We start from the raw sequence: 71,270 nt of genomic DNA, 5'->3' as shown, positions 1-71,270 counted from the left end.
CATAAATGTAGGTTTTGGAATGGTTTCTCCCCCTGAAAGTTGTTTTTCCTCCAGTCCTCTAATCCCTGCTCTCTCCTCCACCTCTGCTATCACTTCCTTTGTCTTGGCTCGTCCGTGGCTGCCGCTATTTAGATGAGCAACGGCGTCCCACCACGTGCAGCGGCAAGGCTCCAGCCAGCACGCAGCTCCCTGTGACTTGTGCCGAGATGCTGCAATTAGCTCCCAATCTGCTCCAATTTACCCAAGCTCCGGCATGTCTGACAGGCACGCTTTTATTCACTGTTGTCCATTCTGTTGCCAATGTCAAGCCTGATCCAAAGCCCCAAGTCAACAGGAGTCTCTCGCTGTCAAAATCCGCTTTGATCGCCCAGCGCTGCTTACAGGATTTTCAGTCTCTCGAAAAACTTCCTGACATTTATTATTTTAATTTAATGCATTGTAAAAATGAATTATGAATTCCGATATATTTTGGAGAAACTCTGCAAAATATATGAAGTCACCAACTGAGACGTAAATCACACGTCCTTTGTTGTTGCTTTCAAAATAAGATTTTATCTATGCGCTTATTAGCTTCTTCCAGGCCAAACTGTGCTTTCACAGTGCTTACTCATGTGAGTGATTGGAGAGATGTCAGTCCAGCTCTTTCTGGGAGCAACAGCCTGCCAGTGCACACCAATCATTTCCAATTGGGTCTTAATTAGTAAAGCATTAGTCTTTTTGTTGGTAGTGTTATTGTTTTATTTTTAGTTTCCTTTTCTTTTCTTTTCTTTTTTTTTTTTAAACAGAAAGACAAATTGTGCAAACCTTAATCACAAGAGTAAAATCTGCTCTTCCAAGACCTGCTTTTGTCTTCAAGACCTGCTCTGAAATGTGAGATGTAGAGCCATGAGGGTCATGTACGGCTTTGGACAATGTCATGATTGGAGGTTAGATGTTCTCTCCCTTTTTCCAGTTTTTCTTATTCTCCTTTCTCCCCTCTCTTCCATTGGTTTCCAATTCTTACCTGTCTCAGTTTGGACTTCCTCTCTGCAGACCAGGACTGCCTCATGTACCAGCACTGCTCCCCTACATCTCTTGGGGTTTCAGTCCCTTGACGCTTCCCACCTTGGGGAAGCCGTGACCTTTCTAAAACAGCATTTACAGTGAGTTGGTAGAATAAGGGTGCAAATGGGGAGAAAACAGACCATGGGAGCTTCAAAAACTGCACAGAGCTTATGTTGGTATTTATTCTCATCCCATGATTGGGTGTCCATGCCCCCCGGCTCCTGAAGATGGACTGCCTTTCCTCTTCAGATGCAGAATGGGGAAAGATGGACCCAGGTGGGGTTGTCTTCAAAAGTCAAAACCTTGCTGTGCTCACCACTTCTTCACTCTGTCTCTGCCTCCCTATCTCCACCAGACTTCATTTTCCATTTTTTTTCCCAAAAGTGTGTAAACATTGCTCCCCTCTGCATGTGTATTGGAGGGAAGGCTCTGCTGTATGAGTTCTCCAGACTGAAATATCTCTAGCCGTCCATCAGAGGACTTCAGTGTCCTGCTAATCCAAGTAATTCAAAGTGACTGCCAGCAGTCAGGCACTGCTAGGCTGTGTCTCCCAAGCACTACTGACTTTATCTGTTTCTCCTTGTCCCCAGGCATGACTGATAAGAGAAGACTGTGAGCAGGATCTGGCCCACAAGCAATGGGTTAGGACCACTCAACAGAAAGGTTTGATGTTCATGGTGCTACTAGTAAAGAGGTCCCAACAACTGTTACAGGCAGAATGGCTCCAAGTCATTCTTGGTTGTTTTCGAGAGAATTGCACACGAAATTAATTAGACTACAGGATTCCAAATCATATGCACTTAATTTTCTTGAGTCAGGTTCTCTTCTACGTCTCCTCTGCAGTCGTGGCTCTGACATTGCAGCCAAGTTTCTGATGCAGGGGAAAGTCCATGTTTTCTTCTGAACTTAACAGACCTGCTTACATAGAGAAATTTCAGGCATCCGTAGTGGGATGTGGGAAATAACAAGGTTTATCTCCAACTCCTTAACAACTGTATGTGTGTATGAACACAGATGTACATCTGGAGATTACCCATTTGTTGAAACCTCTATTATTTCTTCATTTCAGATCCATAGCTGCACATCACAGTTCATTCACCCTGTTAGCGCCTTGCTTACATTAAATATAGGTGCACGTGTCCACCTAAACACGTTGAGCCCAGGACTGTGTGGTGGTATCTCATGGTACCAGCATCAAGCCCCTGAGTTCCAGCCCCTTTGCTAAAAATAGTCAGTACCTCTGTGAACATTATCAAAGGTATAAAGATAATTCTTTGCATTTGTTATTCAATCAAGACTTTTTGGAATACTGGTTAATGCTTAGATGTGTCTTCTATAGGTGCTAAAACTCTGGTTTACACATGCATGCCTACTTTATGTAGTTCTTAAATATTAAGCTTTAACAGAAACATTGGCTGCGGGTAATATAAGATAATTGTTATTATTTCCTCTGGGGGTGATGTTTTACTGCCTTGGAGACAGTCAGCATTTGCATTAGATATAGATCATAAAGATACACGCACAGCAATTTCTATTGTTTACGGTTACAGCTCAGGCATTTCCTTCAGCGTCGTTTCGCAAAGGACCCCGCCACTTTCCCAGTGAGGTGCCTGACGAATTGCAGCCCCACGGAGCCAACGTTAATGGGAATGATGTCACTGCTTACCCAGCTCACCAGACCAGAAAGTGTTCCCTGGACCAACGCTGACAGCATCCCACTCCAATCCATTCCTGGTGCACGCCGAGCCAGGCTGAGGGGAACCAGGAGCACCAAAAAAAAAAAAAAAAAAGGAAAACCTTCAACCAAAACACTCCTGCATTCCCACCCACTTGACAGCTCCCTGTTTTACACCGATAAGGTAGACAGCCGGCTGTACCCCTGTAGCCATAAAACAACATTTGACAACTGTTTCGAATTTAAGCGTTAGCAGCAGGCAGATGAGAAGGGTGGGGAAGCCTTGCAGGGGCTGCGGGGTAGGTTCAGCCCACCTATAAATACTCTAAAATGATGCACTGCTCTGCTTGTTGCTCCAGCCCCACGGGACAGGACACATGTTGCAAAACCAGCCCACCGTTTGGCACTGCCGAGCGGTGTTAATCTCCCCTCCTCTGCAGGGGTCTGGGACTGAGCTAGTGTCTGTCTCTTGGAAAGGAACAAGAGACGTGCTCTGCTTCTGATCCAAACCTAGCTGGGGGTGAGAGAACGAGTGGGGCACGTGGAGGGGGTGCAAGAGAGAGGCACATCTTGTCTTTCCATTTAAGAGATCGTTTTTCCCCCTGTGTTGCTGTCCCCTCCTGCTCCCGTGGCTCAGTGCTGAGAGTGAGTTTATGATGCTGGGTGCATGCAGGAGATTTTATGAGAAATGAGCTGTTGCAATTCCAGGCTAGCAAGTGGAGAGGAGCTGCTTTAGGGATGAATGCAGCCCACTTGTGAGAAAGGAGAGGGCTCATGCTACGACCAAAGCCCTTCAGCATAAGCAAAAGCAAGACTTTTAAAACATAACCACCACTTGTGGTGGAGGGTGAGCCCGGGGCTTATAAAACCTGCTCATTACTAACCTTTGAGGGTAGAGATGGGCAGAGCAGGCCTTTAGTTGCTTTTCCAGGTGTTGCTAAACCAAGAAGTGTTGCTAACCCAGGAAAAAAAAATAGTAGATTGTTATTACTGAGATTGGTAAAACAAGCAGGAAAACAGTAGAAGCTGCTGCAGCCTGGACAAAGACATCAGCAAAGAGCAGAAACCCTTCCTGCATGCCTTGCATGGGGAGATGTGGTTCAAGTGCACAGAGGGTGAGGAGACCTACGATTCAGCCTGTGGTTTAGGATGTCCCATTCACCAAGTGGAAGTCAGTCAAGCATTGTCTTTGACAGCAGAAACCACTCCCAATGTGGATGTGCTTCCACCTGGGTAGGTTGTCTTTACCTCAGAAGCATCCCATGAGTATGGTCATTACACCAGGTGATTCCAACCATGGGACAGCTTCTTCCAGTAGCTGTGCTGCTAGGAGCAGATGTTCCTCCAGCCCACCCAAACATCTGCCCATGGAGAAGCTCATCTAGGTGCTCGCTAAGTCTTTTCCAACTCAAGTTCTGCAGCCCTCTACATCTCCAAGCATGATAGCTCCGCCATCCAAAGGTCATAGCGTAGACACAGCTTCTGGGAGTGCAGGGTCTTGGTAAATCGCCAGCCTTGCCCATTTAGGTGCTCAGGTCCAACACCAAAGGTCTGTGACATAGAAAAACAATGTTTCTTTCTGTAGTACATATAAACCCTCACGCTCCTCTTCTCCTCACACACAAGTCACATGCTGAAGACCACATCCAAAGCATTAAGAAGTGCAATAAAATCTGGAGAGGTCTCACCCAATGGGTGAGAAATTGAGTTGATTCTCCACCCCAAGACCACCAGGGGAAGAAGAGGCAAGCAGCTCCCGACAACCACGAGCTGGCCCCATGTGCTGGCAGCCCCGAAAGCCAAGCGTGCCCTGGGCTGCAGCAGCAGCAGCGTGGCAGCAGGGCGAGGGAGGGGATTGTCCCCCTGGGCCCCGCTCTCGGGAGGCCCCCCCTGCAGCGCTGCGTTCAGCTCTGGGCCCAGCACAAGGACACGGAGCTGCTGGAGCGGGCCCGGAGGAGGCCGCGAGGATGCTCAGGGGCTGGAGCAGCTCTGCTGTGGGGCCAGGCTGAGAGAGCTGGGGGTGGGGGGCCTGGGGAAGAGAAGGCCCCGGGGAGAGCTGCCAGCGGCCTGCCAGGGCCTGCAGGGGGGGCAGGGAAGCTGGGGAGGGACTCTTTGTCAGGGCTGGGGGGACAGGACGAGGGGCACCGGCTGGAGCCTGGCAGGGGGGAGGCTCAGGGGAGGCGTTGGGAAGAAATTCTTCCCTCTGAGGGCGCTGAGGCCCTGGCCCAGGCTGCCCAGAGGAGCTGGGGGTGCCCCAGCCCTGGCAGTGCCCAAGGCCAGGCCGGGTGGGGCTGGGGGCAGCCTGGGCTGGGGGAGGTGTCCCTGCCCACTGGGAACTGGGTGGTTGGTCTGTAAGGTCCCTTCCAGCCCAACCCATTCAATAATTCTATGATTAACCAATATGTGGTATATGCATTTTAAAGTGTTACAAGCTTTACTCAGAGTCATGCCTTGGAGGGACAATTTACACCCTTGCAGGTGGCATATTTTTCAGCTGTGCAGGCAACCTTTCCCCTCTAACTAACTTTTTCAACAAATTTCCATTTACAGGCCCTGCAGATTTCCAGTTATGAAATCTGCTGCTTCAGGACTTCTGTAAGACAAAAAAAAAAAAAGTCATCAGCACAGACTTTAAAATGCAGATTTCATCTCTACCACATGAGGTTATTCCTTCCAGCAAAGAGTAAAGAGGAGCTAAACTTGGTGCTATTAGGATTCCTGATTTGTGCAATGCCTTTCACACACTCTTTCCAGCTGAAAAGCTAATGAGACACTGAAAGCAAAGCAGAAAGCCCAGCCCATCTCAGGCCCTGATTTTAAACAGCTTGCCAGCACCAAGGTTAAAGAGGAGAGATGTGTGCCTCGGCTGTCCTTCTGCCTGGAAATAGCATGGGACATGACTTGAGCCCGAGAGGGCTGTGCAGTAGGAGATATAGGAAATATATTTAATTGGAGGCAGAGAGAAAGCTTTGGTCATGTCAAAGACACATGTACAAGCAGAGCTAACCCTCACTGTCACTCTTGTGACTCCAGTTAGAACTCCAGTTAGAAAGCTCAAGAACTGCAAATACTTTGTTCTGTTCAAATTTCATGGAGCCTTTTGTGCAAACTAGCTGGCAGTGTGTGAATGGGATAGCTTGAGAGAGCCGGAGTCATCAAATATTTGGGCTGAGGGGTGTTTGATGGTCTGCGGTGCTCCTTGCAAACTAATCTGAGGGATGCCTTAGATCTTCAGACTATCCAGTGCGGGGAAGGCCGTGACCCACTGCCGCTTTCATTTCTGTCCTAATGCACTTTGCATATTTGTCTTTGTCTCACTTGGGTGTGATCCAGGCACACATCCTTCAAACGAAACAAACCCACTCTGTCTGAAGGTCCCTTCTCTCTTGGATGGGAGCTGGAAGCCCACTCTGCTCAGTGTGTCCTTCCAGAAAGAGCGCCCAAAGATTTTTAACTTCTTTACAGCTCAAAGCGGGTATTAAAAAGGAGGCTGGAGCGAGTGGAATCCGTTTGAAGGAGATGCCAGCGTTGTCCCCCTCGGCAAACAGGCTGCCCACAAAGACAGCCCATCCTACAGCTCCCGCTGAGCGGGGTGGGCCAGGCTCCGTCTGTGTGCTCAAGGGGATCTTTCATACAGGCTCTGGGAGAAAAGCAAAGTGTCACCTCCTCTGCGGGGAATTAGTATTCAAATTATACAGGGCTCCTTGCAGCAAAGGGGCTGCAACGCCGGCTGGCAGCCGTTCCTCCCTCCGTGGTGACCTCTCTGCTGCAAGTATGTGCCCGCCGTGCCAAGTGTTGTCACTTGTGGCTTCCCACTGCTGGAGTCATTCAGACTCCAGGCATCCATCCCTGTTGCACAAACACTGCAGCTGGCATGAGTGCTAATACATACATTCAGATATAACTGGTCATAGGTGCAGAGCACCCATCCTCAGCCCCTGGATGGGCAGTTGAGCAGGACTCCTCATTTTTTGCTGTTTGTGCACAACAAAATCTCTCTTCTCTCCCTGCTGTCAACACACCTCAGTTCAGGTCCCATCCCCTCTGAATGCACATGGCAAAGCTTGACATTTTGTCTTCCTACTGCAACATCTAAGTATTTGCTGAGATTTCTTCCAGCAGAAGGCAACAAAAGCCCCTGCAAAGGAGCTAAACTCTTCTTTGTAGCTTGGACCTGCCAGCATCCCTGCCTGTCCTCCAGAGGTGGCTCTCAGGAGCTGGCAGCAGCTCTTCCACCTTAACCAGACTTGTGCCAATAGAACATGGGAAGCCCCAAATCCCCGAGTGGCTGGTGGTGTCAGGCAGCTGCGGGTCCCTGTGGTGCCAGCCCTGCTCCAGCAGGGCCACCCCGAGCAGGGGGCCCAGCCCCACGTCCAGGTGGCTGCTGGAGATCCCCAAGGAGGAGCCCCCAGCCCCTCTCTGGGCAGCTTGTTCCAGTGCAAGGACCCTTTTCACATCCTCATTAAATCCATAGTGATTACACTGCACATAGGGTGTTCCTCTGACCCCCTTCCCACTACTCTTTCTTTTTGGGACAGGTACAGAGGAGCAGGGGGTGAAGAGGAGTTTCTGTCTGGATGAGTAGATAGCCAAACAGAGTCCCCAAGGACTGATTTTCTTGGACCATGGACCACAGATGCAGCTTTTGGGCACATCTGGCAGAATATCCCAAAATGTTTTCTGCTAAAAAAAGGCATATATCTGCTGCTCTGAGGAGCCTGCTGCTGGAGGAGCCTGCTTGTGCTGCTGGAGGAGCCTGCTGACTGCAGAGGGAGCTTGAGGAGACGACGTTAGGTCTTTGCATGCTGGATGAGACCACAGTGTGTCTTTGAAAGATGGATGCTGAGGGAGCTGTTTACAGTAGCCAAAATGGGCTAGTTCCCTCTCCTTTTTTCTCCCTCTTCTCCTCGGGGTTTTGATAAGGCAATTACCCACGAAGCCTGGAGGAGGCATTTCTCAGCCTTCCTGGCGAAAGCTGAGTTGCAAACAGTGGGGGAGAAGCAGAACAGAGTAACACCTTCTTCAAAAAAGAAAAAAAAAATAAATTAAAAAGGAAACCAAGCCAACACCACCCGTTACCTGAGGTGATCAAGAGAAATTGCGGACTAACTGCCCACCCTTGTATATTGCTGGTTTCTCCATCAGATCACAACACGGAGGGGAAGGCAGCAGGAGGGGAGAGAGATTACTCGTCTCGGCTTCTCTGGCAGCCACCGGCTGCCGTTTACGAAGCCCTGGAAATGTACAACGAGCTTTACAAGGCACACATGCTGAAGGCTCTGGGTTTGGGGGGGTCTATGGATGTGGATCCTACCGCTCTTACACCGCTTTATCTGCGGGACACCTGGAAATCGGTCCCACTAGCTGCAGAGCGTGCGGGCTGCGGATCACAGACCCATCCCTGCAGCAGAGAAGGAAAGAGTAAAAATGTCAGGAGCTCATTAAAAATATAGAAGCCGAGGGAGTGTGAATGCAAAGAGCCTGTAGGAAGCACTTCAGTTCGAGTTACTGAATCCAAGAGCTGCTCTGTAAGCAAACAACTGCTTCATAACCCACGTTTCAGTGGAGAGAGGTGGAAACCTTCACATCGTCAGCTCTGAGACCTTGTATGAGGATGGACTGCTGACCCAGACTGAACATTTGAAGCAGGAGCAAGCTTGTAGGAGAAGGTTAAGCACCAAAAGCTCAGGCAAGTTCATAAGCAGGCTGATTTTCACCTTCAGCCTTCTGGCTGCAGAAAGCCTACAGGGTGTATGCAGCAACCCAGCTAGGACAAAACCTGGAGAGACACCAAGGCCACAAAAAACAAATATTCCCAGAGAAAACATTCCCAATCCCATTCTCATTCTTCCCAGAGAGGGGCTGGGGGGCTCCTCCTTGGAGATCTCCAGCAGCCGCCTGAACGTGGGGCTGGGCCCCCTGCTCAGGGTGGCTGGCACCAAGGGACCCGCAGCTGCTTTCTAATCTGAACCATCCTTCGATTCTGAGTATGCCCCAGGGCCAAGCATAAGACTCAAATCCTTCTTTTTTGAGGCCACTTGGGCGTGAAGCTTCCATTCAGGACCCTCGTCTCAGGGTAGGATTTGTCCTTTCCGCCCTCTGCAGAAAACATTTTGGGTTGTGGCTGGCACCGCATCAAACGTTTCCAGCACCTGATCTGAAGTAAAACATTAAGAATCGGATACAACCAGACTTGAAACAACACCAGCATTATTACAGGGAAAAAAAAAATCTCACTGGTGGCATTAATGAGTTCTTTGAAGGGGGCTACCAGCAAGATAATCCCTCCGCGCCTTGCAGACGGCGAGCCGGCCGGAGAGGGAAGATGCAAAACGCTGCAGTTTCTCCAAAACTTGCAGCAATTTTCTGCTGAAGAAATGTGACCACAGGCAAGGATGGGGGCTGAACCCACCGCCGCATTTTCCACCCGTCCCTCCTCGTGTGATAATTCACATTTCCTCAGGCGACGATTTCGACACAGCACATTTTTGTTGTCGCTGGCGTTCAAGGGCCTCCAGAAGAGGGGATTACAGGATGGGATAAGGCCTGCCTGCCCGTCTGATAAAGCCTAGCTGGAGATAAGGGCTCCTTACAGGTCTAATTTTAAAACTGGCCCCAATGCCCTTTGCTTCTCTTAATTCAGAGCCGATCGGTGCAGCCTGCAAAAAAGCAAAGAAATGGGTGAAGGGGCTGGGGAAGGCTGGGAGTCTGCATCCTCCTGTCCTCTCCCTTCCACCCCAGGCACAAAATGAGTCCCTGTGGCTTGAAGCATTTGGGATGCCATCCTCTTCCACTGGAAGAACAACAAGAGTCAAAAAACTCTCCTCCTAACACAATGCCCACCCACAGAACCAGTTTCTGGCAAGCTGAAGGAGCTGTGGGCACACACACAAAGCACGTGGATGGATGGAGCCAGATTCACCTCCTCTCCTGCCCCAGCATCAGGCTACCAATCCTCCAGGCTTCCCCGTGACTTAATTTAGCTCGTGGTGGAGCTCCAGGCTCTGCACTCCCATGCTAGCACAAGCAAGCGGTGCTTGGCCGTGACCTGGGGTGGGCTGGGGCTGCCTCCACCCAAGCTTCTTTGTGCAGGCCTCTAGGTTTGCCATTTATTTATCCACTCCTCCTTTTAAGCGTCCTTAACAGAGGGCCGGTTTTTCATCCTCAGGCAAAGACACGTCCCTAGTGACCAGCTTCAGAGCCAGAAAGGTTCATCCCACTGTCTCTATCCTCACATTTGCAATACTCAGATGCATTGCATCACTCCTGAGAGTTACTGCACTGAAACGAGAGAGATCGTCACCTGGTGCAAGCCCCACTGATGGCAATGGAAGTCCTGATTTACCCACAGGTGACAAGAGTCATCTGCTTTAAGGCACGTTTTTGAGAACAACCCATTGCCTGCTCCGTGGTTCTCTTTTTCTTTGCATTTTTGTGAAGGAAGGGAGGGGAGGGGAGGGGAGGGGAGGGGAGGGAAGGGAAGGGAAGGGAAGGGAAGGGAAGGGAAGGGAAGGGAAGGGAAGGGAAGGGAAGGGAAGGGAAGGGAAGGGAAGGGAAGGGAAGGGAAGGGAAGGGAAGGGAAGGGAAGGGAAGGGAAGGGAAGGGAAGGGAAGGGAAGGGAAGGGAAGGGAAGGGAAGGGAGAACAAAAAAGAACAAAAAAGGAAAAAAAGAAAAAGAAAATTAAAAAGAAAAGTATGTGCAAGCTTAGTTGGGGCATAATAAAGCCTGGAGTGTGTATATGGTACAGTCTGGAGAACCCAGCAATGAACCCACTGCATATAAACCCCAGTGTGCCTGGCTCCTCGTGCTTTGATCATTGAATAAGATTGCTAAAACATGCAAGCCTCAAACGCTGACCCCCGGCTATTTCACACCCCACATTAAAACCACGTCCTGAAACCGAGTTAATCTCTTGATTGAAAACAAAGGGAACGGAGGAAACCATTTACCTCCAGAACGTGCCAGGGCTGCCCCAGGGACACGTCGTGGGCTCTCCTGGGTCGTGATGCCTCCTTGGGCTCACGAAGATCGGTGATTGATCTGGAGAGGAGATGGAGCATGGCGGGGATCAGGGCAATGGAGAGGAGCTGAGCTGGAGACCATGAAGGGGCATGGGATAAATCCTGTTTCCAAAATTTTGCACAAATCAGGAGCAGGGCAGGAGATTTAACAGGCTGCTGTGCCGTTATAATCACATGCAGCCTTTGTGCCCAGCGGTGGGACACCGAGCCCGCACCCAACAGCCTGGCACACATGCACTCGATCACCAGCACAGCCACTTGCTCTTCCTGCCAGGAGGACTTTTATACCAAGATATTCTGGCCCCAAAAAGATCTTTTCAGTCATATTCACACAATTTCAGCACAAACTGGTTCCACAGAAACATAGAAAAGCAGTATATATCCACATTAGCAGAGGACACGCAAAGTAATGTATTCACATCAGCAGCAGAAACTCATTGATCTGAAATTATGCCTTCCACTATAACTTTCCCATGCAAGCTTTTGAAAGGCAGCTGGGCTGCAGAGAACCATAACAAACTTTTCAAGAGCTGACAAGTATCCAAAAATGTGTCTGCCTCTCCAAATGATTCAACCAACTTGGTTTGGAACAAAAAAAAAAAAAAGGGGGGGTATTTCAGCAACAGTTGTGCCACAATTTCCCATCTTTGTGCACAAATGCAAGATTTACCCTTCAACAGTTTCAGATCCTTCTCTTGTACCGTTTGAAAAGCAGCCCCAAAAAACACTGTCATCTCACGTGGCCCTTTAGAAAGTCGGTCTCAGACTTGTCCTTCAGACCATTTCCAGAGGGAACAGAGTTTTGCCTCCTCCGGTTCCTGCTGTCAAGTTTTCTTTGTTTCATATTTCAATCAGCCCTCCAGATTCGCTGTGCGGCATTCAACGGGGTCAATAGAAAGTTGCCTTTGACTGGTGAACAAAGTGGCGTTTGTGCACGAGAAAGAAACTCTGTGGGTTGCCGCAGGGTCAAGGAGATTAGAGGAGGCCAAAATTAATAATCAATTAATATGATGGAGCCAAACCCAGGGTCCTTCCATATCCATCTGGTTTTCCCCTGGCATACCTTTAGGATGGCCATTTTGTTCTCCATCATACTTTTGCTTGCAGAACCTCCTAAGACAACTTCATTTGGCTTTCTTTTTTGGTTGGCCTCCCCACACCTCTTCTGCCCCAGTGCTCTTTCTATCAATGTGCACCACCACAAATTCCCCCTCCTCTGCCTGAATAAGAGCTGGATCCAATTGTCTGGGGGCTAAGAGCACTAACAGCAAGGAGTGAGGGCTGAAACCCCCATAACCTCAAAGCAAACAGAGCTTGGCACAGCTTTTTATGAGAATGCCATAGGTCTCGGATTTTTATACAGAGAAAGAAGGCTTCTTTCCCCAAGCAAAGGCTTTTCATGGTCACCACTGTATCCAGGGTTAGCAGTGGTGGGTGGAACCACATTGATGGGCACATTTGTCTTGTTAACGCTAAAAAACAATAAAGCCTGTCTTTGCTTCAGCAGCCTTGACCCTGGGGCATTCAACACCAAGCCATAACAGAAGGAAACAGGCAGGGGACCTGGGACAGCTGGACCATGCCCAAAAAGCTAGGGAAAATCACCCGTTTCAAACCCAGGAGTGGGCAGAGAATGGGATTTTCCCAACACCTATCCTAACCTACCCAAAAGAAGCAGGCTTGGTATGTCAGATGGGGCTTCCGACTTTGTGTTTCTTTCCACACCTAAGGAGCTCGATTGGTTTCCCAGCCATTGATACTGCCTGTGTTCGTCTGTTTCAAAAGCCATGCATGACAAGGTAAGCTGAAAAGAATTCCCTCAAAAGCACCTCGGGGAACGTCCCTTTGTTTTTAAAAGAAGTCATGGCAGAGGAAGAGAAATATACCGTAAGGAGCAATCCTGCCTCTGCAAGATAAATGAAACAAAATTCTCATAAGTTCTTTTCAGCTCTCACTGCGGAGAAACTCGAGCCTAGACCCCAGATGCTTTATAGCTCTCGATGTATTCCATGCCATGGAGACACATAGGTCTATTCTGGTTGAAGATTTTGAGCCTCATGTTGGAGCCAGAGAGGAGCAAGTGCAGCTCCTTGCAGACGGCTGATTGCGTTTATTTACACAGAGCCTGGGGTGAGCTCATTGATCCTGAGTTTCACTGTTGTGAGCCAGGAGGAGGGGAGTGACTATCACAGGAGATACACAGCCAAATGCCAGCAAAACTGTACCTTGACCCTTATGGGTCATGTCCTGCGTGATTTCCACTGCTCTTGTCTCCAATTCAAGGAACATGTTAAGGATTTTAAAGATATAAGGAAGAAATTCTGTACTATGAGGGTGGTGAGGCACTAGAATAGGTTGCACAGGGAAGCTGTGGATGCCCCTCCTCTGGAAGTGTTCAAGGCCAGTTTGGATGGGGCTTTGAGCAACCTGACTTCGTGGGGGATTTGGAATTAGGTGATCTTTAAGGTGCCTTCCAACCCAAACCGTCCTGTGATTCTGTGATTCTGATGCAAACAGGGAACTTCAGATTTGTGTCTCTCTTCATCTGGTTGCCTTCTGTATCAATGTGAGGCTGTGAGGCTGAACCAATCCTGACGTGCCCCACCAGAGGGAAGATTTGCTTCAGGCCCATTGAGTTTCTGTGTCCCTTTCTAAAGCAACTCACAACTCGTTTGTGTCATGGGTTTGGGACAGCCTTTGTCTTTGGGATGGTGAGCTCCATCTCCACCTGACATTTACTGTCCTCAGTAAAATCTTTCTGAGTCTCATTTCCTTCCTGCAATGTGTTGATTATGCATATACCAGCCCCACCACACTGGAAGGAGGAAGGATACTGCACCTTGTGCAGTCACCTGCAGTGGGGATTTCATTGGCAATCTCCAAAGTTGAAGAGATGGGCAAACTAAATGTGAAAAGCAATGAGTAAGCAACAGTCACGACACCTTGGCCATCCCATAATCTGTGATTTGATTTGTGAAAATTTATTGCATAAATGTGGGCTACAACCCTCCTTTTTATGAGGAAATGGAACAAAGTAGAGTTTTTGAGACCATCGCCAACCAAAAAAGGTGCATGTGGTACAGGTACTATGCAACCAATTGTGGTGCATGTGATCCTTGCTCTTCCTACCTTTGCTCTTGATTCCTTCTGGAGCCAGACATTGCCCCCCTAAGCATTTCACCAGTCCTGTGAGTGTGAGCCTATCTGCTCTAGGATGAGGTGTGCCCTGCCATCCCATCCCAACCCATCCCATCCCAACCCATCCCATCCCATCCCATCCCATCCCATCCCATCCCATCCCATCCCATCCCATCCCATCCCATCCCATCCCATCCCATCCCATCCCATCCCATCCCATCCCATCATTCACCCCATGGGCAAACCCTAAATGTCACCTCCAAATGCAGTCATTGAAGCAAGACTCAAGACGTGCTTCAAGACAGTGATAATGATGAAGGAGGTTCTCAAGCTTGCCAAACCAGATGTATTCGAGGTGCATCCTCAAACAAGGTGCTCCAGCTGGCCTCCTTTAGAGCCTTAACTCTCAAATACCTTTCTTCACTCGTGTCTTTGCTCAGATTTCCCCTGATTTCTGTCTCAGCAGGGCTCATTAGCTCTTCACCTTTCTTGGATATTTCAAAGGAGACAAGTCTTGCTTTATATGGGGTTGCTGAGGGACACAGAGATGAAGGTTATTACCAGGATCTTCTGAGACACCACCCAAGCTTGAGAACCTAAATCAATCAAATACAGGGCCTGTACCAAAGAGGGCACTTGGCCTGATTCAAATGGCACAAAGCTATCCTGAATGCAGCCAAAGGAGGAAGGGCTCGTGTGCTTACACTTTTATTTGAGATACCACAATGCAGTCTGAGGCCCCATCTCAAGGAGCTCTGTGACCTGTCCTTACCCATGCCAGATTGAGCAGTTATTTCTTATCAAGGTCCTCAAATCCGAAGTCTTCTCTGGGTCACCAGGTCAAACTGCGTATTTCATTACCAGTGAGCACAGGGACGCTAAAAGTTACAAGTGTTCAACTGTAGGACCCTAATTAATACCCCACATCTCAACGTGGTGGACACATTGCCTTGTACATATGGCCTCAAACCTTGGCCTACATTCATCTCTCCATACCAAGGCTGTATTCAACCTCCCACAGCTGCTATTTACCAATTACCTTTCTTCGTGGTCTGAGGAGCAGGAGCTTTCTTTTATGTCCAGTCCAGGGACACAAAGAGCTCCGTGGATATGTTTCAGTAAGGCTCCATTTGCATGCAAACACAGGAATGAGCTGCAGCCCACAGCTAAGCTCCAACCAGCACTCAAACGATAGGAAACAAATCACTCATATGTGTGGGACATGCTATTTCCTCACAGAGAAATTAGCGTTGACCTTCTGCAAAACTGTCAGAGGGTCTTTTGTTTAGCTTTCTCCAGATGAAGAGCATTAAGTAAGGGGCATAGGCAGCGGATATTTTTCTCAGAAGAATTTCAAGGTGGGTGTCTCAAGCTCATCCTCTGCAGCGAGCTCTCAGGGTGTCCAGTCCACTTCTTTTTCCAACTTAACTTTGCGATTACACATGTGTTTCTGCTCTGGAGAACCAACAGGATGGAAGAGGATGGTGCTGAAAGATGTGGCAGGTAAAAGAAATAGCCCATGAACCTGGGTGTTAGAAATGCTGAATTCCTTTCTGGCAACTGTTTATAAATGATCGCCTCGAGGTTCTGCTCTGTAGACTTGAGAGCATGCAGATGGGATGAGGTGGTGCCCAGTCCAGCCACTGGGACCAGCCAGGTGGTCTGGCACGAAGCAAATGGGGACAAGACCTCGCAATCCACCCACGAGCTCTGTGGACTGAGCACAGCCAGAGCTCTCCTTCACATTTCTACCCACCTCAGCCTAGCAGGACCGTGTTTTGGCCTCCTCTCCGTGCCGTGCAAAGTCTGTTTAAGCAGGGGGGGGCTGCCAGCTTGGACCAGACCCCTGAGCAATCCCATGTCCTGTCTCAGACTCTGGCAAGGAATAAATGTGTCAGAAGAACTGCAAGAAAAATCCAGAATAAGCAAACGTGGATCAATAGCAGGAATCTCTTTCTAACTTCCAGCAAATATTGATTTAAACCCCCAGAGCAGACATGGACAAATATTGTCTCATCAAACCTTTTCGGGAGATTAAAAGTGTCTTTTCAATGGGAAAAGAAAATCTGCACTGTTTTTGTTTGGTTTTATTTGAATGTTCTCCTTTTTTTATTTTTTTCTTCTGAAAAGAAAGCTCAAGTATTTTAATTTTTTGGACTCTGTGTTCAGAAATACTCCCACCATTCTCTAAGAAAAAACACCCTGAAACATTAAAAGGAAATCAACATTCCCTGCAGAAAGAAATTGGAGAATTACATCAGAGTTGTACTGGCGAAAGAAGATTTACCTCCCTTAAGAAATTCTAATTTTATTTGTAACACAAAAACTTATTATTTTATTTTTTGATGCTTTAGCCACTATCATGGGAAGAATGTGCCAGAGTCATGGACATTATTACAGTGTTTTTAATTTCTTCCCGAGGCTGATAATCTCCCAAATAGCCAGTCTTGACATTTAAGCAGGGAGTTATTCGTGGCAAGAAACTGAAACACATCCAACACCAAAGCTAGCTGAATAAACAGAGCAAAGCAAAAACTTCGTTAAGTGCAACAAGGAAAAGGCTGAAACAGAGAGAGGGGCTGGGACGAGGTTTCAACCGATAACTTTTACATCTGTGACAACTACCTGTAACACCAGATTGTCCAACTGCAAAAGTGCTATAACAATGCAAAGCTGAGGCTGGCAAAGCCATCATCTCACAGCTATTCAGTTCTCCTATCCCTGGGCTGCTGCTAGGAAATGAGTATAGCCTGGTCTTTAACTTGCCTGCATCCATTGTGGGTATGCTCAGCTCCACGTGGGTATGCCGTTTTCTTCCCCATTCCCTGCTCCATAATGTGCCTTCTCTCTCCTTTAAGCAGATTTTCCTCTGCAGGATGTTGTGATGTGAGCGTTAGTCTGGTGGCATAAACTGAAGATTACTGACCTGCGTATGTCTTGTTGAATTTGATAGCCAAACTCTTGAAGACTTCAATGAGAGAAGTCAGGCCCTGTACGCAGGAATGCAAGTGCATATGTGTTTGTAGAACCATAGGATCATTCAGGTTGTAAAAGGCCTCTAAGATCATCTAGTCCAACCCTTAACTCCCTTCCCCTGCAGCGAGTCCCTGCAGCTCCATCAGGCAGGAGGTCTCTGGGTCACAGGGGAGATGAAGTTAATGGCTTACTGGGTGCTGCTGGTGCTGGCTGGAGAAAGGCTCCAGGGCTACTGGAGGGAACTGGTACTATGGTTGTCTGTCTCCACCCCTACCTTTTTACAGAGCAGCAGGGACAGATCCCAGATAATCCCTGTGGAAAAGCAGCTCCTGGACCCAGACTCTACGGAGTTCACTTTCTCCTATTAAATAGCCACTGCTCACAACTAACAACATGGCCCTGGGGTTTCTCAGGTGCCTCCCTGTCAGGACTTGGGACCATTTAACTGATTTGCACTTTGTGAAACCCCACCATGTCAGCCTGTTCCAGTTCAGAACATCTACTCCTTCTCCTTTCCTACTCTCCTCTTACCAAACCTCCTCACCCCTTGCTCATGCTCTGCTGCCTCATTCCCTTCTTCACCAGCACAGGCCACTTCTGTGGGACCCTCTTCCCAATCCTCTAAACACTAAAAGCCTCAAGAGGATTTAACCTATGGAATCGAACTTCAGTCACAATATCCTAAATAATCCAAGTAAGAATCTAATTGACAAGTAGCCACAGAGACGTGTCTCTGAGCACCAGCCTGGGGGAAGGAATTTCCACAGATATTTCAAACATTTAAATTCCGCCTCTTTTTTTCCCTTCCCCTCTAATTCCAAGATCTCAGCAAAGTTCAGAGGTGAGTGGTTGCCTCCTCAAAGAGATCGTCAAGGTTTTGAAACAGATAGAGCTCTTCATGCCTGGGAGCTACAAACCATCTCAGACTTGCTGGGTCTTCATGGAGTGGGTGAGTCCCATAGCTGTAGGGTTTTTTACATGTTCCTTAGGATTATTCAGTGGTGACCACTGTCAAAGACAATATGTTGAGTGTGCGTCAACGTAGCACAGCAATGTCTCCAGTCCTAGATAAGTTTGGCACTGGTTTTGGTCATCTTTTCTAGATCCTCACCTTCTCAAAGATGTAAGTTTTCCTCTCCACTCTGTGAAGATCAAAGATCCCAGTCCCAGAAAAGCCCAGTTCAAGATCTTTTTGGATGATATCACCCATGCCTCAACTCCCTTCATGTAACAGACCCCATACAGGTTAGCTGCCAGTTCCCAAACAAATCCTGCTTCCAGATGTGCTCATGGGCTACTGAATTGCACCTGCAGAGCTGGCGGGGTGACAGGACAGACAGGGTGACGTGCCAGAGACCGTAAGTGTGACACCCACACATGGGCAGTCATACAACCCTGCAGATGACATTTTTGTACAAAGATATCATCTTTATAGATCTTTATAGATCTTTATAGATATTTTTATACACATAGATATTTATACATATATATAGATATATAGAGAGAGATATAGATAAATAGATATATAGATATCTATTTATACATATAGATATTTTTATACATATAAAGAGGTCATGTTTATACATATTTTATACATATAAATATGTCATCTTTATACATATTTTTATACATATTTTGTATGCTTTTTTGTACATATACATATTTTTTATACATATTTTGTACAGAGTACAAAGCAGGATAAAAGCCTTCACACCCAGCTTTGCTGTAAGGTTGTCTCCTGCTGGAGGGGCTGAGGTTTGTGCTAGGGAGCTTATCTGCTATCACACCAATCTGGTACTCTTTAGTAGACAAGGTTTCCATCACACCAGGCCTTCTGCAGGTCTGAAATAGGAGCAACAAAATGAAGTGGTGGTTACACTCTGCTAGCAAGTGTTTGGTGTTGAATTAGGTGTGTTGATCATCCAAAAGGGTGTGGGGGGGAGTGTTAGCTGTTTAGTAGGGAAAGGAAGTAAGATGTTCAAAGATGAGCAACAAAGCTGGTGAAGGCTCTAGAGAGCAAGTCTTGAGAGGAGCAGCTGAGGAAGGAGGTTGTAGTGAGGTGGGGATTGGGCTCTTCTCCCAAGCACCAAGTGATGAGACAAAGGGAAATGGCCTCAAGTTGCACCAGGGGAGGTTTAGGTTGGATTTTAGGAGAAATTTCTTTACTGAAAGGGTTGTGTGGCATTGGAATGGGCTGCCCAGGGAAGTGGTTGAGTCACTATCTCTGGAGGTCTTCAAGAAATGTGTAGATGTAGAACTTAGTGACATGGTTTAGTGGTGGACTTTAGGACTAGATAAAGGTTGGACCAGATGATCTTAGAGGTCTTTTCCAACCTGAACCTCCCATCCAATCTCAGACTGGTGCACAACAGAACAGCAGCCAAAACACAGGAACTTGAACGCATTTTATTTGGGTTTTAAATTAACTTTAGGCATTGCTATCTCAATTGTGTGCTTTCTGATACTCTCCCAGCTAGTTTCTCTATTAAAATTAACATAGTCAGAAGGGATTTCTTTTAACAGCATTTGAAGGACTTATCACATGGATCCCAGGTAGCTGCCAAAGGTCTGGGAGAGAAATACCATCCACCTGCTGCTTCCCCACACCACTCCATCTTTATTTATGGTAAACTTCCAGGAGCTGGGCTGAAACCGAGCACCGGGCAGATACCTGACACCAGGACTGAGCCAGACTGTGGCCTGATTTACGTGGGGGAACAAGGCCAAAGTGAAATACAACTGCACGAAGGGAAGGAGTTGGCACTGCAGAGTATGGATGTGTGCGCTCAGCCAACACTCGAGGTAGGCCATTTCAGAGCAATAATTTTGCTCCTCCTGTACTTTTTTTGTCTTCCTTATTTTCACATAAAAACCTCCAATGGCCACACTTAGCTGTTACTTCACATTTCTTAAGGTCATTTACACCCAAAATGTGAAAGATTAGATCACTGCCTCCAGGCTTGGATCTTGGTTATGCAACCGTAGACCTCGAGCCACGCCAGCCGTCTCTGCGGGGTTGTCCCCACAGCAGACTGGTCCATGAAGGCATTAAATAGGCCTGTGTGTGGCCAAATGGTGTAGAGCCCAAATATGTGTAATAGTTTTCAGATTTCATCAAATTCCCACGGAACTCTGTGCCCTGTGTCTGTGCCATTAACCTCTGAACTCTCCATGAACATAACACCCACGGCTGGTACAAATATAGCCACGGCCAACGTGGACACCTTGGCATCACCACCACAGTACTGAGGACTAGGAAACTCTTAAACTATGATTTAAATGGCATAAACTATGATTTAAATGGCATTATTTGTATAGTTAGCTGCCCGATATTTGGCTTTCACAATAGCTGTAGGCTGTGAAAGGTTTTGACTTTTGCATATGGGGAAGTGTTTAAAAAGCTTGCAGCTCCCATCACTGCTTTTAAAGGATAATAACAGCTCTTTATAGTTCTGAGAGATATTTTAATACTTTTTTTTTTTTTATCAGGAACTTCCATTGTTTTTCATTGCTGGTCGTTGGAGGTGGGAGGTTGGTTGAGGGGAGCTAACACTGCTGGCACAGAAGGCTGCAGCTGTTTGGTCTGGGATTGGAAAGGCTGAATCACTCTTCGGGGTGAAGTCCAAAACTTCCCACGAATTGGTCCCACCCCAGCAGGGGACGGAGCTTCATGTATGAAAAATCCAAAAGATGAGCGGGAGGAGAAACAAATTTGGTTTATTGAAGCTTTTTTCCTTCCACAAACTGGGGGCTAAGAAGAAATAATAAGACAGTGATTATTATGGTCACCAGATGGGTCAGCCACAACGGTTCATCCACTCCTCGGAGGGACCAAGCAAAAAGAAAGGAAGGATTTGATCTGTTGGTATTAACCTGAGGTAACACGGATGCACAGTGGGAATGGGAAATACCTTCCACAATACAGGGACAGGCTGCTGGACGCTCTGCCCAAGCTGCAGGTAAGGCCAACCAGGCAGCAGCAGATATAAAGACTGGCAGGAAATGCAGATCTCAGCTATGAAGATATTTTGGGGTTCCTTGGAGCCATGTCAGTCATGACAGACTTCACCACCGTCTATTTTATCTACGTTGCATTAAATGGATTGCATTAAATGTCAGATTGCATTGGACCTGCTCATCAATTGGGAAATCAGTGTGGCTCTGTGCTTTGCTTGTGGTGTTGTACTTCTAAAATACTCCTCCCATGACCTAGTGTTTTATATGAAGAAGTCACTTGAGGTATCAAACCACTGCACTTGTGAAGCACAAACACTTACTGGAAAGCCTGAAATGATGCAGGGAGCTAAAGCATCATGCAGTTTATTCTGGCAAGTTAATGTTCAGATGGCCAGAGCATGATACCGCAGCACTGTCAGGATGGCAAGGTGTATTGATTGGATCTCCAGATTAATTAATGTGCTGTGAAATGCATGGTGGCAATGCTGTACACTGACCCTCAGCAGACACAACATCATATTCAGCTGGTGAAAACACTCTAATTTCAGCCTGGCTGAGATGTACGGTCCCTAGTGTCTGCTTCATAGACTAAAAGCAAATAGCCATGGGAAAAGACAAAAAAAAAAAAAAAAAGAAGAAAAAATCATCAGACCGCTTGCCCACCACTCCTGCAGCCCACCCCACAATCATCTTTGCTATCTCCAAGGGTGACTTTCAAATTCTGCTGAACCTCTTCCTTTCGTTTTAAAAATTATTAATCTCTATTCTTTCCCAACAAAAGGACCTACAGCCAGCCTCACATTCAGCAAGGAGAACCAAGGAAAAGAGTGAGCAACCTTTCATTTTAGACACCATCAGTCATGGGCTACTGGGTTTCGGTAGAGGAGCTGACAGGCAATTGTGCCAGGCTCAGAAGGGAGCTAGATGTAGGCACAGCTTGTTAGAAATGACCCGGGAGCTGTGAAAACTTGCCTCCTTTGAAACACGCCACGGGTACGAAACAGTTTGATTTTGTGCTCCATTTAATGCGGGCTCAGCATGAGCTGGAGATGGGTGCCAAAGTGAAGCCAAGCAAAAATCACTCAGCCGAGCCTTCCCAATGCCTTTGCTGCCTGCCAGGGCATTTGGTTACAGAAGCGTGAGTTTCTCGTGCTCGTGCCAAATATATTGCTACTGGATGAGTAATTTTACCTTTATAAATTGAGCCGTCACTGGGGGCAGACAGATGGTAACACAGAACTGAGCACACTTCTCACAGTCCTTCCCACCCCGGTATCTCTGGAGCGATCTGAGCTTAGTAGTATTGCTCCAAGCACTTTCATTTTAAAGATGGATCTGGATTCAACAATAGTCCCTAAATTGTGTTTTTCAAGAGTTGGAAATTATTTTGTTTTTCAGCCCAGCTCTTTGCTCTGAGGTGGAGAAATGTGATTTTATGGATTCCAAAACTGGTACTTGACAAAGTCAATTGAGTTGCTCAAGTTTCCCACGGAGATGAATTGGTTGAATAATGGCACTTATGGTTAACTTTTTCTATTAACATTTTAGAACGTGAAAAATGAGTATAAAAAGTGGGAGTCTTTTTTTTTTTTTTTTCATAGCGTTAAAGATGTTTGCAAAGTAACCAGCATGACTGAGGATTGGTTCCAAAAGCATTTCTATTGTATCGTATCAGATCTTTTTTACATCTACTTTGTCAGTTCCATCTTTCCTCAGATCTGAGGCAGAAGAAAACAGACAGCTCCTAATTTCTGCTCTGTTCTGCTTAAAACTCAAGTTAGGCGTTTACTACAACTCAGTAATACGCCTCGATTTTCTTAATGGGAAAACCTAAATCTCTCCCTGCTTGCAGTTCTAAAAACAGTGCAAAATCACTGAGAAAAATAAATTTTCCTGAGCAAAATCAATTCAGGCATACACAGCTGGGATGGAGAAGATCTTATATTTTCCTCTTAATCTTAAATGGTAAAAGAAATATTAATATGTTAAATGGTTTAAGTGATTAAAGCAGGAAGAAAAGGAGAACGACCACTGAAGATCTGGGTCATAACTTCAGGGGAATATCAACTGCTGATCTTTCTCTATGCTGGGATTTTAGTTGGATTATTATCTGTAACTGGACTTTTTCCCCCATCTGCCATTATGCTGTTATGATTATCATTTCAGAGGCCAACAATATTTTAGCAAACATCAGTTTGGCAGTGGGGAGAGTATAAAGACTAGCTGTTGTCTTTTTAATGAAGAGTGAATTCATATGCAATAGGATGCCAAGACTTAGTGATGGAAGGGACCATCCTTTTACTGAACTTCATGTAAGTGCGATACACAATTTCTTCCTCAGAAATGTATTCAGACAAAGCAGTTGAACTCTTCCATGAAAAAATGTGCCTTTTTCATTGCTAATACTAGATATGTAAGAAGGATGACTGTGTGCCGTTGGGAGGGAAAACCTTTGAGGCTCAGATGGCTCTTCAGGCTGTTCCTGAAGACAAACTGTGCCTCACACAGCTAATGTTCCCACTGAAATCCAATAAGATGAGTAAAATGGGATTCAAAAATCCACAGCTTGAATAATACTCCCCTCCTATCAAGCTCTCTGTTTTTACAGCGCTGTTACTGTTATATTTGGACGCAGCAACCCACATTTCCTGCTAAAACTCATTGCCATGATAATTTATAGCCCTGTTTCTACAATGGGTTGAAGGTTCCTTGGACTGCAATAGCAAAAATGCTTATCTTGCTGGTGGAGGTCCAGTGGTCACCTGCCTGAGGTGCAGGAGGCTCATCTATCGGGGAGAGCGCGTTGTTCAGCAGAGAAACTGCGATGCTCTTTGCTGATGAATGACTATTTTCATGCAGGAGGCATCCCAGCCTTCGCCCCTCTGGAGGCTGCTCCACAACGAGTCAAGGAAGTGGTGCTAAAAGCAGCTTTCACGGGGATGAGCTGGGAGATGTCTGCAGTCTTCACGTGCCCTGTTCTGTCTGTTACAAGGTTTGATTTATTTTCTAGCCCAGACCTGTGAAAACTCCAGGAAACAACTGAATTAGTTATGAGGCTGACTGTGATACGCGTTTGAACTTGCATGGAAAAGTCTAAACTGTAATTTGATTTATGCCTGTAACAACACTCGTGTTTATAGTAATAAAGGGAAAACATATATGATAACTGCCCATAAAGAGCAGTTATCTGGCTCTGCTCTGAAAATGGACCAGAGAACCCCAGATAAGACCACGTTCAAAGTGACAGCACCATCTCCCCTTATTTGTCTGTGTCTAAAACACTAACAAATGTGTCCAAGGAATGGAAAATGGACCTCTCATAAAAGTCCTTTCAGAGTGCCTTGGATAGAGCAACAAATGGAGTTCAGGGCTGGGATCCCCTTCCAATGAACCCCGAGATCTGCATGTGCACCAGTGCTCACACATCTCAGCTACCTTGGATTAACAAAACTCCTGTCTTACTCTTATAACAAATGTGCTATGGTTATGTTTTGTTTTCTGTGCAATTTACCTTATTAGTCCCAGAAATAGTCTTCTATTAATGTAGTCTTGTTAACAGATGAAAAATGGACATGAACACCAACAGAACCCACCTCTAATCAGAGTGCCCTGTCCCCAGTGCTGGTCTCACTGGTGCTCCAGCACCTCCAGGACACTGGGACTGGGGCAAACCTGGGTGGAAGTGGGCTGCAGGAAAGTATGTGGAGGCAAAGAGCAGCTCCAGAAATTGAGATCTATTCTGTTGGTCCCTTTTCCATTTTATCGACGGCTCACAGCTGCAGGCAGGAAACTTTTTTCCATTCCCAAGTCTATCAAAAGCTCCCAGTACAGCTGTGAGCAAACCTCTGTGACCAGCAATGCCTGGCCATTAGGTGTCTACTGGGCTGGACACGGGTCTGGATGCTGCATGAATGACCTGGTTCTTCTAGGCAGAGTCTGCAAATACTTTTTTATTTCAATGTGGCTCATATTTTGCAAAACGTTTTGGCACATCGAGCCCACAGGATGGGTTTACCATGTTATGCAGGTTCCTCAAAGCACAGAGAGGCCTCGTAGGATTTTCAGAAGTGTCTAGGCTTTGGATTAACAGGTTGAAGCCTTCTCTGGGAGCTTTAGAAAATCCCAGCAGCATCACTCTGAATCTTTCAGCTTGCTTTACTTTCTCCAGGACAAAGCCTGGTTTCTGCTACAATTTCTGATGGCTAAAACCTATTTGTCGTTACCAGAAGGTTACCCTGGTAGTTAGAATTTCTTTTTCTAGGCTACGGAGGAGATTACTTTACATGATGCCTTTCATCTTTCCTAATATGCTCCATACTATCCCCTTGATTTCTTCCATCTGGGCAAATCTTTTGTTGACCTCACCTGAAATCTAAAACCTTTCAAAATAAGCCCTTGCACTTCTCTCCTCTGATCCAGTAATGGTGGATGTGACTGGGAGGTCAGGAGGCTGAGATTAGTCGTGACCTCACTCTTGGGCTCCGCACTGGCAGCAGGTTAGAGGCTTTGAACTTGGCATCCTGACAAATTGTTATTACTCCATAGCAAAAATCAGCTATCCCTCATGCCTGTGGGAGGGTGGGGGGTGAGAAGACAAGGAGATGGATTCCTTCAGAGAGCAAAGCTATTCCACCCAGCATGACACCGAGACAGGAAGGTTTAACCCAAGAACCCCAAGGTAAAATCTTGACAGACACTAACTCCTAAAATACAGCCTAGAAATGCTCTTAATTGAATCCTAACCAGTTCAGATGATGTGGGCAGTGAACACGTCTTGAGCTTTTATTTTTAGAAGGTGAGCTGCCAATCCCTCATGAAAACTGAGCAGGGACCAGATTTCTGCACTGAATGACTCTCACATTTTAGAAATCCAAGAATAAATAGAGTCAGACTGACACGAATATTTAGTCTGTAACTCCGAAAGACATGACAAGATCTTTGGAGCCATCTAACTCAATGCCCCACTATCAGAGGCTTTGACTACGGATGTTATTCAGCATATCCACCTCCATCTTAAGAAATACATTTTCATTTCATTTAATGCTAACCTTTACTATCCTCTATTTTTAGCCTAAAGAAAACGAAGCTATTGCAATGTCCTCTCTGTCAGAATGTGGGTGTGGTGTGCTCATCTGTCCATTCCCTCCACTGGAGCATCTGACTGCGTTGGCCAAACTCAACCACGCTTGTTGGAAAGTAGAGGCCGAAGAGACTTTGCTTGGCATCCCCATGAGAGCAAGACTTTCTAGCCAGTCAAGAAAAGAGAGGCAGACCCATAACCACACCAAAGCCAGACAAATTCGGCTTGGAAATAAAGTCTGTGTTTTTAACAGCACGCCTGTTAAATGAGAAAAACTTCAATCATATTTCATGTCTTCTTAGGCAGCAAAGTCAGTTAGCCTCAAGACACAAATCCAGAGGAAACCTGGCTCCTTTCGATCCAGAACTACCTGTTACATAGATTTTAAAGTCACAGTGGGCCATAAGATCATCTATTCTGAGCTCCATATAATATGGACCATAAAATTGCATACTCCAATCAGGAACCCAATAACTTGTGCTTGGCTAAAACCTCTGTTCCAGCAGGCATCTGCTCACAATTTGAAAATATCTGAAGAGGAAGAATCTACTACTTTCATTGGTATTTTGTCTCAACACTTAATCATTCCCACTGTTAAAGCACTGGGCCTCATTTTGAAATGAAATATGTCTGCTTTTAGGTTCCAGCCTTGGACCTCTGGTAGACTACAAGGCTCTGTTGCCTCTGGGTGTTTTCTCCTGAGAAAGAACTTCTGACCCTCTTGAGCTTTCTTTTGACCTTCTCCTGGTAAAGGAAGCAGGTGGAGATCTATCATGAGCCATGTTTTTCCTTGACTTTTGAACTTTTTTAACTTTTCACATTTCTTGGGGGGAGCTTTTCAAAATATGATGACATAACAATAGTTTGGACAACACACAAACCATTTTTTTATTGGTACAGTCAATGCACATGAGGGGACCTAAGCAGGGAGAAGGGTGAAGAGGCAAGAATTCAAACAACCCAAGAGTCTTCTTTCTGAGACTGATGTGGGCCCTTGACAGTGTTAAAATGTTCGTGTTTTTTGATAACATCATCTCATCTCCTAAAACTGTTAACGTAGAAACTAGCTTTCCAGAGGAAGTCAGAGGAATAAGCAGGGACACATTCAGGACTCATAAGAGGCTTCCACTGAGGATGGGGAAGTGCTGGTGAAGACACAGAACTGAGAATGTGATATCCTCATGGCTTGCTGCACGTGTCTCAGAGACACCTCATGGGTGATGCCACACAGACCAAGCAGGCAACAAGACTTCAGGGCAAGGCATGATCAGGCATGAACCTGCTTTGAAGTTTCAGGTGATTGTTTGGGGAGTGTGAACGTTTCTCTTACAAGGTCCCAGATGGAGTCAGGTAGAGGGGGATCAGCATGAGGAGCAAGAGAGCATATCTGTTTCCCTTTTCTTCAGGTGGGCAAGAGCACGCAATGCATAGTTCACTCTTCTCCAAGCTGCAGGAGCAACTTGTCCATCGCCATTGCTGCATTATCCAATACCTAGAAGGAAAGGATGTGTAGATGTGTGTTTCCACATGTGCACGGGCACCCATGTAAATGGTGGCTCATGCAGTTTCCCTTCTGGGGTTCTTCCAGAACAGCCTGGCCAGGTCTCATCTCTTGTTCTAAAGAATGTCCAAATATAACTGCAGTAGACAGGTGAGTATGGATGATGTTCAGTCAACCTGTGAGTTCACAGAGGGTGAAAAGCAGAACTTGCATATCTGTGCAGACTTATTTCAGCTCTGAAGGCTCTCAGTGCTGAGCTCAATGGTAACTCAGCCCATAAATCTCTGCTTGCATAGTTTTCATTCTTAAGTTTTCCTTTAAAACAGAAAACTTGCATCTGGTGGAAGAATAAGCCAAGTACAACAATGGCTCTTGGGGCGTGGTGGTAAAGCAAAGTGTCTCACTGTGGATGAAGAACCGCACCTTCCTCTGGGTTCAGGACATTGACCACCCGCAGCCGCCTCCTCGTCATGGGCCATCAGTGGATGGGTCCTGGACTGCACAAGCCAGTACTGGTGCCTTCAGCTCACGACCAGCATGTGATATCCGGCGATCTTCAGCTCAGCCCTGTGGGAATGCAGCAGCTAATGTGCATGTAGTTATCCATTGCAGTCATCAACAGAAAGCAAGCTGAACCTTAAAATGGAAAAATGTGAGTCAGAAAAGGGAAATTAGCTAAAATTACTTTTAGTTGCAATCTACAAGTATGTAGAATGCCCTTCACTTAACACAATGGTTTTATTTCCCTGTTTTGATTTTTTTATTTTCCAGGAGAGTTGAAGGGAGGCAAACAATGTTGCTGACCTGCCAAGTGCATGTCTATCTTCACGAGCATGTTGTTGAGTGGGCAACGTACCTTTTCATGTGCAGAGAAAAGAGGGATCTGGCCAGCACTTTGTGGCAGCCAGATATTATTGCCTCACTAGCATATGCCAGAGGAGGTAGGAGTACTTGTGCTGTAGACATTTTTTTTTTTTGGATCCTTCTCCACTTCATCGAACCAGAGATTTTGTGGTCATGGGTCTGCTGAGATGAGATACCCACACATCTCCCAGACTTAAAGCATGGGAGATCCAAAACGAAGAGAAAATTGGATTTTATGGGACTTTGGCCAAGGAACACTTCTGTGTGCAATGGCCCTGAGCTGTGTGAAGTGTGTGAAACAGCACTAACAAGGAGAGGAAGAGGGTTTAACCTTTGTTCCAGAAGCCATAAATCACCATCCAGAGGGTGAAAAATGAGTAGCAACTCTATGGCCGTAAAATCCACGTGCTATGCTAGGCTGAGGAAACAGCAACATTGGAAGTAGCAAATTTCCAGAGCCCGAAAGGAGCTCAACTGCTTTCCAAAGGCATTAAAGTGTCCCCAAAGCCTCTTTGGCAACTTTGGTGAGCTGCCTGAATTTTGTCCCATAGGTTTTCTTCATCATGTCCCTATTGCTGCTAGCACAGAGGAAGGTGGAGGCTTTAGCCCAGATTCTCTCCATGTAGTCAACCTGAGGGGCCACGAGGGTCGTGTATTTGCACCCACCCTGAAGACATCCAGCCCACTGTGACCGGCACAATGGCCCCTTATTCAGAGCTCAGCTAGAGGTTTCTCTCTTGATCCTTAGTTGCAAGACCATGCTGTCATCTTGGGTGTCTCTAGCTCTGCTACATTTATCAAAGAATCACAGAATGGTTTGGGTTGGAAGGCACCTCAAAAGTCATCTCACTCCAATCCCTGTCATGGTCAGGGACATGTCCTCCTGTGCAGCTGCCCCCAGCCCCACCCAGCCTGGCCTTGGGCACTGCCAGGGCTGGGGCACCCCCAGCTCCTCTGGGCAGCCTGGGCCAGGGCCTCAGCGCCCTCAGAGGGAAGAATTTCTTCCCAACGCCTCCCCTGAGCCTCCCCCCTGCCAGGCTCCAGCCGGTGCCCCTCGTCCTGTCCCCCCAGCCCTGACAAAGAGTCCCTCCCCAGCTTCCCTGCCCCCCCTGCAGGCCCTGGCAGGCCGCTGGCAGCTCTCCCCGGGGCCTTCTCTTCCCCAGGCCCACCACCCCCAGCTCTCTCAGCCTGGCCCCACAGCAGAGCTGCTCCAGCCCCTGAGCATCCTCGCGGCCTCCTCCGGGCCCGCTCCAGCAGCTCCGTGTCCTTGTGCTGGGCCCAGAGCTGAACGCAGCGCTGCAGGGGGGGCCTCCCGAGAGCGGGGCCCAGGGGGACAATCCCCTCCCTCGCCCTGCTGCCACGCTGCTGCTGCTGCAGCCCAGGGCACGCTTGGCTTGGCGATCATCCAGCCAATTCTTTACACACTGAGTGAGTGATCCATCTGTCAAATCCACGTCTCTCCAATTTAGAGACAAGGATATCATGCAGGACAGTGTCAAATGCTTTGCACAAGTCCAGGTAGATGACATCAGTTGCTCTTCCTCTATCCACCAGTACTGTAACCCCACTGTAGAATTTGTCCCCATCGAATTTGTCAGGCATTATCTGCCCTCAGTGAAGCCATGCTGGCTGTCACCAATCACATCCTTAATTTAATAAGGGTCCATGTTTTAATACCATCAGTGGAAACCACAATACTTTACCAACCTTGATTCAGTTTTTTAACAAGGGACAACGTGGTTCACATTGCAATTCCCAGTCTGTTGCATGAAGCTTGTGGGAGAACAGAAGACCAGCCTCTCTAATAGAGGACCAGCAGCAGAGTGCTCTGATAGATCCCCAGATTTTGCTTTACTAGGATGCTCTTGCTAGAGCTGCACTTTCCTGGGGCTGGAGCTCAAGAGAGAATAGACAAGAAAGGTTAGAACGTGCCTAAACACTTCAGGAGTGGTTTCACTGGAGTGACAAGAACTTCTTCACTTTGTGAACACTTGGATGCTGGCCAGAGGTATGAAGGAGAGGAAGAAACCCTGCTTTACTGGAGTTGATCCCTGAGATATGGATGAGATATTGCAAAGGTTTGTAAATTGTTCACTTCTGGGTCATCCTAGATGGAGTTCACTAAAGAAACGAAGGCCTTAAACTATTCTCGAAGAATGTGCTGTAGAGACATCCAAACTGGGTACAAAGGGAGCAGACATTTCTTCAGCAACTTTTTCATACGCTACTGTGACACAAAGGCATTTAACTTCTTCAGGCTTCTGCCAAAAGTCCCTGAGACCATCCCATACAGTGTCCCTGGGACCATCCCAGTTTAACCATTTGCAGTTAGCAAGTCAGTTCCCTGACAGTGGGACACAGATCCCTCCCATGCCAGCTGTTTAGTGAGCCTCACCGCTGTGAAATGGAAGTTTTATCCATTCCAAGCGCTGCCAAAGCCATCTCACCAAACAACCACCACCCAACCCAGCTTTCCCTCCACTAGTGGAGGCTAAAAGTGCCCACCCCTGGAAGCAGGAGCATCTCAGCACACCCCTTCCTACCGAACCGCCTGGGGACAGCATTTTCTCCAGTCCTGGAGACTTTCCTAGGATAAGGAAAGACTCCAGGATGTGATAGCACGAGAACGAAGATCTCCAGCAGCTGCCTGGACATGGGGCTGGGCCATCTGCTTGGGGTGGCCCTGCTGGGGCAGGGCTGACACCACAGGGACCCGCAGCTGCCCGACACCACCAGCCACTCGAGGTCCTGGGATCCTGTGAACCAGTCCCCAGGTGCATGTCGAGGACTCAGGAAAAGGATCTCAGCATAACCCAGGCTCCTCATCTCTCATCTGCACCGATTTAATGATGATTTTGTTCTCCTAGGAAGACACTTGTGCCAGCACCTCCCCGCACATTTCATGGTATGTTTTTATTAGTCCAGGCACGTGCATACATTCTTTTTTTTTTAAAAAAAAAAAAAAAGATCCCTGTCCTACATGTTTTTGAACCTGAAAGGGAAAGACTTCTTGGCTTTACAGGTTTGGATTTGTTCCTCTGGATTTAGGACCGTATCTCGTAACAAAAACAAAATGCTGGAGTCCAATCTGTCAAATTAAAGCAAAGATTTACCAAAGGAAAATATGCTTACAAAGTAAATATAAATTAATTTAATTGGTTCCTATTATCACTTCTATTGGAGCCTGCAAGTATAATCTGGTGCTGAAGTAATTAATTGGGTGTGAAGTAGCTACTGTGCCAAAACTCACTTGTAGGGAATGAAACTCGCAGACTTCTTGGCCTGGCTGTTACCTGCAGCGTCTTGGCTTTGTTATTTTGCAGAGCGGAGCAAATTGCAGCGCAGAGCTTTGCAATCAAACACTCAGATAAATGCCTGGCTTTGTGTTTTCGGAGGGGGATGGTCACGACCACAGGCGTTTTCCCACCTGGGTCAGGTTGAGATCGGTTTCGGGGAGGAAGTCAGCGGACAGGTTGAGCGCGGCTGGGATTGCAGGCACTTATTTTTGTGGTTTTCCATGGCTTAATATAGTCTCGTCTTTAATGGTCCTGTGTTTCCCCTCCCTGCTCTGGCCTTGCAATAAAGGAGCTTTGTCTGGTGCCTTGTGGAGGGGCTGGGACGAGGCTGCGATGGCACAAACCTGCTCCCAGCAGCAGCAGCAGCGATCAGTCACTGCCCCGGGCCTTTCATCCTCCCCTCTCCATTTTCCCAGAACAGTTGCTTGTGAAACCTAGGGATTAGCTCAGACAGCCCAACTGGATCAAAAATAACCCAGGCTCGGGTAACACAGAGATTTCAAGATCCCGAGATGCCCTGAGATGATGCTCTGCTTCCCGCACACTTACGTTTCAACAGGAGTTTGTCTGATGGGAGCAAGCAGGAGAGATGCTTCATTCCACCTCCTGCTTTTCTTTCCTGCCCTTGCTTCTCTGCAGCATCCTGTGGCATTTTCTGGCCCCTGCTGCTTTGGGGCAGTCCCTTTTCCTCGTGGCAGCATCAGCATGTAGGGCTGGGCACCACTCTCCCCTTTATCACTCACCCCAGCTTGCAGCATCTCTAAGCAAGAGGAGGAAGCCGCATTGCACAATTATTCTTCATTCCCAAAGCCAGCTCCTCCCTGCACTGGGGGCTGCTTGCACACACACAAAGGCTTCAGAGGGATGAGACCAAAACACCAAAATTACAAGAACTTTGGGGTCCTCCGTGGGACTGGAAATTGGCTTTGGTGAGCACAAGCCTTTCCATGCTGGGACACCAGTTCTGCTTCCCAGAGTCTGCAGTGAAAACAGCCAAGACAAAAGAAGTGCTGCTATTATTAGAGTGAATAAAAATGCTGATAAAATGCTTCAGACACACATACACACACACAAAAAAGGGCTTTCTGAGCAAGAGCCCAACCTTAGTAGGAACAGCCTGATCACTATTTTCCAACCTTTCCCCTCCCGGAAAAGCACAGAGCAGCCCTTATCTTATGTCTTTTTAAAGTAGCATCAGTGTTCTGGTTTTTATTAAAAGATTTGATTTGTTTAAAATTGTGCAGTTTTTGCTTTGTGAAGCTTCTTGCTTTCCACCTCTTTCACTCTCTCTCGCTGTATAAATATTTATATGTGCATTTAACCAAAAACTTATTCTCAAATACGGATTTCAAAAAGAGCCAACATTTTCTTAAGGTGTCTGAAGATTTTTGCTCAATTCCCAGCCCTGCCAAGTCCTCATTTGTGCATCCTTGCATTTCTCATTCTCAGTTTTACAGATTTGGCTGTCGCAACCCCGCTCCGTTGGCAGGACAGAGTTGCAGCAATTGCTGCCCACCAGCCACTGCGACTCTATGGATGTCGGCGGCTCAGGACGAGACAGTCCTGTAGGAACCATGATCCTGGTCCCGTCTTATTTTGGGGAAATCCCTTGGGCACGGAGGAGGAACCAAGCCCACCCAGGATGGAGCAGATGGAGGTCGTTTGGCTCTGCACAGTGAGGGTTGCATTAATACTTTTGCAGACTCCATCCCGTGTCTCCCCACAGGTTTGGGGTGCAGCCCGGGTGGCAGAAGGACATCACAGTGATGGGGTGGGGGGCACTAAGCTGCCCTGGAGAAATGGTTCTGGCCCTGCTAAGCTCTGATGGACCATGGGGTTGGAAAACCCTGGGCAGCCTCACCGTGAACCGCCAGGGCTAGGAACGATCACAGCCCGGGAACCTCATAAATCATGTGGAAATGAGGAGTAAGGAGTTTCCTGGGACAAACAGGGCTAATTGCAGAGCTCTGATTGCTGCTGAGAGGCCACGTAACGTGTTTAGATGCTGTCAAGCCCAGAGCATGGCGAGGGGACACTGTTCATGGGGGCAGACAGACTAACCTCCGGCCAGGAGCTGGACAGCTCGGATGAACCTAACTCCCTACCAGCTCTGCCCCGGGCTCCTACCTTGTTGTGCAAACCCAGAGCCCTGCAAATTGTCTGGATGTGCCCGGTTTTGCTCCTTTCCACGTCAGGATTTAGAGAAAAGCAGCTCAAAGTGGGAGGGAAGGTGGGCTCGGGGCAGGCATCAGCGGGAGCTCGGTGCTGCGAATGCTCCGGGCTTAGTGGTAGAGCAATCCTTGGGATCACTCCCCACCCAAGCCGAGTGACTCAGAGTAAAAATAATTAAATATGTTAATAATTATCAGGGGCCCCTTTGATTAAAACAAATAAAGCTTGTGGTGTGTAAGCAAGGAGGAATGTGGAGGTTTGCAGGGCTCGGCTCGCAACCAGGAGTCGGCAGCAGGCGTGGCTGCGTCGCCTCCATCGGGCAACGGGGAAGGAGCATGGGAAGAACTCAAGAGCAACCCAACTGGAGATCCCAAAGGTGCCCAGGGCCCTGCTGTAGCACTTGGCCCGTCCTTGATCCCAATGGGCGATACCATTGTGTCTCCAGGTCTCAGCACCCAGTGGGTTCAGGGGAGCTGGTCCAGGAATCAGCATCACACAAACCGCTGGGGGAAGCTGGCAGGCAACATTGGGAGGCAAAGATATTAAATACTGTTAATTGCAATCTGAAGGGTGTTCAGTCAGGAGTCTTGGGCACCCGGAGGATGGAGAAGGGCACCCCTGAAGGGAGATTTGGGTCTCATGGAGCTTTAGGTAGGTTCCTATTTAGCACAGCACTTGTAGGGTGAAGCTGTGCTGCTGAAGGGCTTTTCTGTGCTTTCCCTTGCCCAAACGCTGGTCCTGCTTGAGGTGGGATGTGGTAGGAGCTGTGCTGAGCTTGGAAAGCGATTGCAAAAGCAGTTTGGAAGAGGTAGGCATGCTGTACATAGGGTATTTGTCCCTCCTCTCCAAAGGCAGTGTCTGTACCCGCTGGGCTTTCGGGGCAGTGGTGGTCTGCACTTCTTGCCAAGGGAGTAGTGGGTGCCAGCACGGAGCAGCACGGGGCACCTCTCCTGCACTGGAAGAAACCTTTCCCATGGCTCTTTTGATCCCTCAAGCTTGCAGGTGATAAGAATCAGGGCCTGACCCATGGGGAGGGCATTTACGGACAGAGCGAAACGCCCCTGTGGAGCAGGAGGGTGAGTTCGCACCGTATCGCGCCGGGGATCGGCGATGCTCTAGGGAACGAATACCAAAAACCTCCTGGCGGGGAGTGTGCCCACAGGGGTGCTTACACACCATGGCCGTGCTCCCCAGCGAGCTGCTGGCCAGCAGGACCTACCTGCCTTAGCTTCACCAGAGCATCGAAGGCAAACTCCAGGCTGGGTGAAGCTGCTGCAGCCATTGCACGAGCAAAAAGTCTCCAGGGGATGAAATGCTTTTCGTATTCCAAAGCTTTATCCTCAGGATGGAGCCCGTGTGAAGCTCAGGACTCCAGCTGGCCTCTCTGCACAGGGATAAGTGTCTCAGTTCAGGAGCAGCTGCAGTTTCTGCCCCAAGTTTTTTTTTGGGGGGGGGGGCAGTCTGCGAGCACACAGCTAGACGACCCAGCTCCTCAGCAGGGGAAGCAGGAAAAAATCCGGGATCCTGTGCAAACCGAGGGAGAACCTGAGGGAGGTTCAACACAATCCCTCTGCCTCAAAAACAGCCATGAAACTGGCGCTGGCACCCCTTCACATGCCCCCAAAGGACCCTAAAACAGCTGGCACTGAGCACTGTCTGCAAACAGGGCACAGCTCTCAGACCTTTTTTTCCCTCTCCTGGGGATGGGGAACGTGATGCTACCACCACCACCCTCTGCCATGCGGTCTGGGTCTGGTATTTTGGATCCTGCCACCCCTCCAGTAAAACAACTGATGTCCTTGTAGTGCTTTCCAGGGGGAAACAGAAAATGCATTTGATGTGGGTTTATTTTTTTTTTTTTAAGCCCTGTACGAAAAAAAAGGAGAGGAAAGGGATGTCTGCAAGCAACACACTTGGTGATAGCAGAGCACACTGTGCTTGATTGCTCATTTTCGTCCTGCAGAACCTCAGTTATTCCCTGGGAAGGGGAAAAAGAAGGGGGTTAGGTGATGCAGCTACAGCGTATAAAGCAGCAGCTCCTTAACACACGGTAGTAGGCATGCAGCTGGGGAGAGGACATGTATTTGGGGAGGATACCTGGCCGGGGTACAGCCAGCTGTGGGCTGATATTCGGGGTAACTGCGCCACCTCATGGTCCCCAGAGCCAAACAGTGCAGAAATGGGACTGGGACTTGCAGAAGTGGTGTGGGCTTCACCAGAAAGCATCCTTCAAGAGCTGCAGCAGCTTTATTCACCTCCTTTAGTAAAGCCAGGTGGGGATTTGCTCTTTGGATTACTGCCTTATTTTGACAGTAGCCCCTGTAGTCTCCAAATTAACCACTGTTCCTTCTAAAACGATGACAAAAAATAAGAGCTAGGGATGTCTTTCGATACAAACGCTGGGATTGTTCCCTGGAGGGTACGCACTGCTTCTTCCTCTGGTCCTGCTTTCAGAGTCCTGCTCCCTGGGATTCCTGCTGCTCCCCCGCAGACGTGAGCTTACATCCCATTACATCCCATCCTGGAGAAGGGCTGTCCCACGTTATCACGTCCTGCTTCCCTTTCCTTTGATCCACTCCACGTAATCTCTCTCTCGCTTGGCACCCCAGGCAGCCCTTCTTTCAGCCTCCTGTTCTCGCCCTGCTCACACTCGCAGCTGATTGTGTCCCTTATGAGCTGTCACTCGGGCAGTCACGTCTGGATTTTCCTCTGTTTTTTCCTCCATTGGAGGGTTGGGTGTTTTTTTTTTGTTTTTTTTTCACTGACTTGAGACAAGCACAAGATAGTCACCTACTGCTCTCCCACAGCGAAAAGGGAGAGAGGGGCATCACAGGGGCTAAGCAAGCCCCTGGATGGATAACTGCCCTCTGGAAATACCTTGCTTGCCATTTAGGACAGAGAGGGGCCTGTCCCTATGCCTATTTGAAGCCCTTAGATAGCTAAAGCAGACCTGAATCCCAGATTAAATGCATCCTATCTGCCTCCTGGTATCCTCAGTAATGAGCACCTGCACCTTTTCCACTCGTCTGCATCTTTCTGGTGCTTTATTCATGCTGCGGAGACAGCTTCCACTTGCCAAGCTGATGCAGGAGCAGTCCTTGTCTGCAGGGAGATAACCATAAAGGTCACTGGTTATTTATGACAAAGTTACACACGCTGTGTGCCCATCGCTGGCTCTTGCTGGCATGGGTAGAGCCTGGCACTGTAAAACCCATTTAATTTAAAGTGCAGGCAGAATAACAAATGTTTTGGAGATTTACTGCGTCCTAAATCTAGATATGGCTATTATTTTTTTTAAACGTTCCCCTCCAGCATCTGTTCTTAAAAGAAGGGCTTTGGGGAGAAGCTGGGATCTGCACCAGAAGCAATTTTGCAATGGACTCAGAGCCCTTTATTATCTTTCTGCCTCGTTTTCCCCATCCCCTTTCCCCATCTCCCCTTTTTCTGCTGGTGCCTGCCTGCTTTCAGGGAGCACCGTGGCTCCGTGGGAGCTGGATGCTGGGCTCAGATGTGATGCTGCAGCTGCCCAGGGGTGGAGGCAGCTCTTCCACACAGGGGATTCGGCTCAGGGAAACGGATTTTTTCCTGTTTTGTCTGGAAATGCTGCCCCAGTAATCAGCAGGTAAGAAGCTCTTCCTAACAGGGCAAAATATTAAAAGATGTGATTTATTTGTGGTCTGGAAATCTGATCTCTGGCTTGCCCCAAAACGTGGTACAGAACCAGGACAAAATCCTAGCTAACAAAGTAGCTTTCCTTCTGTACAAACGGTGTACAAGGAAAAGGATGGATGAGTTGGGGAAACAACTGCAATGCAGCCAAGGGAACTTATTTCGTGCCATTTAGGAAAAATCTCTTTTGCATCCTCGCCTTCAGCATGCACCCTGGGTAGGATCTTCTGCTTTGAGTTCAGTGGTTCTGCCCGGAACAAAGAATTTGGGAAAAATTGGAGGCAGACAGGAGTGACTGATTGCTTGGCTGCTGCCAAGCTGCTTGACTTCATGCTTCGGCGAAGCCGTGAGATGCAGGGCGTCCTTGGAAAGCTGCAGACATCCGCCTGGGTGAAAGTGATCCAGCAAAAGCTGCTCCGCTCCCTCCCCATCTCTCCCCCTGCCAGCCCGAGGATCAAGCTCCCAAATGCACTTCATAAGTGACGAGGGACAGAGCTGAACGAACCCATAGAAAGCTGAAATGTTGTGATCTGTGTGGCTCATTGTACCAGAACACCTAGAGCAGACACTGAAGTATCTCAGTTGTTCCTGTGCCAGCAGAATGAGCACCACCAATGCCTCTTCCCTGGCTCCATGGCCAGGTGAGAAGGAAGGGTCTGTGCCAAACAACGACAGCACACAAAACAAGCAAACAAAAAACAACCAAACCCACAAAACCAGCTTGGTCGCACCCCTTTTTCCCTTCACACTATTATTATTGGCCTTTTTTTGAGCAACTACTGCTGTCAATAACCAGGCATCAGACCATCCTGCACGGAGTCTGCTGTCGGTGGGAGAGGTGGCAGCTGCTGGGTGGATGACCAACAGGGACAAGTAAAAGGCTGTGACACGTCCCCATTTGGGTCCCAGCGTTCCCCCCTGCCTTAATTTAATGAAGTAATGAGCTAATTTGGCTTCTTCATACCTGTGGCTTTAACACCCTGGCTCCATCCGTGATCCAAGTGGTCCAGGCACTGCAGGATTTGGAGCGTGTTGTAAGAACCACGGAATGAAAGCCAGCGATCTGCATGATGAATTAATCAGGCTAGCTAATTAAGCCAGACACATCTAGCCTTCAAAAGGAAAAAGTCCCTACATAACACCTTTTAAATTCTAGGGTAATTATCAGCTCACTATGGCAAATCCCAGATAATGCCACTAATGCTAGTAGTTACAAACACAAGTTGTCTTTTTTCTTTTTTCTTTTTTTCTTTTTTTTTGTCTTTTTTCTTGTTTCTTGTTTTTTTTCTTTTTTCTTTTCTTTTTTCCTTTTCTTCTTTTTTCTTTTTCCTTTTTCTTTTTTCTTTCTTTTTTCTTTTTTTTTATTTTTCTTTTTTCTTTTTTCCTTTTTTCTTTTTTCTTTCTCTTTTTTCTTTTTTCCCTTTTTCTTTTTTCTTTCTCTTATTTTTTCTTTTTTCTTTTTTCTTTTTTTTCTTTTTCCTATTTTCTTTTTTCTTTCATTTTTCTTTTTTCTTTTTTTCTTTTTTCCTTTTTTTCTTTCTTCTTTCCTTTTTCTTCTTTTTTCTTTTTTTTTCTTTATTTTTCCATTTTTTTCTTTCATTTTTATTTTTTTCTTTTTTCTTTTTTCCTTTTTTCCTTTTTCTTTTCTTTTTTCTTTTTCCCTTTTCTTCTTTGTTTCCTTTTTTCTTCTTTTTTCTTTTTTCTTTTTTCTTTTTTCCTTTTCTTCTTTGTTTTCTTTTTTTCTTTTTTCTTTTTTCTTTTTTCTTTTTTCCTTTTCTTCTTTGTTTCCTTTTTTCTTTTTTCTTTTTTCGTTTTTCTTTTTTCTTTTTTCTTTTTTCTTTTTTCTTTTTTCTTTTTTCTTTTTTCTTTTTTCTTTTTTCTTTTTTCCTTTTCTTCTTTGTTTCCTTTTTTCTTTTTTTTTTCCTTTTTTCTTTTTTTTTTCTTTTTCCTTTTTTCTTTTTTTTTCCTTTTTTCTTTGTTATGAGATTGATCATGTAATTCCTGGAAATAGTCTCCTTGCTGGAGCATGATCTGCACTGATAACCTTACTAATTTTCTTCTTCAGTGTGCCACGGGAGCTCATGCAGCTCAGCATCCCGTCCCCCAGGACCTACCACACGTTTAAATATCCCAATCCCTTTCAGTCAATATTGCTACTCTCTGTTTTAAGATGGACAAATGGAGGAACAGGGATGCTAAGTGGGTTCCCTGCACCACACAGCATCTTGACGGCAGAGCAGGAGTGAACTCTTTTGCAAGTCAGAACTGCACTCAGTATTATACCAATTTTTTTGCTGACCCTAATCATAAATGGCGAAAGGAGAAAGGGAACTTGGTCTCAAAACCACACCAGTTTTAGGTGCAGCTTGTCTGTTAGTGGGAGTAGATGAAGAGAAGGAAGAGGCGCGCTGGCTCCCTTTCTCAGGTCTGTTATTCGGAGCTGCGATATCAGACTCGGGGACCAGCCCAAGCTCGGATCCCACCTTCTCTTCCTGCAGTCACGGGTTTTAAACTCAGATTGAATGTGTTGTGTGAGCTCAGGAAATACACCGACCACATCTGCCAGCCCCAGAACTGATATCCCACAGTTGTTTGGCAAAGCCCCACCTATCCCGTGCAGCACTTCCCTTCTGATAACAGCTGCAGATACACGGAGCGAAATAATGGAAAGGGGGCAAAGCTCCCTAATTCTCACCGTTATCTCGAGGGCAGCCTGTCAAAACAGGAGCTCGCTGATATTTTCTTCCAAGCTCCTCCCCTGAGATACGCCTCAGAGCATCCTTGGAATTTCCCTGCACTTGGCCACTGCCCTGAGCTGTCGTGGGAACAGGGTGAAATTGGGAAGGTGTCGTTTGGGTGGAAAGCTTCCCAGCTTGGTCGGGAAGGAATGGAAACGCAGAGCAGTGAGCTGAAAAAAAAAAGGAAAAGTGGTGAGGATTTGTTGAAGCCCTTTGCTGAGCTTATTGTAATGGTGAAGAGATTGTAACCCTGAGAATTCAAGTTCCCCCACAAAGCCTATGTGGGGCATGCTCCTGCCTGTCCTAGAGGGGAGAAGGACTCTTAGGGTAGGGACTAGTCCCTATAGTGATATCAATGGGGGGAAAAAAAAGCCATTTTGGACCAGGTTTCAAATCTTGAGTATGGGAGCTTTGAGCCAACACCTTCCTCAATCATACGAGCTGTTTCTACGATATTCCTCATTCCCAAGTCTGTCAGCACCTATCAAAACGGTGCCTTGCTCGGACACCCTGAGCTCTATACGACATCCCACAGCCCTTTGTGCTGGCCGCAAGGTGCTTTGAAAGAATTGCTGCTCTTAATCCGCAGCACACGTTGAGTGTGCATGAGATCCGAGGAGAACAACCCCCTGGAAAAAAAAAAAAAACAAGAGACCATCAGGGAGATGGGAAGGGGATGAGAGTCAAAACATCAGAATAGTCAACTAATGCTCCAAAACTGGAGCAAGGTTGGGTGACAGCAAGCATTTTATTCCCACTCAGCTGAAAAAAAGGGAGATAGCTGAGAAAGTTCACCTGGACTTACAAGGCAAGGGCTATCTCTGTCTTCAACAGGAGATATTATTAATGAGAACCAAAACCCTACAAACTGTAGTGACAAGCAGGTTTGGTCACGGCTTGATTTCCACCTTGGTCTCTCTCTGACTCATGCAGTGCACTGTGAAGCCAGCAGGGACATCTAGTGGCAAAAATAACATGAAGATGTGCAGGGGAAAATACCGGAGTGCTTGCTTCATCTCACCGACAGCTCGATTATCACCAGCTTCCCAGGACACATAAAAAAGACCGGCTGAGGGCTCGAGGCTGTATTTTTAACTGATCTGTTGAAAAATGTATTGGAACGATGCTTTCCTAATTCTCCCAAACCCCAACTTTATGGAGATAAAACACCTCTACAACTACTGTGCTTCCTGTCTATCCTCAGTCTCCCAGAACGTTGCTCGCCCCAATCCTCTCTTGCTTTTGGATGAGCTTGGAGCTATTGTGTCTGGTTCTGGTTATGTTCTTTGCTCATGTGTGAAGGTTTCTGTATGCCATTGCTGCTGGGCTGATTGATGTGATCTTGTTATCCCTCGCAGACCAATTTTTTTTCCATCTGTTCTTCACAAATATGTTTTTTGTTAAGAGCTTTTCAGATTTTGGCTTTGATGGCACTGGGTTTTGTTTAAAGACTCACATTACCTATTATGTTGAACATCTTTGTGCAGCTGTTCCATTTAGTCCCAGTCTGTTCTGCACTGGACACAAACCAGCCACTATTCAGCTATGGCAACTTTTTTTTCTTTTTTTTTTTTAAAAAAAGGAAAAAAAGAACAAAAAGGAACATTATGAGTGTAATAAGCAATGGCAAAATTCAACTTCTTAGTGGAACAGGTATTACAGCCAATTTACCTGCACTGAAAATGTGGCCAATCTTCATTAAGGCCTGTGGTCCTTAGTCTAAATTTATTTTACAGTCACAGAAAACGGATTAAAACATAAGGCTGCAAACGATGAAAGACATGAACGTAACTTGCCAGTCTAGATATAAATTTTAAGTTTTATGATGAATTTGCATATTTCAGGTACAGCTCATGAAAGACATTTTGCCAACGATGGGACATCATTGCTGTGGCAGTAAGACAAGGCAAGAGAAAATCAAGACCCTGATGTTTATGGATACGTAGCCATGTTCCAGCAGTGCCTGGAGGATTTGGGAACATCAGAGAGTGAGGATGTGATCGTAAGCAACCACGAGCTAAAGGAATTGACCGAGCAGCCTGCTTAGCAAACCTCTGTTCATCACCTGGGCTCCAGCACCCAACTGCGCGTGTGGTCCTTCCTCAAACCACGTACAGAGTTTCAGGTCTTAGCTCATCGAATGCCAATCACCTGCAGGCTCTCCCATGAGTAAATCAGTTTTGAAAACCAAATTCAGGCTCTGAAGTCAATTAGGCATTGCGAAGTCAGACTTTGTAACACCTAATCTCCTGCTGGTTGGGCCAAAGAGAGAGTTAGGGATCTCCAAAGCAGTTGAGACCAGATATTTGATTTGATTCCATACCAGCTGTGAAACATTAAAAGGTTTGGAGGATTCAGTGGAAAATGAAGGCAAAATGTGATTTTTTTTTTTTTTTGAGTTACCCCTTCAACTTTGGTAGCAATTTCTTTGGAGGCTCGGTGGGTATTTTTGGTAGTGATTGCTGACATGTTAATTTTCAAAGAAAAGCATCACTTTTATGAGTAGCATCCACATCAAATCCACTAAGCAAATGATGAAGACCGTTTTAAAATCACTTGAAAGCTTTCAGCCATGCTCACAGGTATTCTATCGAATATTCTGATCTAGTAAACCACTGCATGAACGCTGCTGCCTTCCCCATCAAGTCCTTGTCCCCAAGCCTGCTAATTCCAGCAGGATTTCTCTGTAGGTAGTAATCCAAGAATAGGGTCTCTGAAGCTCAGAGCCACATACTATTGGTGCCTACACCTCTTCTAGTAGCTGAGATGGTTCAGCAACTGTTTTCTGGCTTGGAAGAGCATTTGCACAGCACAGCCCACATCCAAGCACCCGAATACTCACCAAAACACAGTGGTTTCAACCACGCCAGCCTGGAAAGTGTCAGAAAGCAAGGACAAAACCATGCTGCCCTCCATCCCAGGAGCAGGGACCCTGCTTGTACAAGTTTTTTCCCATTCTGAGACTGCTTGCATCTCGCTATGCCAGCCTGTCTCCAGCTGCTTGCTGTATTACTTTACGTTTAGAGACTGTTTGCACAGCACAGCCAAGGGTTGGTTTGTTATTGTGGGTCTTTTGTTTGTTTGGTTTGGTTTGTTAAGCTACTTTTCGTTTAGGCACGTGCCAAAAATATAAATAAAGAACCAGTGTCACAACACTTTCTAATGCTAAGCTGTAAAACTGCCATTCAGAGACAAGTTTAGAGAAATTTGATGTTATTTCTAATGCATTAATCTCGAACCAGTTTTAGCAATCAATCCCTAAAGACAGGCAAAGAGGGAGCTAGCAGACAATCTCTGAACCCTCAAAATCAGGCCATTTCTCTAAGGATTTAGATTTGGGTACCAAAGCATACAATCACTCATTGAACAGTGAGTAAGCAAGAATTTTATTCTCATTTCTGAGCCAGTAAACCCCACTACTACTATCTGTAAGTCCCTTTGGTGGTGTCCCAGTGCTGTGACTTCTCAGAATGGCTGGAATCCTCAGAAATCTGAACACACATGAAAAAAAAAAAACATATTTTGATGGCACCCGATGTCAAAGGCAGTAGCCACGAACATACAGAGAGAAAACCTTTCAGCAAGGGCTACAAAACAAGCAGCTTAAATCCGAGGTATCCACGGTCACCAGTCTCATTAGGAAGTCTGGATGCGTTTGCCCGTGGCAGATGCTATTCTTCCTGGCTTGCCTAGAGCATCCCCGCTGCTGCTGAGCACATTTCGATTAATGCAAAGAAGGTGAATGTGTTTAACTGCAGGTGGCTCTCTGTGGTAGGCAGACAGCTCCGTGGAGCCACGCTGAAGGCTGCCAAGGAGGAATTCGGAGTTGTCTCTGTTTGCACAGAAGGCCCTCAGTGACTTGGAAAGCGTAGCAGAAGGAAATGTTTTCCCCGTGACATACTAGGGGCTGCCTACGATCAGCATCCTTCCAGCAGCTGGGCTTGATACACGTTGTCAGCAGCCTGGGAGTCCTGTTGGGCTCCCAGCATCGAGAATGAATTTGGAACAAGCAGGCAGGGACAAAGAGCCCTGTACCTCTGGTCATGCTACAGCGAGTCCTCGTGTAACTGGGTTGGAAGACGGAGTATGTTAGAATATATTTAACTTGAGCTGCTTGTTCCAAATAATGGCTACTTTCAGACAAAAATAGTGAGAGAAGACAGGTCCTGCAGAGCCACAAGGGAGAGCACAGGGATCCTAAATTTCCCTTCACTATAGGAAACAGCTGGATGTGGGATCACCCTTTATCAGACAGCAGAGAATCCACAAAGCCATGCTCCGCTCAGAAACACAAGTCAAGGCGAAATGAGGCTGCTTTGGCTCTGCTAATCCCAGAACTTCAGTTCTTTTCTGCAGAGTGAGGTGATGCCGTGGCTTGTGCTTGCGTTTCTCTGAGAGACAAAAAAAACTCCCATCACGCATTTTCTCTTCACTCTCTCCCCTGGTAAATGACATTTTTTTAATCTCTACTTCACCGCTGGGTTTCCAGGTCGACATTTCCACCGTGTTGGCACATTGGGAATGAATTTGCCTTTCAATATTGCTGCATTCAGGCAACATGAAGGGGTGGCTTGGAGGTGCCACAGGACACATGAGGCTCTTCCAGTGTTCCCATCGTTCACAAAACCCACCTAAGGGGGGACCTGAGCCTCCCTTTTGAACCAAAGCTTTAAAAGCAGTTTGTTTTGGCCTCCTCAAGAGCCGCAGGCCAAGCGAGCTACAGGCGTTTGTTCTGAATCCATAAATCTAACAAGCCATAAAGTGGTTTCCTAATCCTTTTATTTTACAGGGCACACATTTTCCCCGCGAGCTGTGCCCCTTCTTAGCTGCGATTTGGGGGAAATCTGCAGAAGGAAACCGTTCCAGCTGTTGGAGCTGGCTGTCTCCAGCTGCTGCATTTTCCTCGTTTTCTGGGCAGCCTGCTTGCACAAATGAGGTGCTCCAACCTGTCACAACTACCCTACAGGAGGAAAAAAATAGCATCGGCAGCACCACAATTGAGTCAATATTGGAGCCAAATAAAACCCGCTGTGGAAATTCATTTGACGAATCTTTCTCCTTAAGAAGAAGTCTGAGAAAAGAAGCGTTTTGTGGAAAAAATAAAAGGGGACACACCTGAGCAAACAGCTTTTAAGATCCGTGGGTCATCTTCCCAGTAGGCAGGATGAAAGTGACTCTGTTGGAGTGCCTGATGGAAAAGCCACACATAAAATGGGATCCTGGAGGTTTAGGAGACAAAAAAAAAAAAAAAAAAAAAGGGCAGGGAAAACAGAGAAGGGCTCTGCTCAAGTTCCCTGTGACCATCACTACTACAGCAAAATCCTGCCCTTACCCAACTAACTAAGGCCCTATCTCCCTTCCCATTTCTTCCCCCGGCCCCTCGTGATGACACTTTGCAAAGAACAAAGGGACTCGCCAGTAATTCTTATCCACGGGGGATATGGGCACACTTACTCCATGAAGTAAAAGCAAACAGATCCAAGAAAGAGCTGGAAAGGGTCCTGTTGAACACAGTGCTGCTTGCTTTGCCTTCAATTGCCACAGTTGTGTAGTGCCTGGGGTACTTTAAAGCACTGCAAAACTTTAAAAGTTGCTGCAAAATACATGTCCTTTTGAAACGTTTGTAGAAGCAACTGGTCTTGATCACTAAAACGTCTTTTGTAACGCAGTGAGGGCTTTATTTTAATAATTCCCTACACTGCAATGTGAGTTTGCACGTTCAGGAACAGCCAAATCTTTGAGCTGAATCGTGTATTAGGAAGTGGCAATGAAATAACGCCACACAGTGAAGATACGCACATCGTTTTTATGCAGTAGACACGAGCGTAGCTGAGAGCACAGGAAAAAGCTGCCGTTTCCCACTCGGTTCTGCTGATTTGCACCCCCTTGTACAGAACCAGAAACGTGGTATAACTTTACAGAACGACTTTCAGGATTTAATTGCAGCTGGAAAGTCTGCGCTGAAACGCGCTCGTTTCAAGGACTCCAGGAAATCTGCACACACAACCACTTCGTATTTACCTTGGATCTCACCTGCGTGGGAAGCAAAGCTAATTTGCCCATTGCATTCCTACTGAGAAATTGTTGTTGCCGTCTTTTTTCCTAATATACAATTTTCCTTCTTTGCTTTTTTAATATAGGAATGAAGCATAAGAATGTCAGGTCTAAGGTGGCTGTTCTGTAATAAAACACGTGTTTTCATTCCACGTGGAAAAGGAAGGCCAAGTTGTACAAATACCAACAAATGGTCTTTCCCCCCACCCTGATGCAGTAACACTCAGAATCGTAGGATCACAAAAAGGTTTGGGTTAGAAGGGACCTTAAAGAAGGGATCTTCAACCTGATTCTAACCCCCTGCCATGGTCAGGGCCCCCTGCCCCCAGCCCCGGCTGCCCCCAGCCCCACCCAGCCTGGCCTTGGGCACTGCCAGGGCTGGGGCACCCCCAGCTCCTCTGGGCAGCCTGGGCCAGGGCCTCAGCGCCCTCAGAGGGAAGAATTTCTTCCCAACGCCTCCCCGAAGCCTCCCCCCTGCCAGGCTCCAGCCAGTGCCCCTCGTCCTGCCCCCCCCAGCCCTGACAGAGTCCCTCAATCCCACCGCCCATCTCTCTGACAAAGATATTTAACAGCACCAGTCCCAACACCAACCCCTGAGGATCAGCACTTGTCAATGGTCTCCACCTCGACATCAAGCCATTGACTCTTTGAGTGCACCCATCCAGCCAATTCCTTATCCAACGAGTGCCCCATCCATCACTTTTAACATATTTATGAATAAACTATGACAAAAGAAAAGAAAAACCCAACCTCAGACAAAAGATTTCCTCACTGCTCTGCCATGCGCTCCCTCTAACGAGATGAGCAGTCTAATAAATTGAAAAGCAAAACAACACAAAAGGAAGATTACATTTGTCTTTACAAATATCTTTAATCTTTTTTGGACCCCTCACTACCAGAAGGACATCGAGGCCCTGGAGTGTGTCCAGAGAAGGGCTCCGAAGCTGGGGAAGGGCCTGGGACACAAGTCCTGTGAGGAGCGGCTGAGGGACCTGGGGGGGTTTGGGCTGGAGAAGAGGAGGCTCAGGGCAGACCTTATTGCTCTCTGCAACTGCCTGAAAGGAAGGGGTGGGGAGCTGGGGGTCGGCCTCTGCTCACAGGTAACCAGTGACAGGACCAGAGGGAACGGCCTCAAGTTGTGCCAGGGGAGGTTCGGGTTGGAAATGAGGAGACATTTCTTCTCAGCAAGAGCGGTCAGGCGTTGGGACGGGTTGCCCAGGGAGGTGGGGGGGTCACCGTCCCTGGGGGTGTTCAAGGCAAGGTTGGACGTGGTGCTTGGGGACATGGTTTGGTGAGTGACATTTGGTAGGGGGGTGGTTGGACCAGATGATCTTGGAGGGCTTTTCCAACCTTAATGATTCTGTGATTCTTCACTCATTATGAAAATGAGGTGGATTTGGGCAGCACAGACGTGATTTTACACAGCAATTATCCAAGGTTTTCAGCTGAAACTTTCAGTGAACTTGGAAAATGATCCGTGAATTGCTCTGTTTTCCTGAACAGTTCACGTATAAATGAAACTCAATGCTTTTGAGCTGAATTATTTTATTTTGATTATATCCAACCACACAAGTTTGTTCTAATATGCCTTCAATTTAATCTTGATAGAACTAAAAATTATAAAATGATGTTTCACACCAGATTATGACTGTTTATTTAAAAGACACCATTTTTAATTATTCATGGTTATTGTTGAATCAAAAATATGGACTATTTTATAACTCGGTTCCTAAACTTTCTCCCAGGCCAAAAGTCATCACTCTGTGATGGCTATGATAAAGTCAGATACCCCTAAATAAAAAAAGAAAGAGAGAAAAACTTCAGACTTGTAACTCTTTGTGTCTTTAGCACATTCAAACATCGACCATGCAGCAGCTCTGGGACAAGCAAGGAATGCAAGACACATTTTTATCTGACCTAGCACAACTCTTACATGTAATAAGATATTACCAGCATGTCTGTAAATGAAAATCCCAGCGGAGTTACGCTGAGCTCAGGGAAAGTATCACAATACTTCAGGAAATGCTGATTTGCTGAAAATGAAGAAATAACCATATTAATTTTTTTGTAATTAGATAAACACAGGAGGTAGGTTTCTGAAGCAGCTGTGGGTATTTAATGTTTTGAATGGATGTTACCAACCCGTGCTCCTTTCCTACACTCACGTTCCTGTCTCTAACCTGTTCCCACCTTCACTTTGGCAGAGATGCTCAGTCTTAGGACGAGAGCGTCAGTGCAGTGAGGAAGATGTGAAGTGGAACCATTCATAAACCGCTGTCAGTGTAAGAGGAGACGGTGCTGCCATGGGAGGCAAAGATGCCTACATAACCAAAACCACATGGAGAAAGATTCAAATATTCACCCTCTGCTGGTGATCCTTCCTTGTCCAGCGCTGAGCTTGAATCCAAAATGATACCAGTGTTAGGAGGGATTGTCATCTCCTATGAATAACATGGATTGTACGTTCATTTACCCCAAACTAATTTCCCTGCTGCGCCTTCTGCTTTATACTTCGTCTTGTTTTCACCGTCTCTCATCGTGTTGTATCTGTAAGCCTCCTGGACTAGAGACATTGTATTATAGCACTAGTCAAGATTTAGGGAAACCTTAATTTAGTGTCCTGATTCACTGACATTTTTTCATGTGACAACGATGTAGACAATAATAACTTCAGATATCTGATAACTGGGCCTTATATCCCAGGAATTTTATGCAAATAAATAGTTCAATGACATGGAAAACATCCCAGGAATGGAAGTCGTATGAACGTCCATGATTATATGTATATGGTTTTTTGTATACGAAAGAAAATGAGTTCAACTGTGTCTCCAGCCAACCAGCAGTCCTGGAGCTTCCTGATTTCTAGTTTGCCTGGAGCGTGGGCAGAGCACGGGGTGAATGAAACCTGCCCACAAAGACCAGAGACCTGCACAAGAGTGCAGGCCAAGCACAGTGAGATTCACGATTTATGCAGAGGAGTAGGATGTGGAACATGATGACACAAATCAACATTTTAGAAGTTGAGAGTCAGCATGGAGATGATAAAGCGCAAACAGCAAAGTGTATGGATCCATAGGATGTGATATCTAACCCCAAACCTCATTGCTATAATACCTTCCCCTCCGCATGTTGACTGTGTGACCAGAGTGGTCAATACTCTGCAACACCTCATAACATTCTTGATCTTTGAGCAAAGAAGCAGAGTAATGGAGCAACTAAAAAGTTGCTAAATTGCTAAAAGGCCATTTGTGAGGGCTTGCTATGTCTTTAATTTAAACAACAGGTAATTACAAACAACATGGTGGTAAACCCAAGAAGACGCAAACAAAATAACTAAGTGCTCCAAGTAAATCCAGGCTGAACAGGTTGCCACAGTCAGGGCAAAGCATCCCTTGGAGTTTATGCTATTTAGGATTGTAGTTTACTGATTAATATATAATACTTTGCTGTACTCACAGTGGAGGATTCACACAGGAGACATTCCAGTGTAAAGCCTAGAAGCTTTATTCACCAGTCCTAGTTGTCTGAAGGGCACCTTTTCCCAGAGAAGTGTAAGAGTCAGTCTCTTGGCTGGCCTCGCTACACAGCCAAGGTACAGAAGGAAAGCACAAATCTTTATGGCTGGTATTGGAAGAAAAATGAAGGGGAACTTGCTGCTTTTCTAAAAGTGTGATCTGTAAAAGCAGTGGTTTAGGATGTGGGAAAAACAGGAGGCTAGGTGAGAAAATGGGTGATTTTGTTTGTTTAAAAGGTGACTCTAACCAGAATTTTCAGAGCTGGGAAGAAATGAGAGCACATTCAAGCGCTAAAGATGAGGAGTACTTAATGTCTGCCTCTTCTGGGAAGTCTATAACGTCTCATAAAACCAAGCTGAAAGGAGTGAATAGCACTTAGTAAAAGCCAGCACTAGAAATATGTAGTGTTTTCAACAGGCAGTGCAAATTCCCAGCTACACAACTTAAGAGTTGAGCACAAGACTTGCTCTGACAGGGCTGAACGTGGTTGCTGTGGAGAGAGACACAACAGGACCTGGAGCAAGGGAGTTTTCTTGTAGATTTTGGTCATATCACTTCCTCTTGAAGTTGCATATACATTTTTAAGGATACAATTTGTTGGAGATTCAGCTACTTTTTCATCTCCCTTCCTAGTTACTAGCCATATCCAAGAGATCCAAGAAATGTGTTTATATCTCTTTAGTTGTTAGCAGCTCATCTAGCAACCATCATAAAGTAAATACACCCTCTAAAAGGAAATTACCTTTGTACAAAAAAAACTTATGTATTGCTCATCAACTCGCAATTTTATCATGGTTAGAATAAAAGGTTCAGTAAAGATCAGAAGCAACAACTAACTTGAATTAGAACTGAGAAGAGAATGCAACTTCATGAACGAAAAGCATGAAGGAAAGGAGAAGATTTGGGAAGGAGAAAGTAAATGAAGTAAGAATAAAAGGAGTAAGTGAAGAAAAGTAAAGTAAAATGTAGTAAATGAAGCAAAGAATAGCACATGCAATATTTAACAGCAAAAATGGAATTCAGTGAAGTTCTTCTATTCTCCAAACCATAATTAAAATGAGAAGATGTATTAAAAAAATGCAAATTTTGAATTTTGGGGGAAAGATTTTGTTGTCACAGCATCTACTGAAAACCACCTGGGGAATGCAACATAATACCAAGGTAGCAAAACAAATACAGACCCAGCGCTCCACTCAGATGCTGAATTTTCTTCCTATACCAAGATTCTCAAAATCTGTGCATTTCAGTGCCGTGAACTGTGTGTGGCCAGCCTGACACTGTTTTAAAGCTTCTTTCCACAGAGCAGAGTAATGCTAACCACTTTCTAAAAATCACAGCCTCCAGTTGAGAAATCTAAAGTTCAGGCATGCAGGAACACACTTTTGAAAAGCATGACTTTAAAGGATAGCAGTTTAGGCCTAAAACCACAGGCCACATGGGCAGAAAAATTGCACCTGGCTCTGGAGAGACCTGTCCTCCTTGCAGCTCTTTGCATGTCAGCGTTGGGAGGAAAGAAGAGTGGTACCTTAAGCATTCCTTGCAGAAGCAAATAGTGCAGGAAATGGCTGGGTCAGCATTCTTCTTGCCCTTGAAGAGCTTCGCAGCAGCAGTGGTGTGCTCCCAGCTGGGCCATTACGTCCAGGCTCTCTCTTTTTTGTCCTGCCTGAAAGGTGCAAAGACTCGGGATCAGAGCTGCAAACCTGCTCCGTTATTCCCTTTGTTACAATGAGAATGTGAAACAGTCTGGAAAGCGTGGGAATACCTGAAGTCAAATTGTACATACTACAAGTACTTTCCAAATCCAACTTTTGTAGTAATTCAGAAGGGCACTTTTACATACACTAAAAACCATACTGAAACCACGGGTCTCTCAATAATCACATCTTCTACAATGATGATACACTTACAGGATTAAAGTTTATACCAACAGCTAAATGGGGAAAGCTCTGCTCGCCTGCCAAGGAGTAATTCCTTCAAGCTTACTGCTTGACATTGACAGCTTCTCTGCTGACATTGAACAGGGCACCCTGCCTTATGCGTGACATTTGGAAGGTGTAGTTCTGCATGGCGTACCTGAAAACGTACTCATTGCTCACTTCGTCTCTTCCATCAGAGCAGAAACTATGTGACAATTAATGTTTAGGCTCACGTGCTTTGCTAATTGTTGTCTGCTTGGATCTCAGGGTGCAGGGTTCAGGAGGAGCTGTGCATAGCGTGGACAAAGCCTTGCAGGAATGAGCTGTGAGCACTTCACTGCGGGCTTGCTTCTTCTTAATCATAGCAGCTCAACAACGTTGACATCTGCAAGATAAACGAGTAACTTCTTTACATCTGGCTTTGTATATTTTAGATATATATATATATATGTATACAGACAAAAATGAACTAAGAAGTGACTTAGAAGTGCTTATTCATTAGGCAAAGTTCTCCAGGGTGCAAAGACTCTTTTCTCAGCGAGGTTCCTGGCACTCGTAGCTTTCTGTTACTTTTTTATTATTAAAAAAAAAAAGGAATTAAAACCATATTTTTCTCATTTCAATAAGTACCTTTATGATGTCCAAGCAACTCCAACAATGATATCATCTGTCTCTTTCCTCAAGAGAGGAATTCAGGCCAGACCGTGATATTCCTGCTTATTTCTGGAGCACAGAGCCTTACACCAAAGTGAAGGCAGCAAGCCTCAATCCTTGGAGGGGAAACACATGTCACAGCACCGTCCACTTAATACCGTGCCTCCTAGAGATCCCTCCCTCTTCTTGAGAGCTGTTCAACGCTATAAATTAAGAGTTAAGGCCTGAATCCTGTTAAGCTGATCTGTGCGGGCAGATACCCAAGGCTGTTCTTCAGCGGGACGTGCTTACCAGTAAGGATCAGCCCATATGGATCCCATTTCTCCACGAATGTTCTTTTCAGGATATGTACAACATGTGGCATAATTGGGCTGCGGTCCTTGAAGTGGCCTCCGATTTAATAAAACAGATGATTCACCTTCAGCTTGTTAAGTCCCCCAGCTTAGGTCAAGTGTGCCTTCGGTTGGCTGCCTGCTCGACGGTGGATCCATGGGGAAGGAATAAGGGTTTAACTACTCCGGGTTTAACTGCTCCAGCACCGTCAGCCTCCTCGCAGCCGTTTGCCTCTAAGATGCTTTGTGTGAGGGAGCTTTCCAAAGCTCTCCAGCCCAGTTCTGAGCTGCCTGACACCACTGCTAGGCTGGTGGATGGGGTGGAGAAGTCCAGGACCCCATCCGGACTTGTGTGGTGCTCCAAGCCTGCATGCCATACATCAACTAACCCGTGCCCTCGATCAGTTCTCTCATGTACCAACCCTTCTCCTGCTTTCTCCATGACCCAAACCCATGCTCCCTCCTCCCCAGCAGCTCATAAACATCCTTCCTCACCACCACCAGTCCACCTCCCTTTACACTAGAAGTTAAGGGACTGCAAAGCCAGTTTCCCAAGCAGCTTCTCTTTCCTGAAGGCACTGCCTGTTTAGCTGTGGTCCCTTCCTCCCGCCCTCTCCCCTCCAGACGTGCTCTCCTGAGGATGCCCATGCATGCTGGATCCTGGCTGAATTTTGCCCATGCATGTTGTTGTTCCAGGTGTATGGCTGTTGGTCAGGGGAGAGCAAGCAGAAAAAGCCACGAAGAGCCTTGAAGATAGAAATCAGAGCTTCCAGCATGAACAGGGCAAGGAGTTTTGCCACCCCCATCTCCCAAACTTGGTAAATGTAAAGATGGCATAAAGAGAAATTAATAAGGATGCCTGCAAGAACATTTGCCTGGTGGGATGCAAGAAAGAGGATCCTGCAGATGCGTTTTCCCTGTTTCCCTCCTCATTATGTGTTCCCACCCATCGTTACACTACTCACGGCCTTGGTTGCTGTCTGAGAGGCTCCAGATTGGGAATTTGACCAAATAACCAGAAAATGAGGGCTTAAGCCAACTCATCCCTGATCCCTCTCACCCCTGGATCTCCCTAAGGATGTCTCTCAGGCCTGCCCACTTTGGCCAAGAGCTCTTCCTTAATCCCCCTTGGGTGTCGTTACAGACCTTAGCCAGGCAGCCTGCTGCTTCGGGGTCTGGTGAGCGCTGCAGTCAGCCTCCGAGCAGCCAGAGCTGGGCTCTTCCCACGGGGTTTAACTGTGGAAGAAAAGATAAGGGTCAGTTCTGCCTGGAGCCTCGAGACATACCGCATACTGCCCCGTTCCCCAAACCTGGCTTCCTCCTCACTCCTCAAACCAGCCCTTCCCAAAGAGACACAATAAACAACAGAAGTCCAGCAGAAGAAATGTACCTTCAGACCACTGGCCTAAAGAGGTTTTTGATAGGAACCAGCTCCTGGACACATCCTACAAGCATCTGACGCAGGAGCTGAAGGATGCAGGGTAAAATTGAGGTGAGTCATGTAATACAAGGAGCATTTCCTATCAGGTGTGCATCCACACAGAGATGAAGGCACGTGCTGGGAAGAGGCCACTGGGGGGTGACCTTGTACTGGTGCCTCCCATCTTTATTTCTCAGAAATAAACGCCTCCTTGGAGATATTGGAGAGCCATCTGGACGTGGTCCTGGACAACCTGCTCTGGGCAGGGGTTGGACCAGAGGGACCCAGAGGCGCCTTCCAATCCCAACCATTCTGTGACTGTGAAGGGATCATCTAGGAAATCTTTTCTACATACAAATAAAGATGTTTCTTTGTTCCTCCAGCCCCCTTCAAACATCCTTATCAGTTCAAGCACAATACTAAGGGAGATAGACCAGCGGGATAGACTAGTCTTGGATGCATTAAGCCATTATGGGCTACCTTCACTGGTCCAGAGCTGTGCTGGACCTGCTGCGAAAGATATTTCACTCTGTACTCTGTGCTCTGTAGGCTTTCTATCAAGTAGCTGGTGAACAACAAGTCCAGGGATTCTTGAGAGACCTCCATGGGACTGTCCTCCATCTGCAGCACTGGCACGTTGTCCTTGTTGCAGCCAACTTTATGCCAAGAAGTAGGCAGTCCCCATCTCACAGATTTTGGGAAAGAACTCAGGAAAAGGTATAGAAGGCTCTTAGATGTGTTCTTAATGGCTACATGTGCCTGACAAGGATGAAATTCAGCTGGAGGTGAACTGCAGTCCACAGTCATGACACAAAGCACCACAAGTAGCTGTTAGTGAGAAAGACAACGATGTGAATTCTCACCATACGGAAACGTCCCATTGCTCCACTAGGAACCAGCCACGAAGCTTGAAATTCCTTGGTTCTGGAAATCAAAGGGGACAAAAAAGCAAGCTGCTGATGTTAAGTTCTTCCCCCTCAAACACGACATCCCATTGATGGTAGATGCTGAGGTCTCCTACCAGCCAGAATCTACCTACCAGAAAATCTCACTGAGGTTCTGGGGCCGTGCCAGAGGTCTCATCTCACCCAGCTGACCTTCCTGGTGTTCTTCCAGGAGTAAGGAAAGGAGGTTCTTTCCCAGATCCAGAGGTGTTTGCTGGCTGAAGCAGCAGTGACAGAAGCTGGATTTTCGGGCACGCCTTGGGGCTCGCGGCATGGCTTTTTAGTAAGAAGGCTCGATCCTTTGCCATCCCTGCAAATTTTTGTTATAGGGTGGCTCATGGAGCATATGGCCGTGAAGGCAGCTTTGCGACCATCCTGTAGTCTGTACCCCAAGCACCACGAAGTGGTTGGGAACCTTTTGCAGAACAGTTGCCTCTGCAGCACAAGAGCATCGACATTTACTGTAAGACCACTTGGGCATTCACAAGGCCGGCTTACTCGATGACACTTTTAACCTTGGGACGCTGCAAAAGAGAGGAATAGGGCACTATCACCCAATAAATCCTACTAGCACCTTCCTACAAAGGCGCTTCCAGAGGTAACCGTGTTATCAGCTAAAACAGAAGACTCACAAGTTTGCTACATGAAAATAAATAATAGAAGAAACGGACAACTAGGGCAATAAAGCAGCAAACAATTACTGTGCTACGGAACAAGCCCATAGACTTCCATTTGATTAACACAACGTTATTGTGCACAACAAGGGCAGCTTACAAGGAACACGCACATATTTTGTAACTGCTGTAGGTGTCTACAGTAATTTCCAGCTCTGTTATTTGTGCTGATGCCTCACTACATATATACATGCACAACAGTGGGGAGAATACTATTCTGTAAGGTTTTTTTTCTTAGGGAAGCTAGGGAGCATTAGAGGTCTGGATATTATTGAATGCTAAGCCTACTTTGGGATAACACCTATTGTTATGCTAAGGTTAGGAACTGTTTCCTGAAACCGATCCAGCAAAGAGATTTATTTTCATCTTTTCAAGGTAATTTGGATGTTTCTGGCAACGCTGAGATTTGCAGTATTTCACAGAAACAGGGTGCAGGGGGAACAGGATAGCTGCATCCAGAATCATTAAGTGGTTCTGGTCCTCTGCTTCCTCACAGCAAAACCTTGGCAGCCAGACAAGAAGTTATAGGATTTCTACAGCCAGTGATAGAAAAAGCACTGCAGGAGACAAAGCTACAGGCTACTTTTCAAAGCAGTAGTACAGGAATTTTGTGCATGGGAAAAGGAAATAATTTGTGTAGTTTTAAGACAAGCATTGTTTTCACAAAACACCATCAGCTGAGGAAAATCTACTTTCACTAAAATCTATCAGTCTCTCGGCAAGGATACTTAAAATAATTTAAAGCAGACATATTGCTTCATCACATGGAATATTCAAGATTCATCACATGGAATATTCAAGATTCATGGATATTTAAGAGGACAATTCCATCTGTCTCAAGAATCTGTTATAAAATGGAACCAAAAATTATTTTCAGTGATTATTTGTCCCATTTGCAGATACTTCTCTATCAATCTCTGGCCTCTTCTGGCATTCATGTTCTCTTTCAAATAGTATTATTGGATTCTCCTTGAGTCACAACCTTTATTTGCACCCTCAGCAATAAGGTGGGAGCCACGATATTTTTGGTAAATGGTTTTCTTCCACACAGTTCTCCTAAGTTAGAGGGGTACCTACCATTGCAATCTGCTAGTCCTTTGCATCATGCAAAGCCACCACTATTCAGACTTCCTGCTACAGGTTAAGTGATGCACAGAAATGCATGAAAAAAAAAAAAGGCATTCAACAGCAAAAGGACAATTCAAGAGGCCTAAGTAAGGAGCTTTTGATTGATTACAGCAGCCTAAACATCTCTGTGAAAGGCAGCGCAATGATCAAGCGCAGCAAGCAATCGAGGCACTTGGAGCCAGCTAATTAGCAAAGCTAGCCACAATTTGGCTCCAGAAGATTTTGGTAGATAAAAGGGGCGTTGTACAGCATTTCTCTTCTTTAATTTGTCTCAATGCATCAGTCAAAAAGGTCTCATTTACACAGAGTCTTCAGCTCCTTTGGCCAAGTAGATTGCACTGGGTATCAATTTGCCTTCTCTGACTACACCCCCTAAGTCCGGACTCATCCAGCCTGACCTTACCAGCTGCACTGCAATATTTGTTGTCTCTGCATCATCAGTGATGAAAAGTAGACAAACTGGAACAAACACAATCAGAACAAACCAGAGATCACCCTTGGAGAGGACCGGTGAGGCTCACCATCTCGTATCTCAGAGGCCACGACCATCTCACACTGCGGTGTTCATTCAGCAGAGGAACTCAAACACTCCCAGGATGGAAAAGCTTTTTTTTTTTGTTATTATTATTTTAATTAAAATTGTAATTGAGATGTTCTTTTTTAAAAAACAACACAATCTTCTGTCTGAATTCTAATTTAAAATTCTCTTTTTAATAGAAGTGACAGATTTTGTCTATTTTCATATAGTCAAAGGAAAAGGACGAGCTATTAGTTAGGACACTTTTTACTGGTTGAGGCAACAGTTGCATTAACAGGAAAGCATGGTAGTTAGAAAGCAAATACAAATAGCAGGGGGAGAAAAGATAACGCTTTTAAAGAGTAATTTTTAACTACTGCCATGTAAATAAAAGCTCCTGAAAGCATTTCTTAAGATGTACGCAGCCACTTTAATATCTAAGTTTACTGTAACTAAAGTGTTTTGTTTTCTTTTCTTTAAATTTATTCTTATTGTTTGACTGCGCTAATACCCTAAGAGTTGCATTTTATCCAAGTCTCTACAATCAGTTTCCTGTTGCTGGGGTTTTTCTCCACTGTAACGGGAAAGAAAGTACATAAAAGGACAACTAAGTTATAAAATTGGCACGCATCAGGATAGCTGCAAAACTGCTAACTGCTCAGCCATTTCCAATGTAAGCCATTTCCACCTGTCAGTGTTTCAGTTGGACAAAATTTCCACAATTAAAAGCTCTGTATTTAGAACCATCTCAAAATAGTTTAAAAAAACCTTCAGCAGAACAAACAGATCATAAGCACTATTACACATTTTTTCCTGTGTCTTAAGATAATGTCACTCACTAGGATTGCAAAAACAGTCAAAACTAAAAGGTACCTTACAAAAGCATAGGCATTCTTAAAAAGGCACTACTTCACTAATAAATTCAATACTACGTAAAAAGCAATTCACATTTTATTTAAATTGCATTAAACTGTACAAAAATGTTTTATTCTTGCCAAAAATAACAGCAATATTTTCAATCTTACTTCTAGACAAACAGCAAACTCTTATTTTATTCTTTCCTGGGTGAGTTTACAATTAAACAATAAGATGCACACTTTTTGCATTGAACAAACAGACTTCAATGATTTTTTTTTTGGAATAATCTTGATTTTTAGTGTCTTTAAGGAATTTCATTACTCTTGCCATGCCTGTTAAAAGCCTAAAGAAAAAGGTTGTGTGTCTCACACAAAGGAATGTAAACAGTCAAGAGATTAAAGAGGTTGACTCTTCCAGTGAAACCTTAAACGTACCTCTGTACCACCAACATTCACTTTACGCAAAGAACAGTCCACAGCACGAGGCTTGTGCGGTTGCTGAATTCACTCTCCAAAATGCCAACTGAATACACATCAGTTAAAGACGAGTTTACCAAAAAAAAAAAATAATAATAATTCTAAGTAACAGAAGTGAAATGGATTATACTTTTAACATTTTCAGTTTTTTCTTACCCTAATTCATGAGCAAATACGTAACAGCCCCATCGGACCTACAATCACCACAACGTACTTCTGCCAAGATGCAACGAAGTAAGTACCTAGTTAAGTCAATCAAATGCAGAAAGCACTTCTGCTAAGAGCATGGGCTTATTCTCAGGCTTGTTTGTTCACATCACATATTTAATGCAGACTAACAAAACATAATTTGGGTCACAGACCACACCTTCTTAAATCTGAGACCTAAAATGGAAATACATTTGCAGTAATTTATTTATTTGTGTGTTTATTTATTGGGATTTCAAAGTCTTTTTTTCTTCAGCCTTGAAACTCAATGAGCAAAAAGCTGTTTCACCAGACTGGTTAGAGCTTAAAAAATTAAGCATCTTTTGTTACTTCGGAGTTGTTTGAGGGAATAAAGTCTTCTTGAAATTCAACTTTATCTGGATAGAGTTTAATGTAGGTGTCCACCATTAAATCTAGGTCATGTTTTATATCAAAGTTTATGTTTAACAAAGCTAGGTTGCTTGACCTTTGCTCTGTCAAGGTGTTTTTCAGGTATGCCTTTAAGCGCTTCCGTCCTACTTCGTATTTCTCATTCTCCACCTTCATCACTGGAAGTATGGACAAGACTTTAAGCAATGCGTATACGTTAGGGAAAAACTTTATGTCAGGCAGGTGAAGTGCTTCATAAATAGTAGATGGAAGTTCAATATCTTTCCCTCGGTGCTTCCACTTGATTCTCCAACAATGAAGTTCAGCAGAAAGAGTGTCCGGATTAGGTAAGTCATTTTTGTACATGTCAGCGTGATGCTCCTCAGACGTATTGAATTTGAGCTGACCCATGACTGAGGGCACTAACGATAAACATTTAAGAGCTTTTAAATGCTGTTCTGAGAATATATCTTTTAATTCTTGAATTATATGTTCCAATGTGGGGATACTAAGGATCTCCTTGTAGTAATTCTCTGATGTTATCTCAGAGTCCAAGTTACCTTGTTGTGCTCTGCGAAATTTTCCTGGGAGTTTAATTTGTACGTCCAGTTTTGCAGCCAAATTTGTTGCTTCCTCAAACCAAAATTCATGATAAACGTCAATATTCTCCACCACTTCATTCAGCGAATGCAACACGGCTGTCAAGCTGCTAGCTGCAAAGAACACATCTGACGTTTGCCCCTGGAGATTTCTTCCAAATGCTCTCGTAAAAGACAGAGCATTTTTCAGAATTACAATAGTCACAATGAAGTCAAAATCCGTTATTGCGCTTGAAAGTACAAATGCTCGACCAGCAATAAAGTTGTTCCACCTGACAGACGAGTCACTGTTTATCGCATCCAAACACAGCACCAACGCTTGTATGAGGTCCACTAAAACCTCAAAAGTATCGTGCCTGCCTGTCCACTGAGAACGGCAGATCTCCTTCAGCTCATTGCTCTTCTCCTTATTGTTCTGAAAAAGAACAGAAATTGTATTGTCCAGTTCTTCCAGCAATTGCGGGGACTGACGAAAAAGACAACAAACTTCCTCGATTGTTCCCAGTGCCGCGGAAACTCCAACAACAGGAACGGATTTTGCCAACCAGATGTTTAAGGCACAAGAAGAACACAGCGTATACACAGCTTGCGGATACTTCTCCAAGAGTCTTGTAGCCACAACTTTCATTTTAGAAGCAAACCCGCTGGAGACAATGTAGGCTTGACCTCGACAGTACTCCATGTTTAGTCCCCACTTTTCAGTAATAGTCGTATGGAACTTAACAGCTAAAATGTCAGGATCAGCCTCATAAGGTAAAAACCCAATGAATTCTTCTCGTAGATTATGAGAATCATCAACAAATCTCACCAAGACTGGCAAGTGTTCCTCTCCTGCTATGTCTACCACTTCGTCAGTAACAATAGAAAAGAAGTGCGAGTCTCTTACTTCCCTCAGTGTCTCTTCTCTAATACAGCTCTCACAGATCTCAAGCATTTGTTTCTGCTGAGTTTTTGAACAATACTCCAGATTGACCGCGGTCATCTCAAACCGTTTCCTCAGAACTTCATCTCCAGCATTTATTCTACATTCCAGCAGAGCCTGAAAGTTATCTGAGGCAAAAATACCTTCTGGAAGCTCATCAGCATTATGGCCATCCAGGGGAATATTTTGTTTACCCATTAGGATCAAAATTTCAAACAAAGACTTAAGGTAGTCTTTGTTTTCTCTTTCTTCCAGTGTTAAAGGAGTGGCTTCTTCTTCTTGCTCTTCCCCGCCTTCCTCTGAGACAGTGTTTTGTGCATTGCTTTCATTCAGTTCTTGGGTTGCCTGCTCCCGTTCAAAAGCTTCATCAACTACAAAACATAAAATACCGTAAGTGTTAAGATAAGACGACTATAAGATCATATTTGCTTTTCCCTACTATCCCCATTACCATTAAGTTACTGGAGTTCAGAGTATGTTTCCAGTTTAAAAGTGAGTAACTTGGAATAAGTTTAGACTGGCTACTTGAATCAAGCAGCAACTCAATTATCCTCCTGCTATACATAAACTTACGGTTACATATTCTACGTTACCTCATCAGCCTTAAGTTTTTCAACATAAAGTTTTTCAAACAGTTATTTTGCTCACTTACTCTTTTGCTGCTTCAGTGTTCTTATTTCATCTTCACTCTTAAAAAAAAGATAAAATTGATGTCAATGTCTACCACATGACCTTAAGATACTAAAACACATCAAGGTCAGATACAAACATTGTAGATGAGACCATTTTCAGGTTTTTAATACTTATTTTAAAAGTGCTAAAAGGTCTAAGAGAAGGAGGCTCTTTAGCTAGTTTATTGCTGTCACAACATAACTACTAAATACATGGGAATACTTTGTTGCTACTACTAAGCTTCCCATACTTGCATTAGGAGTTTGTTGAATCTGCATTATGAGCAAATCAATTTCATTAGAGAATTCTATTTCAGTAGGAACACGCACTATGCCAACAGAAAGAACTGTCTTAAATGTTTCCTAAGATTCAGTTAAACAACAGACTTATTACATTCATGAAGTAATATTTAGAAATTGCATTTCTCCGACATACAAGCTGAGTTTAGGAACTGAATTCCTCTTAATTTTCAATACACTTAAATCCAGAGATCTACAGACGTTTTGTGTAAATGACACAAAACAGCCATTGACAAGTCACAATTCCACGAGAAACTGCTTGATCTTGGTTTTATACATGGATCATCTTTTGAGAACAATAAGCTAAAACATGTATGTCTGAATTACTGCAGACTTCAGAAGAGAATCAGGCAAACTGAAGATCAGAGTCAACATATAGCAAGAATTTCAGGGTAGCATGCCTAAGTTGTATTCAGTTAGCGCTGCATTAGCAAGTAAAAGGAAGTTATACGCTTACTTTCAAAGACAGGATTAGCTCTCATTTTCCAGATTATTTCATTAAACTTTTGAGTAGATAAGAGTTCTATCAGTGTAATATTTGGGTATTTAACTTACTATCAGCAAAATTATACTAGAATAGCAGTACAGAAACTGCAAACACCCAAGTGCTACGTATTATTAGACATTATGTAGGTTCATATGAACTTACTTGACTTCACTGTTTTAACATTAAAAAAATCGTACATTAAAAACTTACCAGCTCTTTTATCCTTTTTCGATGTCTGCTGTGGGGATTGTTCAGGTGACTTGTAAGATCAAATATAGTTGGCACGGCATTATCCCGTAAAACTGTTCTGTAAGGGCTCTGTGAAGAGACATCCAGATTAGCGATGCCTTTAGGAAATGAGCATTGCCTCTGAAATTCTGTGTTTTTCAGACAGCATGTACAAAAAAAAACCTAGGCCTCTGTGTAATTTCATGTTTTTTGTGCAGTGCGTACAAAGAACATGGCCTATGAAATTCTGTGGGTACACAGAATTTTTTTCCTGTTTATTATTTTTACTTGCTTATGCATCAGAACAAACAGGAAGTTGTGCTATGCAATTCACATTTCAGGGATTTAAAGAGAACACTGAAAATGAGAAGAGATTAAAAAAAAAAAAAACAAAGCACTACTACTTTTTCTTCCCCTTTGTATTCATATCACAGATCCCCAATGCCGTAATTTCAATTTACTTGAATATTATGATTTTCTAAAAAATAAATATTCAGGATATACAGACACCTATGCATCAGAAAGGAAACGTTTTATTACTAGTGCTTTGTTTATCATCACTTGATTCACAGTTCTAGAAACAATCACACAAGCATTTCACCAATGAAAACATTCAACTGCTTCTTTACGTCAAATTATGCATATCCACAAAAAACTACAGTGAATGACCATATTGAAGGAAAACACATCTGTCAGATGAGTAGCAGGAAGGCTTCCAGGTGGTCATGTAAACGTTTCTAACAGTTAAAAGTGTTTTAAATAAAACGTATTTGAATATGCTGTGAACTTGCGTCGTCTAAACTGGACCATTTCCATCAAGCACAGACCTTTGACTGATCGTGTTTCTACATGTCATTAGACTGAAGTAGATTTCAAACAGAGTTTCACAAAGCTTCATTTCAGATTCGGAATTTCTTCCAATATTCATCTGTTGGTTTGTTTCTGGGAAGCTGGCTAACCAGAGACCCTGTCATGTGTAATACCGACAGGAGCTCCAAGTTTGACCTACGTATTTTAATTACCCCACAGAACTGACTTTGTGTCTTTCAGCCTAGAAATCAAGACTTGGTACAAAGCCACAAATCCATCGTTTCCTACTGCTAAGCAAGCTATTAAAATCAGCATCATTTTAACAAGAAGAATTGGAAGCTATTATTTCATTAACAGGAAACAGCAACATGACTTAACTGGATAAAATATAGCAGGAACCAGAAGCTTGACAAACGTACGGTGTGTTTAAACCTCTTGGCCACAGCCGAGTGCAATTTAACTGAATTACACCACATACACACTTCAGTAACAGCACATTAGTGATTTTAACTAATTAGGGGTATGCAAACATACATTCTTGCACTGAATACATTATATAATGTTGTAACATCTAGTGACAGTAAACAAAATGAGCATGGTTTTGCAAGAGGAAAGAACTGCAATAAAGGCCACAAACACATTAAACCAGCACAAACAGTTTCTCTTCCCAAACTGCTCGTTTCCACCTCATCCTTTGTGCCAGTACAAACATCTGTGAGTCTGTGCAGTGCCCTGGACCATGACAACGATGTCAATTAAGACTAGGAGATCCATTTTCCCAGGGACCACTTAACCAAGGGATCAAAGATAAAATGCAGCATTCTGATTAGAAACCTTAATTACGTTTTGCAAGGTGCAATAAACAAATGCTTGGTTTTACTTACACTTCTACATATCATAGAAGTCTCAAAATGTTTAGCGCACAGTCTGTAGTGCTTGTTGAGTTGATCTGGCGTTTTATCTTCCAAATCTGCCCTTCGACAGTTCTCCACCCATCTTTGACATCTGCAAGTAAGCAAAAAGAAAAAAGTTTTTAGTTTAAACAGAACGCCCTACAATTTCAAACCTTACTCACAACTGGAGTGCAGCGATCCCTGCCCTTCACGCAGGGCTGAGGAAAGCTTTGTGTACCTTCCCCTGGAAAGTACCAGGACATCTTTTTAAAAATCTGCTTTTCTCCTTTTGTTCACCATTTAACACCACCCAACAAAGTCATGAATCTTTTCCCTCTTGCCTTTGCCTCATACATACAACATTGCAATGCAATTGCTCATGAAAACCAGCCATCTAATTCTTGACAAGAACTATATTCAAAAAAAGCTTTTAGACTAGATAGATACAGCCATAGCTTTTTAATACCACTATGAAAAGTTACCTTCTCTACCTACCTTTCAAAAAAATGATTTTTTCCTTTTCTATCCTGATCACCTGGGAATTTAGAGGTGATCTTCAAAAGGTGAAATAATAAAAATTCAAAAGCAACCATTCTACAGACAGCGAAGTCTGAAGTAAGTTTTCATTAGATTTTTATGACGTTTATTTCTGCTTTAGATTAGTTCTCTGAGATACAACACAAAGCTAAAGGAACATTTTACCAAGTAATAGGGCTCCTTTTAGATATGCAAGATAATATTTCCTCTGGTGAGTAAACAACTTTCAGTAATTGATGCAAGTGTATTAGCCAGTTTATATTGCCCCCAAGGGGGTCTGCACAGTTACCTCTGAGCAACACCATGCACAAACTGACTCTGTACAGCTACTCCAGTACAACTCATCTATTTTATCTGTGCAGTATACATACGCATATAAATTAACGAGATTCCAGCAGCCATTAATATCTCGGTATTTAAAAGATAAACCCACTCATTTCCATCCTGCAAAAATCATTCTCTGAAGGGGCGTTATTGTCACGTTACACGGACCTTGTGGCATCACAGATCGACCGCAACAGCACATAAGGAAACAAAGCTGAAAACACAGATGATTAAAACCTTCACATGAATGTAACTGATGATTTGCCCATTGTTCTAACTGTGTAATGAGGTCGCACAAGCTCCTGTTCCTTCTAGGCTAAATCTCCCCCCAGTCAAACTCAGGAAGGCCAGGGACAGCTACATTGTAAAGAATCATAATGCTATCACAATAACGCTACAGTAAAAGCGAGGAATTTTCATTATATTCTTACTGTACTTTACAACACATCTCTTGGCTACATACTTTTCAGCTTTTCAACTCAAATTTCCCATATTTTATGTATTTTTAATTGGTACACGTTGGCAATGTCCACAAAGTTCCAGGAACCCGCTCAGAGAAGTCACAAAAACACTGCTATTTCAGCAGGGCAAAGTGGGGGAGATCTTCCTATAACCCAGTCATCGCTGAAATTCATGAAACCGCACAAGGTATTTAAGTTATTTAATCCACTTAAAAACAAAAAATTACTCTTAAAAAGAAGGGTTCTTAGCTAAGAAATTAATAGAAGCTATGAGAAAGTAAATCTGTTATCCTTTTCCGCTGCAAACTTGGAATTATTGCTCACAGGAGCAAGGAAGGAGAACAGTAATTAGTGATTTTTCAACAGTTTAGGGATGAAGGATGTTTCTCCAGGTGTTTTGCTGGGCGGCCCAAATGAAGAAACCCATAGCTCTGCGTGGATTCACGATCACATCTACTTTAACTGAGTAACTAAAGGACAACTGTGCAAGTGAAAAAGGAATCTTGGATCCTGATCCCTGCACTGTTTGTGCATTGTAACTTTAGTTCATGCAAAACATAAAAATAATACTGTACAAGTACCATAAAACAGGGATAACTTTTAATAGATTGTTATTAGATCTACACATAATATCCTGAACTATGGCTTAAAAGGAAAATATATTTTCTTGCTCAGCCTTTTGGCAGCACAGACTTTGCACTCTTGCATTCTTCGTTTCACTAAGCAGCATAACCACGGACCTCTCACATGGGACACCTTTAAAGTGCAGGTTATACCGAATCTGGCTCTAGTACTTTCTGAGCAGTTGCTCCAATTACGAGCCAGGTAATTAAAAGTAATCACACTGGGCTGCCACACAGGCTGATGAACCTTCCTATAGTCAGTGGTGAAGGCTTCAGTCCAGAACGGTTGGTGTCCAGAACAAGAGCTTGGCAAATCTTTTACCTGCCTCTCTCCACGGACTCAGGGAAGCCGTGGAAGACCACCAGGGAGCAAAGTCAAAGCTCCTCACGTTACAACTACTCCTCTGAATCACCTCCTGGCAAACCCACGGCAACAAACTGGTGGCAGCGACGGTGTGTCTACAGCACGCATACCAGAACTGACACGTAGTTGTTGTGGACAAAGTCAACCCGAATCCCTTCACCTCCGATGTCACTGCCATTCAGAGAACAAGTAGCTGCTAGTAGCAGCTAGGCACCAGATCCGGCTCGTGACTGATAGTAGAAGATACCAAAAACTCCTCAAAGGGGTCTCAGGAAATGAGTTTCGCAAAGATAAAATCAACCTCCAAATACACCTCTCCCTTCCTGACTTCTCCAGTGACATTAGAGCAGCTGTGGCTGCTGCCTTCTGGGCTGAAGTCAACTCTGAGCACAGAGTCCCAAAGAAGCCTCGGCACGTACAGCCTGAGCCTGCGGATCCTGGTCAGGCACAGGCACCAGGCTCCTCACCCCACTGGAGCAGAAGATCAGTAAATGGAGCTCCAGATGTCCAGGAAACTTTACTGGCAAAGGCTGGAGTGCTGATGTTTTCTCAGGTAGCCACAGGACGAAAAGGAGATGGTGGAGGATATATGACTGGACCCAAGAATTTGGCACCTCAGTCACATTACGTATTTGGCTCCTCAGCAAATTCTCTCCGAAGAATAAGGAGCAGAAGAACAAAGAAAAAGGAGGTCAGATGCCTGAAAACACGCAGCGTAGCTGTGCATGGTATTATCCAAACAGCACTTAGAAAGATTTGAGAATAAAATTAGGTACAAAACTTTCTTCACTGTTTAAGCGTTCAACTAACGCACGTTGTACACTGGGGTGTGAGTGCTTTAGTTGCAAAATATTTTGGCAAAAATTAAGATGCATTTCAATGCAATATTTTGCACCACTGCTTAGATACCATTCATCAGTTTTATGGAGGTTTCCTTCAATCACAAATTTAAATAAATTTAACACTATATTCAGAGATCTGCTGACACCTGGTAGAAGCTCAAATGGCATTTTATTTAGGTGCAGATAGAGTAAATCACTTATATTACCTTGGCATTGGTCAACAACAGCAGAACAGTATCTCTGCTGTGTTAGAAAGTATCTTACATTTTGTTCCAAATATACCTCACCTCAACCTGCCACCATGAAGACTCAGAATCACAGGTGGCGGTTAAACACAGATCCTACTGTCTGCCTGGGCTGCATGAAATGATAAAATACCCATCCTTATTGGCATAACAGAGGCTACTTACTTACTTACATTCATGTTTGATGTGAAAATGCTACACACAATCCATTAAATGCAGTTGGTTCCTTTCCAAAGCCTAGCCTGTGCACCTGCTCTTGCTTTTCTCAGACAGCCACAATCAGTGAAGCCAGTCTTAAATGACTGGCTAGCTCTCACAGACCTGCTAATGCTCCAGAGATCTGACCTGGTTAGAAATGAGGAGACATTTCTTCTCAGCAAGAGCGGTCAGGCATTGGGACGGGTTGCCCAGGAAGGTGGTGGAGTCCCCGTCCCTGGGGGTGTTCAAGGCAAGGTTGGACGTGGTGCTTGGGGACATGGTTTGGTGGGTGACATTGGTGGTAGGGGGGTGGTTGGACCAGGTGATCCTGGAGGGCTTTTCCAACCCTAATGATTCTATGATTAGAGCTGCTTAGCACTGAATTGGAAAGAAGTAAAGGCAATTACTCAGTTACTGTAACAAAAAAAAATGAAAGCAGTAAGGTAGTACAGACGATTCACCTAGGATTATGTATTTCTTATCCATGATTTTTTTTAATTAAAAGTTTCAAAGACACACTTTAATTCTGTTATGCCCACCATTCTCGCTGTAAGCTGCCAAGAGCAAACAACACATTTTTGGCACGAACTACTTTGCTCCCCCTTCCAGTTTGACCTACAAGGATAAGAGGTCTCCACGACAGCAAGCAGCACTGGAAGGCCACAGCAGTAACATCGCCTGACATTTACAGTTAATTGCAGAGCAGTGCTGTAGTTCATGTAGGCAAATAAACCACTGCCTTCCTCTAGCCTACAAAGACAGAATGTTAACAGGGTTTATCAATCTTTCAATGGTAATAGTTAATAAATTCAATATATGATCATTTTGGACATTTTACTACAGGCTTGAATGAGAAAAGTATAAGATATTAGGGAAAAAAATGTAGACAGCATTGAAAGACCATCACCTGTGCCACTGCATGTTTTTAAGAGCACAGCAGACAAAAAATGCTGGAAAGAGCTTAGATATAGCTTCTCCTTCCTTTGGAAAGAAATGGTCTAGATCATCCTTCAGCGTCGATTTTATCTATTTTCTACTACTCCCTTACAGGAATGTTAATCTTTTTAGCCTGAACTACTTCATGGGGATTATAAAGTAGTCCTGAAAACAGAAAGCATGCCTACCCGTACCAATGCCATTGTAGAAACGTATGCCAGCACATCCTTCCTAAAACCACGTCTGTGATCCACTTCTATCCACTTCATTAATTTATGTTGTTCAACTCAATGTAGGTGATGCACACTTTTGGATATATTTCTGTCACACTACCACAGAAAACGTTCTAAGTGCCTTTCAGTACAAATATTATGAGCTGCAGGAGATATTTTCTTCATACAATAAACTTATTTATCAGCCAATTTTGCCCAACTTGACATTCCTCAGATTTTGCAGGAAGGACTCCTTGCAAATTAAGCCTGGAGTTCAGACAGCACCAAAACTCTTCAGTTCTGCACAGCCTGTAGTCATTCCTTTGACTGTGTAAGAACCTGTGGCTCTTAAAGGATGGAGAGTTGAAACAGAAAATGCTAGGAGTAAACCATACAAGTGAAAGGTTAAGAGTAGGCAATCAACCATGTTGATTTCAGTTTTCATTAAAAGCATAAACATGTGCAATGTGGATTGTACTATGAAGCCTTGCAGCGTACGGGCATCATAAGAGGTTTAGCACAAGGCACTGAATCCACTCAGGAGAGCTTGACAATGTCTTCGAACCCACAGGTTTCATAACCAGCTACTACCTGTATGACTTTTTGTGCCTTCTTGTGAAATCACTTAAATAGGGGACGGTTTCAGAGCAGTTATGTACCCACAGCTCACAATTTCTGAAGTGCTTCACACGTGTCAAGCACCTCGAGGAAACCAGCGAGTGTCACGTATCAGTCACTGGGAAGTTCAGCCTTAATTGCCTGCTGTTAGAGAGAACTGACGCTGTTTTAGGAGGACGCACCTTCCGAAAGCGTGAGAAGCAAGCGAAGTCAAGAGGTGTCAGCTAGACATGGTGAGCTTCTGCCTCGGAATTTCTACACCTAAATGCAGGATTTATTTCTTGCACGTGCCCCACTCCTCTCACACACCGTACCAGCCCACCTCATGTGGACCATCCTCACCACGTGCCGCCACCTCAGGGCACCGAGGGGCTTCCACCACCTGGCGCAGTGCTGGCCCTGTTCCTGCACCCCATCGCACCCACACGCACACGTCTGTCCCCTCAGACCCCATGTCCAGGCACCCCCTGACACCCAAACACCCCCTTCACAGACCCCCCCCACACACAGCCTCAGCACCCCCTAGGTCCCCCACCACCCTCAGCCCCCCTCCCGTACCCTCAGCTCCCCCTACACCCCACCCCACAGCCTCAGCTCCCCCCAGGCCCCCCCCTCACATTCTCAGTTTCCCCCCCAAACCTCAACTCCCCCTACAACGCCCCACAGAGCCTTAACTCCCCCCAGGACCCCCCCCAACACCCTCATCGCCCCTCAGACCCCCCTTCACACCCTCAGCTCCCCCCCCAAGCCTAAGCTCCCCCCAGACCCCCCCCTCACACCTTCAGCTCCCCCCAGACCCCCCCATACACCCTCAGCCTCCCCCACACCCTCAGCGCCCCCCAAATCCCAGACCCCCCCTCAGATCCCCTCAGCCCCTCTCCCCTCACGTCGGGGGGGGGGGGGGGGGGGGGGGGTACAGCGGCCGCCCCGGCGCATGCGCAGCCGGCCTCCCCCTCCCTCCCCAGGCCAGGGGGGTCCCGCAGCGCCCCGCCCCGGGCACCACACCGCGGGCGGCCTCCGCCGGGAGCCCGCTGCCCCTCACAGCCCCCTTTTTATTTCTTTAACCCCCCCCCCCCCCCCCTTTTCCTCCCGCTGAGGTGAAGAGGAGGAGAAGGAGGAGGAGGCCGGGCCGTGAGGGGGGAAAAGGAGGCGAGGCCGCCCCCCGCTCCCCATCCCCTCACCTGACGGGGTCCCGGGGGAAGCGGAAGAAGGCGAGGTCGGACTGCGTGCTCTTGCGGGTGCAGTTGGGGGCCGCGCAGAAGTTCGGCATGGCAAAAAATAAATAAATAAAACAAAAACAAACAAAAAAAACCCAAACAACCCCACGGCGATAGAGGAGGGGCGGCGGCCCCTTTAAATCCGGGGGGGGGGGGGGGCGGAGGAGGAGGAGGAGGAGGGGGGCGGGGGGGGAGGAGGAGGGGGGGGGGTAGCGGCTCCACACTGCTGTGAGCGGCCGGGAGGATTCACCGCCGGGACGGGGCGCGACGGGGCCGCCTCCTTCCCACAAGGCCCCGCGCCGGCGGGGCGCTTCCCGCCGCGCCGCGCGCCTGCGCGGTGGGGACGTTGCGCGGAAGGGGCGCGGCGCATGCGCGGAGAGCGCGGGTGAAGGCAAGGGGAGGGCAGGGTGAGGGCAAGGCTAGTGTGGCGGTGCGCGGGAAGGGGTTAAAGCGCTAATTAACGCTTTATATGTCATTAATTAACGCCGTAGGCTGGCTTGCGTACCACATCTTGCTGCTCCGAGAGCGTGTAGGCTGAGGAGGACCTAAAACTAACCGGACTGCTGAGGAACAACGGGCTCTAGTGG

The 71,270-nt window shown here is 45.6% G+C and overlaps 1 protein-coding gene and 1 long non-coding RNA gene across 3 annotated transcripts; one reads left to right on the top strand and one right to left on the bottom strand.

The window, feature by feature from the left end:
- The first annotated feature begins 20,385 nt into the window (after positions 1 to 20,385).
- LOC310893171 lies at positions 20,386 to 28,775 on the top strand. The gene is made up of 3 exons (XR_014578775.1): positions 20,386 to 20,814; positions 23,672 to 23,804; positions 25,883 to 28,775. It is a non-coding gene; the product is annotated as an uncharacterized lncRNA (long non-coding RNA).
- A 14,719-nt stretch (positions 28,776 to 43,494) lies between these two features.
- On the bottom strand, positions 43,495 to 71,060 carry THAP12 (THAP domain containing 12). 2 transcript variants are annotated; one of them, XM_083820944.1, is made up of 14 exons: positions 70,648 to 71,060; positions 64,098 to 64,218; positions 62,386 to 62,493; positions 61,370 to 61,406; positions 58,777 to 61,088; positions 55,063 to 55,402; positions 54,504 to 54,947; positions 53,994 to 54,070; positions 53,750 to 53,839; positions 51,775 to 52,002; positions 51,227 to 51,364; positions 45,248 to 45,351; positions 44,374 to 44,523; positions 43,495 to 43,623 (listed from the first exon to the last, which is right to left on the bottom strand). In XM_083820944.1, the coding sequence occupies exons 1-5, from the start codon at positions 70,734 to 70,736 to the stop codon at positions 59,140 to 59,142; spliced, it is 2,304 nt and encodes a 767-aa protein (XP_083677070.1). In that variant the 5' UTR covers positions 70,737 to 71,060; the 3' UTR covers positions 43,495 to 43,623; positions 44,374 to 44,523; positions 45,248 to 45,351; positions 51,227 to 51,364; positions 51,775 to 52,002; positions 53,750 to 53,839; positions 53,994 to 54,070; positions 54,504 to 54,947; positions 55,063 to 55,402; positions 58,777 to 59,139. The 2 variants fall into 2 exon arrangements, with proteins under 2 accessions (XP_083677070.1, XP_083677071.1); XM_083820945.1 differs by lacking the exons at positions 43,495 to 43,623; positions 44,374 to 44,523; positions 45,248 to 45,351; ... (4 more) ...; positions 54,504 to 54,947; positions 55,063 to 55,402 and adding an exon at positions 69,649 to 69,727 and having other exon boundaries at positions 58,220 to 61,088; positions 70,648 to 70,669.
- Positions 71,061 to 71,270: the final 210 nt, after the last annotated feature.

The sequence above is a fragment of the Anser anser genome, assembly GCF_964211835.1.
Source record: "Anser anser genome assembly, chromosome: 1".
NCBI classification, from domain to species: Eukaryota; Metazoa; Chordata; class Aves; order Anseriformes; family Anatidae; genus Anser; species Anser anser.
This window is presented reverse-complemented; position numbering and strand designations above follow the sequence as displayed.

Bases quoted from the DNA above. Each gene is read 5' to 3' on its own strand.
- THAP12 (XM_083820944.1), bottom strand. From the start codon at position 70,736: ATGCCGAACTTCTGCGCGGCCCCCAACTGCACCCGCAAGAGCACGCAG. The intron at 62,494-64,097 runs GTAAGTAAAACC...GTCTCTTCACAG, and splicing joins CTTCTATGATATGTAGAAGT to AGCCCTTACAGAACAGTTTT. The intron at 61,407-62,385 runs GTAAGTTTTTAA...CTTTTTTTTAAG, and splicing joins GAAAAAGGATAAAAGAGCTG to AGTGAAGATGAAATAAGAAC.